This window comes from Eschscholzia californica, unplaced genomic scaffold (genome assembly GCF_041429995.1).
Source record: "Eschscholzia californica isolate CP2 unplaced genomic scaffold, dmEscCali1.0.p SCAF_1, whole genome shotgun sequence".
NCBI lineage: Eukaryota > Viridiplantae > Streptophyta > Magnoliopsida > Ranunculales > Papaveraceae > Eschscholzia > Eschscholzia californica.
In genome coordinates this window covers 39005723-39066670 of record NW_028238198.1, presented here as the reverse complement: position 1 = coordinate 39066670, position 60948 = coordinate 39005723, and the positions used below count along the sequence as shown (strand labels likewise).

Genomic DNA, 60948 nt, shown 5'->3' with positions numbered 1-60948 from the left:
ACTCAACGAGATCAGCAAGAGAGTCTTGGATACTCAAGGCAAAAGAATAGATTAGTCATTCATTAATGAAATCTATCAATCAAGAGTCATAAGGTGTGATCAGTGAAGTAGTTCACTCACCCGGAACGGCGGAGTCAAAGGGTAGGGTCTTCGTCCGCTTTACTCCGAAGAACTGGGATCTTGGAATCACTTATTCAATCGGGGACGATTTTTATTGAATAATGTGGGAAAACTAAGTTTTTCAAAACAATAACGAGTTTTTAAACTTTGCCATTTCTTATATGTAGTTTAAAGATGACAAAATATATTTTCAACTTCCGCTCACTTCTCGACAAGGAGAAGCTGAATGAGCACAACTTACTCGGCTGGGAGAGGAACCTGGGAATAGTTCTCAGGATGGAAGGCAAGCAACATATACTAGAAACTCCAATTCCTGTATTGGATGATACTTCGACTAAAGAAGAGATAGATGAAGAAAGGAGTGTGCGGAAAAAGGTAGAGCCTGTAACTTGCTTAATGCTAGCAACCATGGAACTGACTCTACAAAAACAGTTCATAGACATGGATGCTTACTCCATGATGCGACAACTTTGGGAAATGTTCTAGAAACAGTCGAGATTGGAGAGGTTTGAAACCTCTAAAGCAATTATGGACATGCACCTTGAAAAGGGAAAACCAGTTGGGCCTCATGTTCGTCAAATGACCAGGCTCATGGGCAAGCTGGCTAAACTAGGTTTCCCTTATAGCCAACAGACGGCTACCGACACTATCTTTCACTCCCTCCATAGTGGTTTTAATCAGTTTAAGATAAACTACAACATGAATGGATGGGATAAAACGTTGGAGGAACTTCATTATATGCTTCTAACAGCCGAAAAAGACGTCGCTATAGTGGAGATTAAGAAGGACGTTCTTATGGTACAAAAGGACAAAGGGTTCAAGAAAGGTGGAAAACAGAAGAAGAAAACCGCGTCAAAAGGAAAAGGCAAACGGGTTGCCAAACCTAAAGACAAAGGTCCTCCTCCTGACACCAAATGTTTCCACTGTGATGGCAAGGGCCACTGGAAAAGAAACTACCCTAAGTTCTTGGAGGACAAGAAGAATGGAACAGTGGCTTCCAATTCAGGTATAAACAGTTAACTTATCAAATACTGTAAAATTCCCAAACTTTGGTATATGACACCTAAAATTGCCCTATCATTGTGAATGTACAGGTGCAGCTGGGAACTGAGTATTTGGCTAAGGAAGACAAGATCCAAGAGGGAGCAGAAGCCTCGACTGTTAAGGATGCTGAAAGGGATCGAAGTCTACTTTAGGCACTAATCTAGATTAAGCGATTTTCTAGTTTTTAACATCATCTCTGTACTAAGTATTATGGAGAATCAATAAAGAACTTTATTTCTAAATTGAGATGTTATTAAAAGTGTTAAATTAAACTATTTATACCTAATGATTCTAAACTTGGTTAAACACCTACATGATAGGTTCAAATAACCAAAACATGAATCAACTGACAAGAAAGAAAGTCTTGAGTCAGAAACAAAGATTGATCTTCAAACTTACATCTAACCTATCCATATTTGGAGTGTCCAAAAGGATAAGATGAAGAACACGAATCAAACTCTATCCTAAAAAATCCACTAGTCTAGACATAGCTTCCCACAAAACTACCAAAATTCCGTCTAAAGCTAAAACTTGTAAAAAGCGTTACAAAACTAATTAATATCTGACGCAATTTCTTTTTGAAAGAAATTTGGGCTTCTTCCACAACCAATCAAGAGAACAAAGTGTTTGTTGCTCATGATAGTATTCTTCTAGTAATTAGCACACCTAGTAGTCTGGGAGAAAAATACAAATTATTACAAGAATAAGTGGGAGAAAGGTACAAGTCGATTTAATTCGATCATGAGAAAAATCATGAAGAGTCATGAAGAACAACCATGAAACTTGTACAAGACAATTAAATTCGACCACGAGCAACAAACTGCGGCTCCTCGGAAAAGGAAAGGTTAAAGATATGATCTTATAAACCCACCGCACAAAAGCGAATATCATTCGCAGGAGAACTCTCAAATAAGCAAGTGAAAGTGGCTCTAAAAGAATATCTCAAAGTAGTTGAGAAAATTCCAAATTGTTGTTCAAAAGCCCTAAAAGGACAAAAGTAAAATCTCAAAGACTCAGAAAATAAAGGTGATTTCTAAAGAGATAAAAGACCTGCGCAGAAACGGAAACTGACTCTAGATTTTGGCTAGAAACCAAAATCATCATGGAATCCATATCTCGTCAAGACATGAAGCTTGATACTTTAAGTCAACGGAAGACCTAAATTGGTTTTCCAAAGTAGAAAACTGAGAAGGATGGAAACATTCATGTTTCCCGAAACTAGACAAGAAGAATAAGATTCTTCCAATCAAGTTATGTCCATAGGCATGCTTCAGAAATCCATCGACGGATTAAAAGCACACAAGAGTTAGAATCTTCGATTCAAATAGGCAATCAAAGAAGTTTGATTCTTGAGGAATGAAGAAAAATCTTGAATCACGAGTTTCAAGAAGGTAAGTGGGAGAAACAAACCTTCCGGGTCCGTATGCAGAGTACATACAAAAGATTGAGTACGACATAAGATGTTGTGTAACAGTGAACACACTGACTCAATAAAAGGACCACACACAAGGATGAAATGCCATTTTGGGCATCTGAAGATCTATAAGCATAGATAAAAAAGATGATAGGATTAGAGAGACTCAGTACGCTGAGATGCTTGAGATCCGAAACAGAAAATCTAAAACTCGGAAAAGTCTACAAGAATTTCGACCCAAAACTCATGGCAAAGAGCGTTGCCAAATCGGAGTTTGAAAAGACACCGATGAGCAAACACGCATGAGAGAGACGTTTATGTTTGAAAACATAAAGTCAAGTCATGTTGAATGTGATTAGCATTTAGACATCCAATTCGGATTGGAAACCCGAAACACTACTGAAACATCCTAGAAGGCTAAAGGATGAAAGTAGTACAAATAGTCATCGTAGCAAACTTCAAAGAAGTTTAAAACCGACTACCACGGTAGTCAAACTAAACTGTCACCTAAGACATAGTATGAGATTCATACACGGTCTAAGGCATGAGGTAAATTTGGAATAAACCTCGAAAGTAAAACTGAGTGGGTAAAAAGAGTTTTACGGAAGAGGCTCAGATTTACAACTCCCGTTATCAGAAATAATAGAATTATTTCACAAGTCGTCTAAATTTGGTTAGTGTTTAAACGACAGTCCATTGATGATAAAACATTCCGAATAGGTTTGTCAGATACGTGATCTGATGAATGAAACCCTATTAAGTGAACTTGGAATATTTATTGTCAAATCCCTAGTCCAGGTCATTGCATGGACAACAATGACTCACGGAGACTAGTACGGGAGTCGATGGGATAGCGCAGTTTCATGGGCTATAGGAATAATGTATTCGATTCAACTACGTGGTTGTGTAAAAGGTTTATACACTGGATAACCCTCTAATGAGAAGTACATCACTCTTGATAAACGTCAAATACTTCTTAAAAGACAAGATTGGAGAGATTCCTCAAAACATGAGTGCTCCACTCATCTTATGTAAGGAATGTCCGACTTTGGTTCCGTCAAACTCCACGCCGTAAAAGGAGGTTATAAAGACAGATACTGGGAAGGACAGGATAGACATGAAGCAAAGTGGGAGCGCAAGAATGGATTGTGTCATCCTAATCACATTAGGTCAAAAGTGTCTCAAGGCCACTTAATGAGTGACAACTGAAAATGCGTGGTCGCGCTCAAACGGATTAAGAATTAATCGTTTGTCTTTTACAGTTGTACTCGGAGATCAAGAAAGTCTGAATGACGTGACGTATCAGATGGGATACTAAATTGACACGGGAATCGAGGCATTGCACTTGTTCTAAGTCCAAGTGGGAGTCTAAAGGAGATGTCCTTCGACCAAGATGGCAATGCGAGCAATATGTCGGCTAGGACAATTGATGAAGAAGATCATCAAGTCCGATTGATTTAGGGGTCGTAGTGTCTAGCTAGAAACCAACTACGATCATCGAACTACGAAGTAATTCGCGGCTAACTTCGATCGGATCCTACAATGGGTTACACATAAGAATGGGTATTTAATCGGATGATATGACTAGTGGGAGTGTGATATAACATTGGGAATGTCCCATAAACATATCTCACAGGCCAAAATAGAGTTTGGACAAAAGATAGCAAAAAGGCCCGAAATAAGGGTTTTGGGCCTAGGTCGGTTCGGGTATTTCCGGGACTCGGATTGGGCTGAATTTTGGAGGGTGTGTTTGATATCTCCTATTTCCATGGAAATAAAAGAATTTCCATGGAATTAGGTATTTCCACCGTTTGATACGCAGTATAGTTCCATGGCTTTAATTCCCTAGGGAATCTATTTCCATGAAATAACCCAGTTTTAATTCCGTGCTCTACCTAGGAATTAGTTTCCGGGGAAAGTAAAAAATCAAAATAAAAATATTTTAATATATTCGGATACTTGAAACCTAATATTTATCGCCATATATTTTGTAAATGACATTTTACCCATAAAATTTAGCAAAATAAACTTTTATTTATACATTGGGCAAATAACATTTTTGCCCTTCTTACCAAATGACATGTTTTACAAAGTTGTTAAAATGAAATGTTGACTTTATATGGCTAAAATTACATTTTTACCCTTTTATAATATCAAATTGACATCTTACCCTTATGGTAAAATGACAATTTACCCTCGTATAAATCAAAGTGACATTTTTGCCCTTATGTGGTCTGAATGACATTCTTACCTTTATCTTGTAAAAATGGCATGTCTGCACTTTCACATTGAAATGGCACAAAGTTAAATAATTTTACAACATAGGTACAAAAGTATAATTATGAAAAGATAAGGGTAAAAATGTAATTTAGACAGCATAAGGACGACAATGTAATTGTAACATGAAAGAAAAATGACATTTTAACTATAAGGAGTAACTAGAAACTCTTAATTGAATATTATATTCGTAGAGGTTAATTGTCAACCAAATAACAGAGTTCGTAATTCCACGGAATAATAAATGACTATCAAACGAAAGAACTCTTATTTCCACGGAATAAATTTTGTGGAAGACTTTCCATGGAACTCTTTTATTTCCATGGAATTATTTCCCTGGTATCAAACACAACCTAAAAGGAGGTGTATTCTCATTAGGGTTCTATATAAACACTCTTAGGGCAGAGAATGAGGTGTGAAATTTCTCTCTGAGCTTTCTTACTCTACCACATCAAGTAGAGAGGAGAAAGTAAGCTAATTCCCAAGCTATCTTCTAGTCAAGCAAGAAGAAGGTCTTCTTATTATCAAGCCACCATTGGAGTGCTAGCGAGCTTTCAAGGAGGGAGATTAAATACACCGTTCGGTGTCCCAAGTAGAGGAGCTACGTTTGAAGCTCTTGGTCTTCTTTAATCTATTCAACTAGCTCGAGGGAAATAGCGATTAAGGTAAGGGTTATTTCCCTAATGGCCCCCAACTTTGTGACCAGATTCCCGCCTGGCCCCCTACTTTACGAGAAATACCCATATGGCCCCCTTCCGTTATAACACCGTTACTCTCTCTCCTCTATCTCATTTTCTCTCTACCACATCATCTCACCTCGCCCCGTCATCATCTTCTCCGGCAGGGTCGCCGGCCGGCCAAATTTCCGGTCGGCGACCTTCAAATAAAAAAAAAAATTCTCTCTCCTCTTTCTCTCTCTAGAACTTTTTTTTTATTTCCTCACCTCTCTCTCTCTCTCTCTCTAAAACTCCAGTGAAAGGGTTTCCCTTCGCCGGAGTTTTAGAGAGAGAGAGAGGTGAGGAAATTAAAAAAAAAAATTCTAGAGAGAGAGAGAGGAAAGAGAATTATTTGAAGATCGTCGGCCGGAAATTTGGCCAACCGGCGACCCTGCCGGAGAAGATGATGACGGGGCAAGGTGAGATGATGTGGCAGAGATAGAAAATGAGATAGAGGAGAGAGAGTAACGGTGTTATAACGGAAGGGGGCCATATGGGTATTTCTCGTAAAGTAAGAGGCAAGGAAGGAAGCTGGTCACAAAGTTGGGGGCCATTAGGGAAATAAGGTAATCTACTATCTTCCTATTAGTTAATTACTAGTTTTGCATGGTGATCTTGGGGATACTAGTGTTAGACATTAGATGTCGTTACCCGCTATAAACACTAGTATAATTTTATGATACTTTAAGTCTTTCTTTTTAAAAAGTGTTTGTCAGCCCTCTCGTGGCCTTACGCAATGAATCCAATGAAACATGACAACATTTTGTTCAATCATGCCCCTTTACTAGAAGCATCATCTTCGAGATAAGTAATGAGCTCTAGATGAATAGAATTGAAGCTAGTTCTCTGAGAGAACAGGTTAGAAAGTTAAGTGTGATAAAATAACGAGGTTGAACCAAATGAGATCTTTCTCACATCAAAATTAAAAATGGCACTTCAGTTTTTTTTTAAGGAAAAATCCACATAAATGTTTCAAAACACAATCCCCTCATATACAAAGTTCTGTACTAAACCAAATCTAGTTGACCAATTTGGATGTGGGTGATGCTAGAGTGACTTAGAGGGTGACCAAAAGGGTAACATAATGACGTGGAATTCACTAAAAGACAAGGTTTTTTCAAAGTTTGACTATAGTGGGGACTGCTTTTGTTTCCAAATGAAGAAACATGTCCCCCTCTAAGAGCATGTCCAGCCCCAGCCGGCTGAGGCCATAATTTCAAAATTATGGCCTCAGCCACCCGCTCCAAGCCCAGCCGCTTGGAGCGGAGGCTGGGGCTCCTCATTCAGTCGCCCCTAACATTAGGGGCGACTGAATGGAGGCCCCAAGTGACCGTTGGGGCCCCAACGGTCACTTGGGGATGCCCCCTAGCCGTTGGATTTGCTCCAACGGCTAGAAATGGATCCAACCCCTATAAATAGGGGTTGGATCCATTCTCATCTCTCACCCTCTTCTCATCACTTTCTTTCTCTCATTCTTGCAACTTCCTCTCCATTTCTATCTCTCTTTCTTTCAATTTTTTTTTGATCTTTTCATTTGTTCACCCATGGATCCATTAGACATCAACGAATTCGATAACCAAAGTTATATGGAAATGTTGTCCCCTAATTCTACTTACCCGTCGGCTCAATTAAGAGTTGATGATTATAAAGCATGTGAGGATTCTTGTGTGCAAGGAGGGACGACTTCGACAAAGATAACTAAACGGGAACCGTATAAGCCGGATGAAGATATTTTACTTACTAATTGTTATTTGAAAATCACATTTGATGCGGTTGTCGGAAATAGCCAAAAATATAAAGTATTTTGGCAAAAAATATCGGATGAATATAATGTGAGTGCAAAGTTTCAACGCACACTTAGAAGTTGTAAATCTCGTTTCAGTGAGATAAGCTCGGAATGTCAAAGTTTTATATCGACTTTGAGGATAATAAATAAAGTTCCAAAAAGCGGAGAAAACGATTATGACCGGGTAATTGTTTCTAACTTTTTAATTTCTTTTTTCTATCTTTTCACTTCATTCATAATATATACTTATATATATATATTTTGTTTATTTTAGTTACAAAGAGCCATCGAATTGTTTAAAAAAAATCATCAAGGTAAAGGGTTTAGGTTCCTACATGTTTACAAAATTTTGATGACACACAACAAGTGGATGGCAGACATGCCAGGAGAGTCAACATCCGGTAAAAGAGATTCTAATACCAATCCATCGGAAGAAAGACCAATTGGCCGTAAACAAGCCAAAGCAAATGCAAGAGTTGGCGAACCATCCACACATTCTACCGCTTCAAAAACTCCCAGTGAGGGATATTGGGAAAAAAGAGATGAAGATTCTCAACAAAGATCAGCAACTTTGAGTGAAGCAGTACGGGTTCAACAAGAGACCCTAAAGGTGCAACAAGATTTTCTACGGGTGCAAACGGAGGTGGCGAACCGACAATATGCGATGGACTTAATGAAGATTGATATTAGGTCTCTCGACGAACATGCTCAACAAATGCTTTTAGCGGCGCGAGAAGCTTGGTTCAACGGTGCACCACGAGACCCAAGAAACCCCTTCTAGTTATTTTTAATTAATTTTTCTAGTGTTGTTTAGTCGTATTTAAGTAGTTTTAAATTTTTAATCAATTATTAGTTGTAATCGATGTTTTTTTAATTGAATTTTATTAGTAAATTGGGAAATTTCAAATTCAAATTTTCGGCCTCAAGAGAGGCTGGGGCTGGAGTTGAATTTTAGAGGCTGAGGTGAGGCCAATAATTTTAGGTGAAAAAGTGATTTTTTCGGCCTAAGACAGGCTGGGATTGGACTTGCTCTAAGTACCAATTTCTAAGTCACTCTATCATTTCCCTTTAAATGTTCCTAAACAAGGCTAAAATAGAATTAATCTATGGGTTATTTCCCAAATAACTCCCAACTTTGTGACCAGCTTCCTACCTAGCCCCTTACTTTATCAAAAATACCTAGATGGTCTCCTTTTTGAGTTACCGTTATAACACCATTAACCAGTCATCACCTCTCTCTGCCACCTCATCTTCTCCCAACCTCATCGTCTTCACCGGCGAAGGTCGTCGACCAACCAATTTTTCGGCCGACCTTCAAAAAAAATCTCTTTCTCCTCAATCTAAAGAAAAAAGTTTTTTTGTCTTCTCTCCTCTTTCTCTCTCTCTAAACACTCCGCGCGAAGGATTCCTTCCCCGGAGTGTTCAGAGAGAGAGAGAAAAAAGATTTTTTTTGTGGTTTGAAGGTCGACGGTCGGAAAATTGTTCGCCCGCCGACTTTCGCCGGTGAAGACGATGAGGTGGCGAGAAGATAAGGTGGCAAAAAGAGGTGATGACTGGTTAACGGTGTTATAACGGTAACTCAAAAAGGGGAACCTCTAGATATTTTTGATAAAGTAGGAGACTAGGCAGGAAGCTGGTAAAAAATTGGGGGCTATTTTAGAAATAACCCTTAATCAATAAACAAAGTGTTATCATGTCACACCGAGAGACGTGAGACGTGTAATATTTTTTTTTTCATGTTGAAAGATGTAACGTGTTACTTGACAAGGCCCCTCAGCAAATAGAGGGAAGATGTGGCGTGTCTATTCAATGAACTTGTTCCACCTTGGCTCTTGTCGAAAATTTTCAAAGCAGGTAAAAAGACGATACCCACTGTCGTCACCCACTGTTTTTTTTTTTGTTGAGAGCCGTCACCCACTGTTTATCTCCATTTTCCAACGTGCTTACTATTGGAGTATTATTCACTGAGAGATGCTACACTTACAACTAAAAGTCTCTAAAAATCATCCAGATCCTACGTGGTAATCTTGGAAACTAAATTTCATTTAATACCACATTCTCACTTCCTGAAATACCCTTTTTGTTATCTTGTTTCTCTCTCTAAACCTTTCCCTCATTTTCTTTTAATAATTTCATTATTTGTGTAACTTCTTTTATCTTCAACCTTCAATCCAGCAGAGAGAAGGAACCATTTGTTGGTGAAGAACATTAGAGTTTGTGCACCATCAAAATTTTATTTTCATTATCAAGTTTTTGGTTTATAATACTCAATTTTTTTAAATAAAACTTAACCAATCTGTCATTCTTAACTTTTCTCTATCCTAAATCCCCCTTTAATCAAATCTCACCATCAATCACGGAAATTTCACAACCAATCACGGAAATCTCTCGAACGATTAATGGAATCTCTTCTATCCCACTTTAGATTTCTGTTCATATACCTAAATCAACAAATAAAACAGGTAAGATGTATAGATGATGATCACAACAAATCATCACTTTGGTTGGATTCATTTTTCATGGTGTCTAAAATAAATGAAAAAGACTAAGAAAAACAAGAGGAAGGAGAAGTTAGTGACATTCACAGCAAATCAGAGAAAAGTTTAGAGAGAGAAACGTTGGGAACGAGAAAGGTTAGTGAGAGAAAGAAGAGGGAGAAGAGGGTACATTCGGAATTAGAGGATCCCGTCTCCCGTGATAAATGCTATTAACTTTCGGCCACGTAGATCTGGACATCTTTTCCAGATTTTTAGTTGTAAGACTAGCATTTCTCTTATTCACTCGATTAAAAGAAAGAAAAGAAAAGAAAAACTCCCACCAGATCAAAACTAAAAAATCTAAAGAAGAAGAAGAAGAAGAAGATCTGATAACGAGGAAGATGGCTACTACTACTAGTAGTATATCTCCTCCTCCTTCTCTGTTCAGTTCCAGTCTCTCATTGAAACCATCTCCACCAACCAAACCACAATTCCTTCCCACAAGATCATCTTTACTACTAAGACCTTCTGCTGCTGCTGCTGCCTTATTTTCCTCCCACAAGAATGCTGCTACTAACTCACTTTCTCACAAAACTCCCTCATTTTGGAATACGCCCCCCCTCCTACAACTCGGTCGATACCCTAATAAGGTTCCGTCTTCAATTTTACTTAAACCTCCAATTTTTTGGGGGGATATTGGAAATGGGTTTGGAGTCCTTTTGACTAATCACTCTTTCTTGCTATTGTGTAGGTGGGTGCTAGTAAAGATCAATCTTCTCAATCGTTTGTTCCTAACACACCTACTACTACAATTCAAGAGGTTTTTACTTGGTCATCTGTCATTCTCCCGTAAGTTCCTTCATTCTCACCTACCCAAACCCTTTAATTCCCTCTCTTTATTTCTCTCTCTCTCTCAATGGTGATGCTTAAAATTCTATATGTGTTATCCGCCATTGTTAGTTATCCTTGTAAAAGGAAACTTCAAGTATTTATGAATGTTACTAGTATTTTGATTTGGTAGAAAATTAACAAAAACAAAAAACCCCAATTTAACTGCAGGTTCTTATTTCCAGCACTGGGTGGTTTACTTTTTGGGTATGATATTGGTGCCACCTCTGGAGCTACCATCTCCTTGCAGGTACATACATTTTTCTTCCTACTGGGTTAACGATATTGTTGCCGCTTTTGCCACCCTAGGCCCAAACCCCTTGGCAGAGGCTCCACGGCCCCACCCAAAAGGCCTCGGTACTTACTTAGCTTAAGCCTACACCTGTAGGCCAGGCTCTGGACACTCTCGCGTGCGATGTGGGATTATCGCAATTGCTCTAGCATTTCATACTAACTTCTTTCTAGATTAAAATTTTTAGTTAAACTAGGTCAACGATCATGTGATTTTGATACTAGAAGTGAACTAAATTATGTTGTCATAATCTTTTGATATTGATTTTATCAGTCACCAGAGCTTAGTGGGACAACGTGGTTCAATCTTTCATCTGTGCAGTTGGGTTTTGTGGTAAGCTTTATAACTTAGCAATGGAATTCTTAGTCTTTTAGTGCCCATGATATTTTGTTGTTCAATTTATTCTTCATAATTGTAGGTCAGTGGTTCTCTTTATGGAGCTCTTCTTGGTTCTGTCCTTGTCTACCCAATTGCAGATTTTCTTGGTAACTCATCTAGGTTTCTGTTAGTTTTTCGTGTAATTTTTCGAGTTCTTTAACATATGTTTCAAGTTCAAACTTTTGAGTTCTTGTTGAAGGAAGAAAACGGGAACTTCTCATAGCGGCTGCTCTATATTTGATTGGTGGTCTAACCACTGGGTTAGCTCCAGACTTGGGTGTTCTCATAGCAGGGAGGCTTCTATATGGGCTTGGAATAGGTTTGGTGAGCTTCTTTATATCTGGGTTATCTCCGCTTAACTACTTCCACCTAGTATACTCACAGCTGTTGAAAATTAACAGGCCATGCATGGAGCTCCTCTTTATATTGCAGAGACTGCCCCTTCTCAGATTCGTGGTACTCTAATATCTTTAAAAGAACTCATGATAGTTCTCGGAATATTGGTAATTCTTCATTTAGAAGTGGTCAAAAGAAAATAAATAGTTCTTTCATTCAATTGCATTCAATTGGATTTAGCTAGAAAATTAATTTTTGTGTAGTTGGGCTATCTTGCCGGAAGTGTTGAGATCAATGCAGTTGGAGGATGGCGTTATATGTATGGCCTCAGTGCTCCAATTGCAGCCTTAATGGGATTAGGTATGTGGAGTCTTCCACAGTCTCCACGTTGGTTGCTTCTAAGAGCCGTTCAAGGTAAAGCATCCATACAGGATTACAAGCAAAAGGCAATACAAGCGCTCAACAAGTTGAGAGGACGGCCTGCGGGTGATAAATCATCTGAGAAGCAAGTAGAAGACACACTGGTCTCACTCAAAGATGCCTATGCTGATCCTGAAGGTAGTTTCTGGGAGGTGTTTCAGGGGCCGAGCTTGAAAGCGTTTACAATTGGTGGAGGTTTGGTCCTTTTTCAGCAGGTATCTGCAATTTTGCTACTTAAAAGAGTTCTAAGCTTCTTCTGTTCATAGAAATTTGTCTATTGGTTTCCAGTTTTATGTTTAGCATTAGAAAGTCACTTGAGAATGTCAAGCCATTCGAAAACTAAATTGACCACATGACAGATAACAGGGCAGCCGAGTGTCTTATACTACGCAGGTTCCATTCTTCAGGTACAATGTGGTTAGAGCTAAAAACAGCTTTATAAATCACCTAAGGTTTCAAATCGCAATTAAGCTTCTTTTATTTAAAATTGTATCTCAGAGTGCTGGATTCTCTGCTGCCGCGGATGCTGCACGAGTTTCAGTTGTAATTGGCATGTTTAAGGTAAAGAAAACTATTCCTCTTCATCGAGTAGCTTCTGGATATATCCTTGAAGGAAGAAATTCCCGCCTTCAGTTTTCTTAATGTGTGAGTAAGCTTTTTCAGTTGTTTCTAATAATCTGACAGTGATCCATCTGCAGTTTCTTATGACTGGGGTAGCTGTCCTAAAAGTTGACGATCTTGGGAGGCGACCCTTACTGGTTGGTGGTGTTAGTGGCATAGTATGTATCTCCGTGCACATATTCCAACTAATAATTTCTCTTTACATGTTTATGCCTAATGCTATTTTGATCGAATGATCGACGAAGATGACAAAGGTTCCTTTTTCTTTTGTTTTTTTTTTCCCTTTTTTCTTTGTGGCAGACACTTTCGTTGTTGCTTCTTTCAGCGTACTACAAGTTTCTTGGGGGCTTTCCTCTTGTAGCAGTGGGTGCCCTGCTTCTTTATGTTGGTTGCTACCAGGTACACTTCGTAGGTTCATCCGTATTTCTGATTTCGGCACAGGAGATCCCTTAATGTTGACTATCTTGACAATGGCATTTCTATTGAAGCTAGATTATAAATACGAAAGAATACTGTGGTTGACAATGTTAAATGCTTTTACAGATATCCTTTGGACCGATTAGTTGGCTAATGGTGTCTGAAGTATTCCCTATTCGAACAAGAGGTCGTGGGATTAGTCTTGCTGTCCTCACCAACTTTGGATCAAATGCTCTTGTAACCTTTGCTTTCTCCCCTTTGAAGGTAGAGTTATCTTTCCGTAGATTACGTTTGGACCTAAAACTAATCAGCACCTGACTGTTCCGTTATTTGCCCCCAATTCTGCTGCAGGAACTATTAGGCGCAGAAAATCTTTTCCTTGTTTTTGCAGGTATTGCTCTTCTATCTCTTCTGTTCGTATTTTTTATCGTTCCAGAAACAAAAGGTTTGACCTTGGAGGAAATAGAATCTAAGATTTTGAAGTGAAACGACCTGCAACTTTGATAAGCAAAGCAGGAGTGGACAGTCAGTCTCGTCAGTCTCATATTTCCATATGTCGGAAACCCTTTTGTATTATTCTGTAATATTATACATATATTGTACCACATTTCATGCCATTATATTAAAATGCAATGAGATCATCAAATTCAGATTGACATTTACCATAACATCATTGTTTCATTAGTTATAGTTTTACTTGTTTTCTAGAAAGTGTTACATGAGCTAATTGTTCGAACTCCACCCAACTAATCGAACTTGCAAGAACCTTTTGCCATGTCTTTACCAAAACTAGTGATCTTCGCCTTCGATTGTGTACTAGCCTACTAGGAACGCACTTTCTTCACGAGGGCATACTCCTTGCATCTAAACGTTTTCTGGGGTGGACAAATATATTACTGAAAACAATCGGCGCATTAAATATAACTTACAAAAAATTAGCAGAGAATAAGAAAGTAAGCTTCCAAAATAGGCATCTCTCACAATAATGCAATTATCATCAATTCTCTATCAACTTGTTTCCATGAAAATATGGTTTTGTGGTGATAAAAAAAGAGAATTTTTTTTTAGTTAAGAAAATAAATTGTGCAGTGACAGTTAATAACTGGAAATCCACTCATCCAAAGGAAAGTCGGGAATGCTCTAATTTGTAATCACATTATCTAGAGTAACATTGATGTTAGAGGATGACACGTGTCAGAAAACTAATCCTCAGTGTGTGGCCGTTAGGAATTTGTAAGCCAATCCTTCTCAAAGCCTCACACTCCACCTATAACTACCTCTTCACTCTCCCACATTTCCCTCATCTTCCTATTTTACTCTGTTCTTCTGTCTTCTCTCTCTCTAGCTCTTTAGTTGAATTGCAGACATTCGTTCATCCTCGTGATCAATGGCTACTGCTTTCTCATCCATCGGAGGACTTAACCGAGCACCGGTACTCTCTCTCTCTCTCTCTCTCTCTCTCTCTCCCCATCATTCTTTATACTCTTTGATATCATCAAACTCAATTTGGTATATTTCTCTAAATCAAACTTGTCCGTTGTTTCTTATGTTTTACGGTTTTAGTTTACGTTTGTGTAAATTATTGAAATCTTCCGTGGGTCTTTGCGTGCTCAATGCTTATACACTAAAATCTCCGCCCTTATTGCTTTATGGGTTTGATTTCAAGGTTGATAATTTAATTGATTTCGTCTGAGTTCCTTGGTGATTTATCTGGTATGTTTGATGCAGTTGAGCTTGCCAAGCCCTGGTGCTGGAGCAGTAGTACCAAGCTCTACCTTCTTGGGGAGCAGCTTGAAGAAGGTCACCTCTGGATTTACCCTACCAAGAGGTTCATCCAGAAGCTTCAAAGTTTATGCTGAAAAGCAAGAAATCGACGAAAGCCAGCAGACAGACAAGGACAGATGGAAGGGTCTTGCCTATGACATGTCCGACGACCAACAAGACATCACAAGAGGGAAGGGAATGGTCGACTCCCTCTTTCAAGCTCCTCAGGATGCTGGAACTCACTTCGCTGTCATGAGTTCTCATGAATACATAAGCACTGGACTTCGCCAGTATGAAATGCTCAACTTTGACGTCAATTTCTGTCTACTTAACCTTGTTTTGAACAAGAAACTAAAGCAAGTTTCTTCAACCTTGTTTTTTTCAGGTACAACTTAGATAACACAATGGGTGGGTTTTACATTGCTCCAGCTTTCATGGACAAGCTCGTTGTTCACATTACCAAGAACTTCATGACCTTGCCCAACATCAAGGTATATTATTAACCGCACTGTTAATTAGAAGGAATTCTTTTTGGTTATTGATGAACTATAAGTAAGAAACTAGATCGATCGTGATCATTACAGGTTCCTCTTATCTTGGGTGTCTGGGGAGGAAAAGGTCAAGGAAAGTCTTTCCAGTGTGAGCTTGTATTTGCCAAGATGGGAATCAAGTGAGTTCTTCTTGTCCCCTATCATTTCTTTTATTTCTTCGGATACATAATGATTGAAAACTAACGTCGTTCGATATCGTGGGGATTGAATTACAGCCCCATTATGATGAGTGCCGGAGAACTTGAAAGTGGAAACGCAGGAGAGCCCGCAAAACTTATCAGGCAAAGGTACCGTGAGGCAGCTGACATAATCAAGAAGGGTAAGATGTGCGCCTTGTTCATCAACGATCTTGATGCAGGAGCTGGTAGGATGGGTGGAACCACCCAATACACAGTTAACAACCAGATGGTAAACGCTACCCTCATGAACATCGCTGATAATCCAACTAATGTTCAGCTCCCGGGTATGTATAACAAAGAAGACAACCCACGTGTCCCAATCATTGTCACCGGTAACGATTTCTCCACATTGTATGCTCCTCTCATCCGTGATGGACGTATGGAGAAATTCTACTGGGCTCCTACCCGTGATGATCGAATTGGTGTCTGCAAAGGTATCTTCGCAACTGATAATATTACAGACGAAGACATTATCAAGGTTGTTGATACCTTCCCTGGCCAATCAATTGGTAAGCTTCATATCATTATCAACTACTATGAAAACAGAAAAAAGTAAAAAAAAAAAAGAAGATGATCTAACATTCATAATTCCGATGTTTTTATGCAGATTTCTTTGGTGCTCTGAGGGCAAGAGTATATGATGACGAAGTGAGAAACTGGATAGCAGGTGTAGGAGTTGAGACGATCGGGAAGAAGCTTGTGAACTCCAAGGATGGACCACCAACCTTTGAGCAACCAAAGATGACATTGGCGAAACTCCTAGAGTATGGAAACATGCTTGTTCAAGAACAGGACAATGTGAAGAGAGTCCAATTGGCAGACAAGTACATGAGCGAGGCAGCTCTTGGAGACGCAAACCAAGACGCTATTAAGAGGGGAACTTTCTAGGCTTAGACCCTTAACCCTAGAGACGTTGACCATGTTTATTCGCTTATCTACAAAAGTTCATGGATGAAGGAGTAGGATTAGGGAAAAAGAGTTTGTTTATGTGTTGTTCTTTTTTCATTATTGTTTGGATGTAAGCAAAGCAGCTCAACAAGTGAGCTCCTGTCCCCTGAAGACTGAACCGACCCGTCTGTTATGTTATTATTAGCGATCAATTCTGTAATTTTGTGGATTTTAGTATATTAATGTGCAATTGGTGGAAATCAACTTCATTTTATGATCAACTTCCCCTCCTTTTTTCCTTAACATTTATTTACGAATCAAACTACGGACACTGCCTCTCAAAATCCTAAATATTTTTCTCCGATCGTTAAACAGAGTTGAAAATGGGTCATAAAACATTATCCCAAATTATGTATTCAATGAAGACTAATTTTATGGAAAGTTGAAGTGGTTGGAGTTAGTTCTTGAACTTTTACTCTTTGAATCATTAAAAAAATGAAACCATTCAACTAGACCATAAAGTACTGGAGAAATTTATACAGAGGGAGCAAATATGGTTCCATCATGTTTACCACTAATTTTTGAAAAATTTGCACTCTTTCACATTATTATTAACACACTCTTCTAACTAGTACTTTTGTCGAGGCTAATCTTTATCTTTTCCTTCTTCCTTTTGTTATATTTGTTTATTAATGCTTCTCGTGGTGTTATCAGGATGTTGTCTTCATTTAGTTTAATGTTCATAAAAAAACAACTACTTAGTGCAGCATCTGTTTAGTTATTTAATCGAATAACAATTTTGCAGATCAAATTATAGATTAATTTAATAAGTATTATTTCAAAGATCGAGAACTTATTCCATTTTTTTTCCTACTTAAAAGAACACAAGTGGGTGGGACCTTTCACAAATTCCCCAATTTTTTTAATAAACTCATATTAGATAAAGAAATACATAAAAAGAAAAAGCAACTGTTGCAAATTTAGTGAGTTTAATTTGTCCAAATCTTTTTCTTTAATGTTCTATTCGTAGCACTATTCTTTTATTTTCCTCTTTAGTGTTTGTTGGTGTTATAGCAAGAATCAGGTCTTTCTTTTCCGTTCTTGATTAGTTTTCTCGATAATTTTCTTTATTATTTTTGTAACTTTCAGTTTTAATATAATATACGACTTTACCAATGGAATTATCTATGTAGTTATTGTTAGTTTGTTTTAATACGAGAATTTGTTAAATATTCTATGATTTACCCAATAAATATCAGAAATGAGTCTTTGCTTGCTAAAAGCAGAAAGTTTATCTTTAGAGCATATTAAGAAGATCGAGAAGCTTTTGGGTAAACTGTTATGGGGTCGAAAACATGAAATTGTGTCTGTGGAGGCCACCTAAACTGAAATTGAGTCTATATTCTGATGATCTGTTCAGTTTGATTGAGGGGAGAGAGAGAGAGAGAGACTGTGTCTGTGTGTACACATCTTCCCTTAATACATAGTATAACCTTCTGAAAAGACTTCAAATTCCAAAGCACCACTAGCTAGCTTTGAAGAAAAATAAAAGTTTTATCTTATCAAACTCAATTGCCACCAATGAAACAACAGCTAACCAAAGTGGTGGTGGTGGGTGATGCTTTAAGACCCCACTTTCACCTTTCATTTGACTCCAAATAATTTCACAACTCACATCTCTAGCCGTTTCTCTAAACCAGAGAATTTATGCCAAAATTTTCCTCCACTTTACACTCGGAATGGGGGGTCGGCGGCGGCCCCCACAAGACTACAAGCTCCTCCTCCCCTTTGTTTCTAATGCCAGCCTAGTAGTCTGACCCACTTTCTGTAATCTAAGCTCCTCCCCTAGACGATGATGATAATGGAGTTTACTTTTTTCCACAAGGACAAATTGCATTGAAAGAACCACTTCTTGCCTTATCTCATCTGCATGACTACATCATCTTTAACTAATTACGACATATTGATCTGGTCAGGGGCGGAACCAGGATTTCATATTAGGCAGGGCAAGCCTAAAGTCTATGAAGTAAACTTCTACATATAATACGTATAGCTTTACAAGATACACCACAAGACAATTTTTTTAAGAACATCCTTTTATATCATGATTTTTTACATTTATCTTAATAATCTAAATAAAACAATAGAAGCGATCTTTTAACTTAAATTTACAAATTAACGTAACATTGGATAACTCAATTGAGTACCAGAATATCAATAGAACTTTATCAATTATTTTACATCTTAAAGAACAAAAAAATCACACAATTTTATTAACATTAATCTAAGAGCTTAAGGCAGGGACAGAGGTTTGAACCCGGGTCTAAAGGTTGGAAATGCACAAGCTCAACCACTTGAGCTAAGGTGAACTATTGAAATTAGTAGAAGCTTCTCTTATATATGTGGAGACCAGGCCGGGCAACTGCCCAGCCTGGTCTCCACATAGATCCGCCCTTGGATCTGGTCATAATCCCGTCCAGGATACATGATCGGGCCAAACTTTCTCACTAACATTAGCCCTGTGCCCCTACCATGTACTCCGGCTAGGATTCGGCCGAGTTTATGTCCGGGCATAGTATCAACAGCGTTACATATTTACATTGACTAACACCTAATTTGGCAAACTTTGGAGGAGGTCCGTTACCCCTCTAACCTCATGAATTACACCAGCCTATTTTCTTGACTACTAACCTTGGTAGTGGTCCTTCAACAAAAAAAAAAAAAAAACCTTGGTAGTGTTTTACTTCTCATTTTTCAACGCCTTGAGGTAACCATTTTGACTACTAACCTTGGTAGTGGTTTACTTCTCACATTTCAACACTTTGAGAGTTTGAGGTAATTATTTTGACTAGTTTTAACTCGAGTTCCTGTTTTGTTCCCTATTATTCCCATTGGTTTTTCTTTGAAGATTTTTGATACAAATGAAGCTATACGACAGCGAGTAGATTCAACTACGTCGCCCTTGGGTGTATTATATATATACCCTACACCTTATTCTTTAGCATGCCAACACACTCAAGCAACCGTCTCCTAATCATAGGTGCATAGTCGTTAATCTTTTATTGAAGTCTATTTCCGGAATAAATGCTAAAAGAAGACAGTAATTTTGTAACAATAGACTTTTGTAGGGGTTCAAGATGATCAACTTCCTTATTCAAACTAGATAAATTTATAGTGACGGTCACCAACTAATGTCTAATTAGGGATGTTCCTAAGAATACTTTTTGTTGCGCTTAAAAAGAAAAACAAAATAAGTCATAGTTTTACTATTTCTTTTTTCTCTCCTTCGCATATTCTTTTGTCTCTACGGTATACGTTTTGTCCATGAATCTTCATCTTTATGTCCATCTTCTTCCTACTTTACCAATCTAACCTTTAAAAAGTATTAAGTCGTAGCATTTTAACAAAAATTTCATAAAATCCTAAACTAAAATTCGACTTTTTTTTCGAGGTTTGGATCAAACTAATTTTTTGTTTACATAACCAATGTTAGAGAGTTTAGTCATTCTCTCTATGAATTATGGCTCATATACGTGCAAAGAATGAAATTCATACAAAAAATTGGATCAATAATCTATAAATTATTAGAGAAATTGTTACATGAACTTACAAATAAAAGAAAAATTTGTGAGAGGATCGAAATTGGGATATCATGCGGGGGAAGTAACACCAGATGAAGGGGAGAGAAGAAAAAAAACAAGGCAAATTATTTTTTGTGTATATCTAAGTGCAAAAGAAATGATAGCTCCAATTTCTTATTAAAATCAGGGATATCCCTAATTGACATTGACATTAGTGGAGAGGGGCTAACCCTAAAATTCCCCTTAAAACTATTCAAACACCCACCCAAGGAAGTAGGGGTGTTCATTTAGTATCCAAACCGAACGATCCAATCCGATCCAAACAGATTTCAACGGTTTGGATACCGATCCAATAATACTCCGGATTGGTTCGGATGTTAAAATGGCAAAACCGAGTGGTTTGGATCGGTTTATGGATTTGGTTGACGAATAACCGAACCAAACCGAACCAAACCATTTATTGTTATTTTTTATATATTATATATATAAATATAAATGATAGGAATGATGAGCGGTTGAGATTTAATAGTTAAGTTAGTTCCATGTTTGTTAATATCGTAGCTTAATGCATGTGTAACAGAAGTAAATGGCGTGGAGAGTTGTAGCTTAATTCAATAGTTAAGTTAGTTCCACGTTTTTAAGTCAAAAGTGTGAAATTTTATATATGGTAAAATATCACAGGTGGTTCGGTTATCCAACCGATCCAAACCGTTCATGCATAGTTCGGATCGGTAACCGAACCAAACCATGAGCGGATTGGTTCGGATTTAGATTTGAAAAAACCGAACCCTTCGGTTTGGACTTTGGATTGGCCGAAAAAGTCGGTTATCCAACCGATGTTCACCCCTACAAGGAAGTAGCACAGAATTCAGAAAAAAAAAGTATGTCTTGAACATACGTCCTCCCATTACTTACTTTCCCCTCTTGGTGTCCCTCCTTTTTAAGTACTCTGTTTCTATCCAGGATAGAGAGCTACCTTTTTCTTCTTCACTTGTCTTCTTCCTTTCAAACCCTAAATAAAAACTGACCTCTCCTTATCCTACACCTCCATTCTATAATGGAGAGATCTCTAATTAGATTTAGATGGTTATTATTATGTGTATCAAATCTTCTTTATCTCCTCTCAACCTCCTCTGTTCTTTCTCAATCCAATGAGTTCTTGTACAGTGGATTTTCAAAAACAAATACTAATAACATTACTTTAGATGGAATTGCTGAGATTGAAAACAATGGTATTATTCGATTAACAAATCATACAAGTCGTTTACTTGGTCATGCTTTTTATTCATCTCCACTCAATTTCAAGAACACCACAAATGGTAAAGCTTTCTCCTTTTCTACTTCTTTTGCATTTGCAATCTTACCAGAGTATCAAAAACTTGGTGGACATGGATTAGCTTTTGTTATTTCACCAACTAAAGATCTTAAAGGAGCTCACCCAAGTCAGTATCTTGGATTGCTTAATGCTACTGATGATGGGAGTTTATCTAATCATCTTGTTGCTGTTGAATTTGATACTGTTCAAGATTTTGAATTTGGGGATATTAATGACAATCATATAGGAATTGATATTAATAGTCTTACTTCAAATGTTTCTGTTCCTGGTGCTTATTTTAGTCAAGATAAGATTAAACTTGATCTTAGTCTTAAGAGTGGGAATATAGTTAAAGCTTGGGTTGATTATGATTCCGTTAAAAATCTTCTTAATGTTACTGTTTCGCCTTCGTCGGAAAAACCCCCATTTCCGATCTTGTCTTTTAAAGTAGACCTCTCTCTTATTTTTCAAGATTATATGTTTGTTGGGTTTTCTGCTTCTACTGGTTTGCTTGCTAGCTCTCATTATGTATTTGGATGGAGCTTTAAGATGAATGGTGAAGCTAGAAATCTTGATATTTCTTCGCTTCCGATACTTCCAGGACCCAAAAAGAATCACACAGTTCTTGTAGCTGTGGTCTCCACAGTATCTTCTGTCCTTTTCGTGGCGATTGGGATCGCTCTCGCTGTTTACTTGTACAGGAAGATCAAGAATAGAGATGTAATCGAATCATGGGAGATCGAAGTTGGCCCACATAGATTCTCCTATGATGAATTAAAAAAGGCAACAAAGGGTTTCAGGGATAAAGATCTACTTGGGTTTGGTGGATTTGGTAAAGTTTATAAAGGAATTTTGCCTAAATCGAAAACCCCAGTGGCAGTTAAACGAATCTCAAACGAATCAAAACAGGGTATTCGTGAATTCGTTTCAGAAATTGCTTCAATTGGCCGCCTTCGTCATAGAAATCTCGTTTCATTACAGGGATGGTGTAGAAGAAGAAGCGATCTTCTTCTGGTGTACGATTACATGCCTAATGGGAGCTTAGATCAGTACATTTTTGATGATCCAAGAGCAACTCTCAGTTGGGAACAAAGATTCAAAATCATCAAAGGTGTTGCTTCGGGTCTTCTATACTTGCACGAGGAATGGGAACAAATTGTTATTCATAGAGATATTAAAGCAAGCAATGTTTTGTTAGATAGCGAGTTAAATGGCCGACTAGGCGACTTCGGTTTAGCAAGATTATGTGAACATGGAACCAACCCAGGAACAACAAGAGTAGTTGGTACTCTGGGATATCTTGCGCCGGAGATGACAAGAACGGGGAAGGGAACGACGAGTTCCGATGTGTTTGCATTTGGTGCTTTCTTGCTTGAAGTGGTTTGCGGGAGGAGGCCCATTGAGCCAAAAGCTCAGCCAGAGGAGTTGATTTTAGTGGATTGGGTTTGGGAGAAATGGAGAGATGGGATGATTCTGGAAGTGGTGGATTCAAGACTGAAAGGAGAGTACAATGAAGGGGAGGTAGTTTTGGTATTGAAATTGGGTTTGATGTGTTCGACTTCTGGAGCAGATGCCCGACCTAGTATGAGGCAGGTAGTTAGGTATTTGGAAGGAGAGGTGAGGGCACCGGAGGAGGTGGATTGGCCGGGAGAGTATGAAACATCAAACAAAGGTGGAGGACACGGATTTGACGATTTCTTAAGTTCTTCGTTCGGAATGACAACTGGGGGAGCAGTAACAGGAGGATCTAGAGATGGTGATAGTGAGCCGCCACCGTTTACTTCTCCTGTCTCTCTTCTCTCAGGTGCTAGGGGAAGCGATAGGTGGCCAATGACTCAATGAAACTGACCATGTGACAAGAAATTCTTCTATAAAAAAACAACTAAACTGTGATATTTAATGTGGATTTGTTTCCAACCATTCTTCTCATGGTTCTTCTAAACCTTCCTGGTTGAGTGATGCTTACTAGTGCAGCAGCGCAAGGTGGAATGACACATTAGAGCCAAAGCCAGAAAAGGAAGAAAGAAAGGATTAGCAGAGGACTCCCGATACTTAAACTCCAACGAAGCCGATTAACGGGGGAGCTAATTAATTTGTACTCTTAAATGTTGTTGTTGTTAATATAATTCTTTTGACATTAATGAAATGGAAGAAAACAAAGTATTAAATTGTTGAATTGTGTGGTTGTAGATCAGCGTCATTTGCAAGTCAAATTGGCTGAGACAGGAAAATAGTGTCCCAACTTGAAAAGGATTGGAGTCTTGGAGATATGTGGATGAGAAATATGACTCCCCACTTTCAATGAGCACTATAGGTATATGATTGGATATCATAAAATCATTTTACAAATTTAGATTTTCAGAGATTTAAGTCAGCCTATTCTGACCAATCAGAGGAGAGCTTGTAAATGGTCAACACAATTATATAATTCAATTCAAAGATCTCCTTTGTTTTACTAACTCAGTCGAGCCCACAAAAGATGGAAGAAGCAATATTCAGACAGTCAAACTGCATACATAATGTCAAAAGTCAATTCCTTTGAATTTGTCAATCACAAGGCTCACTATATTCAACGGTTGGAGAACTATATCTCTGGCTTTTATAACTTTCCGTTTTAGAGAGTCGCCTGGTACTTTATCCGACTGCTTTACATAAAAGGTGAGAGAAAAGAATTAGTCTTGCCGGCTGGTATTCTTAGTAAGAATTCAACCATGCTAAGTACCAAGTTTTTGCAGGTAATATTCTTCATTGTCCTGTTCGAGTTTGTTGTAGTTGGTGCAGATGATTTTGGATTCATCTATAATGGATTCAAAGATGGAGCTAGTTTGATTGTTGACGGAGGAGCTGATATCACCCTGAATGGCATCTTGAGGTTAACAAACGCCACCAGGTATCAGGATGGTCATGGTTTCTACTTCAATTCTCTTCCTTTCAAGAAAAACTCATCGTCATCAACTATAGATGTTGGTGGTAACTCTAGTACTAATACTACTTTCTCTTTCTCTACTCAGTTTGTCTTTGCAATTATGTCCCCAGATGATATATCTGGTCAGGGACTAGCCTTTGTTATTGCACCTCAAAGAGGACTACCAGGAGCTCTACCAAACCAATATCTAGGCCTTTTTAATGAATCCAACAATGGAAACCCTACAAATCATGTAGTTGCAGTGGAGCTAGATACCATCTATAACGTAGAGTTCGATTCCATTCAAGGCGATCATGTTGGTATAGATATCAATAGCCTTAAGTCTGTCAAGTCTGCTGCTCCTAACTACTTTAACGGCACTGGATATAAGAACTTGAGTCTAAGTGGGCAACCCTTACAAGTATGGGTTGATTATGATGGGGTGAAGAAACAACTCGATGTGACTTTAGCTCCAATTAACGTACTGAAACCAGACGTGCCAATGTTGTCTTTGTCCCAAGATCTTTCTTCCATTATCTTAGACTCCATGTACATAGGATTCTCAGCCTCTACCCAAACTTTAGTAACATTTCATTACATACTAGGGTGGAGTTTTAAAATTAATGGGAAAGCTCAAGCACTCAATCTCTCAAGCCTTCCCGAGCTTCCTAAGTTTCAACAAGAGCCTACCCAAATAAGGTCTGATAAGAAGCTAAAATTGTTGACAATTGGGATATCCATAGCCATCCCGATCTTTGTGTTGACTATGATATTTGGCATCATCTTTATCATAAGAAGGAAGATAAAGTTTGCAGAGGTGATGGAGGACTGGGAACTAGTTTATGGAACTCATAGATTTCCGTATAAACATCTATACAAGGCAACAAAGGGCTTTGCTAACAACACAGTTATCGGACGTGGTGCTTTTGGTATGGTCTACCGTGGTATATTACCCAGTTCTAATATCGAAGTTGCTATCAAGAAAGTCAATCATGATTCTATACAAGGTATGCAGCAATTTATATCGGAGATTGTTAGTATTGGCAAGATTCGCCACCGAAACATAGTAAAACTCTTGGGTTATTGTCGAAGAAAAGGAGAACTGCTTTTGGTCTATGATTTCATGCCTAATTTAAGTCTAGACAAGTTTATTTTTCCCCAACCAAATTCATCATCACCATTAATGCTTAACTGGAGTCAAAGATTTCAAATCATAAAGGATGTAGGTTCTGGACTACATCATCTACATGAAGGATGCCAACAAGTTGTCATACACAGGGACATCAAAGCTGGTAATGTTTTATTAGATCATAAAATGAACGGGTGTTTAGGTGATTTCGGGCTCGCAATGTTATTTGACCATGGAACCGATGATGCTCCAACGTCTAAAGTTGTCGGCACACCGGGCTATCTTGCACCAGAAATGACTAGAATCGGGATGGCTTCGATGAAGACAGACGTGTACGCGTTTGGTGTCTTTTTGCTTGAAGTTGCTTGTGGAAGGAGACCCATAGAGTTAAAAACAGAGGCAGCACCAGGAGAGACTCAACCTCTAACTTATCTTGTTGATTGGGTTTTGTCTTGTTGGAGGACCGATTCAATTCTCCAGACAAGTGATCCAAATTTGGGAAATGAATATGTAATAGAAGAAATGGATTTGGTGTTAAAGCTAGGCTTACTTTGTTCTCATACCGATGATTCGGCTAGGCCAACAATGAGACAAGTCATGCAGTATTTGAATGGTGATGTTGCTCTTCTCCAATCAGACTTGTGGATTCTTGACACGAGCGATACAATCAATCAAGCCTTCACACGCGGCGAACGCAGAGGAGATCTATACCCTTATAGGGTATTTGACACAGACACCACCATAATTTCATCAATAGCTGCCACTGAGTCAATCTAATCTTGTACTAATTGATTTTTGTAGTTAATTGGAAATAATGAACGACAAGTACATATTTGTGCATATATTCTTCTTCTCTTTAAAATTTATTTGTATACCAATCAAGTTCAAAATATACTCCCTTAGTTATAGCCTCTTGTTAAGTCAATGCATTAAGATTGAGACATTCCAATAGTTTTCGACACTTCTATATATTAATTAACATGATATATGAACAACCATTAAAAATATTATCAAAACGCATATTATAAATATTATCAAAAATGCATATTACGTCCGAAGAAGTAAGATTTGATGGCTGCAAAAAATGTCCATATTGACCTTTCCTTGTGCATATGGTCCGATGGATGTCATTGTCTTGTTGATTGTCATCAATCTTTCTTAGATTTTTTTTCAAGACAAAGTAATTAAGAATTTATTTAAGATATTAGATACATTCAAAATTGATAATGAAGTTCCTTATAGCTTCGCTATTAATACGTAATAATGTGTTGATGTTTAAACTTGATCCATGGTTTCCAAAATTGGACTAGTAATTTTTTTCTTCTCAATTGGCTTGGAGTATCCTTTCCTGTTTTTCTTCCACAATAACTGCAAATACAATTAGAGAAATAATAAATCTCACCGTAAATATATTAAAGAAGAGGAATAGGTAGAGAAGTGAAGTAAGTACCTTCTTGGGCACTTGTAGAAAGGGGAATTTCAGTTGAAGTCTTCCTTGTTATCGTTGACGAAGTTGTTGATTGTTCTATCCCAAGCATAGAGGAAACTGCCTCTCTGACCTTCTCCACAACACCTGTATCTCCAGTAATCGTCTTTGGACTAATTGCATCAGATATCACCTCTGAAAGCGCTTTTTCTTCATCTCCGGGTTCCAATTTCTGCATAAGATATTCCTTCACCGAAACCCCTTTATCCCATTTGTTCTCACCAGTAGTACTACTACTTGTATCATCCATCTTTCTTGGTGCCTTGGATGTTTCCGTTGCTGAGGCAGTTTGAATCTTCGAAGCACCCACTTGGTTTGCTTCAGGTACCTTCACATTGGCTGGTAAACGCTTATTTTCTGTCACCGGCTTTGTTTTAGATGTCTGAATTGTTGAGGCCGTTTGGATCTTTGGAGCAACCACTTGGGTTGCTTCAGGTACCTTCACGTTGGCTGATGATGGCTTCTTTTCCGCCAGCGAATGTGTTTTAGATGTCTGAATTGTTGAGTCAGGTTGGATCTTCGAAGCAACTACTTGGGTTGCTCCAGGTACCTTCACATTGGCTGACGAAGGGTTTTTTTTCGTCACTGGCTCTGTTTTAGATGTCTGAATTGTTGAGGCAGTTTGGATCTTCGGAGCAACCACTTGGGTTGTTCCAGGAACTTTCACATTGAATGATTCAGAATTCCTATTCGTCATGGTTGCCTCGGTTATTATTTTGCTGGGAGCTGGGATTTCTTTTTGTTGATGTGGAACCTTGGTATTGGTAGGTACGAGATTCTTTTGTGTCGTCACAGCTGACTCGTTTATTGTTTTGGTAGGATTCAAGATTTCTTTTTCTTGATAATCTTTGGGAGTACTAGATGTGATGCTATGGGAAGGCTTAACATGTTTATCGGAGACGAGAGGATCAATCCGCGGCTTACTTTGGATGTCTGTTGTTTCTTTATTGTTACCTTGATGGTACGGTGCGAGCTCTGATTCATACACTATACAGCAACGAGAAATAATCAGTCACAAACAATAATGTGGATTAGTAATACGAGTGCATCTTTACGCACCCCTCCTTTCTACTCTTGGGCTTCCCTCTCTTAGCACCCCCACGTATTGGGGCAGTCTGAGGTCTGTGGTCCTCAAACTGCTCAGTTTGAGGCCCGCAAGAAGTTTCCAAGAGAGGGGTGGTCAAGAGCAAAAGGACAGGGTGCTTTTAGAGGCACCCTATAAGTAATTCCACAACGAATAGCTAAAAACAAAAGAAATTGTTTATATAATTAATTACTTGGAGCTCCAAAATATTCAGGATCTTCCACTCCGTCAATAGGCAGCTTACGATGGACGTTTGTTGTTTCTTTATTGTAACGTTGATGGTCTGGTGCCTGCTTTGATTCATACACTATACAACAACAATAAATTATTAATTACTAATGACAATGTAGATTATGAGTATCGGTGCGTTTATAGGCACCTCTCTTTTTTTACTCTTGGGTCTCCCTCACTCTTAGTGTCCCCATAGATTGGGACAGTCCAAGGTCTGTGGGTCTCAGACTGCTCAGTCTGACGACAGAACCACGGGAAAAGCCAAGAGATAGGTGGGTAAAGAGCAAAGGGACAGGGTGCTTTTAGAGGCACATTATAAGTAATTCCACGACGAATAGCTAAAAACAAAAGGTGAAAGCATAGAAAACACAATTGTTTATATAATTACTTGGAGCTCCAAAATATTCAGGATCTTCCACTCCGTCAATAGGCGGCTTACGATGGATGTTCGTTGTTTCTTTATTGTAACCTTGATGGTCTGGTGCCTGCTTTGATTCATACACTATACAACAACAATAAATTATTAATTACTAATGACAATGTAAATTATAAGTATCAGTGCGTCTAGGCGCCTCTCTTTTTTACTCTTGGGTCTCCCTCACTCTTAGTGTCCCCAAAGATTGGGACAGTCCAAGGTTTGTGGGTCTCAGACTGCTCAGTCTGACGACAGAACCACAGGAAGTGCCAAGAGATAGGTGGGCAAAGAGCAAAGGGACAGGGTGCTTTTAGAGGCACCCTCTAAGTAATTCCACGACGAATAGCTAAAAACAAAAGGTGAAAGCATAGAAAGCACGATTGTTTATATAATTACTTGGAGCTCCAAAATATTCAGGATCTTTCACTCCGTCAATAGGCGGCTTACGATGGATGTTTGTTGTTTCTTTATTGTAACCTTGATGGTCTGGTGCCTGCTTTGATTCATACACTACAACAACAATAAATTATTAATTACTAATGACAATGTAGATTATAAGTACCGGTGTGTCTATAGGCGCCTCTCTTTTTTACTCTTGGGTCTCCCTCACTCTTAGTGTCCCCACAGATTGGGACAGTCCAAGGTTGTGGGTCTCTGACTGCTCAGTCTAACGACAGAACCACAGGAAGTGCCAAGAGATAGGTGGGCAAAGAGCAAAGGGACAAGGTGCTTTTAGAGGCACCCTATAAGTAATTCCACGACGAATAGCTAAAAACAAAAGGTGAAAGCATAGAAAGCACAACTGTTTATATAATTACTTGGAGCTCCAAAATATTCAGGATCTTTCACTCCGTCAATAGGCGGCTTACGATGGATGTTTGTTGTTTCTTTATTGTAACCTTGATGGTCTGGTGCCTGCTTTGATTCATACACTACAACAACAATAAATTATTAATTACTAATGACAATGTAGATTATAAGTACCGTTGCGTCTATAGGCGCCTCTCTTTTTTACTCTTTGGTCTCCCTCACTCTTAGTGTCTCCACAGATTGGGACAGTCCAAGGTCTGTGGGTCTCAGACTGCTCAATCTGAGGACAGAACCACAGGAAGTGCCAAGAGATAGGTGGGCAAATAGCAAAAGGACAGGGTGCCTATAAAGGCACCCTATAAGTAATTAGATGGAGGAATATTTAAAACAAAAGAAGGTGAAAGCATGGAAATTGTTGATATAATTAGTTGGAGCTCCAATATATTCAGGATTTTCCACTCCGTCAATTAGCGGCTTACGTTGGACATTTGTTGTTTCTTTATTGGGACCTCGATGGTCCGGTGCGAGCTCTGTTTCATACACTGTACAATAACGAGAAATAATAGGTCACAAATGATAATGTAGATTATAAGTAATAAAGTAATTCGATAGTTATAAGAAAATAAGGTGAAAGCATGGAAGGGGCAATTGTTGATATAATTACTTGGGGCTCCAAGATATTCAGGATCTTCCGCTCCGTCAATATTATCGTCATCGTCTAAGGAGACACCCCACGAAGGAGTGGTGGACGAGGAGGAGCTATAATTGTTGGTGTTGTTGTTGTTTTGATAGGTGGGGGTCTTTTTGTGAACAAGTAAATTTCTCCATTTCTTGGCTTTGTCTTTTACTTTTGCAAGAACAGATTTTTTGAGAAATGGTTCATGGTGATGATCTTCTTCAGGATCATGGTTCTTTCCAAAGGTTGGTGTAGTGGGTGATGTTGTTGATTGAGAATTATGGTCTCGAAGTTGATCGACTTTGTCTTCTGCATCTTTGCAATGTTTTGCGAAGCTTTTTATTCTCTCAAGCTGGGCCATATAAACATATATATCTGGAATATGATTTGAAACTAAAGTTTGTCAATTCCTCTACTCTCTCTATAATCTGTCTATTGCTTACAAGAGGAATTGGGGGCATAAAATATTGGGGTCTTTCAAGTGAAGGAGAGGTGGAGTTTTGGTCAAAGTTGAGTGATTTTATTTCAGCCCTTGAAAGGGATGATATATATACTCTCTGGTTTTGCACCTATTCCGGCTCCTATAAATTTTCATGACACTTGGTCAGGCACCAGTCCATTTTTCTCATATGGGGAAGATGAGATTCATTGCTTCAAGTACAGCCTCAGAGCAATTCTAGGAGCTTAAAGAATCTCTTATACATCCAAATGGACCATCTAAAGGAATTCGTGTATAATTATCCCAAAATAAACATGATGGAGTCGGGACTACAAGAACAAGAGTCAAACGCGTGACTTCACTCATTTCCACTTGCTCAGAGCAATTCCGATGTAACACTCAATCTTAAAAACTCCGAGTGTTACATAAATTTTTTTGAGTTGTTCTTTAAATACTTTCTCCAATGCAAAATTCAATTTGGATCTTTGAAATGATGTGACGGTAGCTAACTAGAATTATGTCCTCTTGAGATATTTGCTAATTGTCCAACTCATCATTTTTAAATATGGACCAATAAAAATCAAGTCTTCATATATCTTCAAAATAATTGAATATTTCTTTACGAAAATTAACATGCTACATGAGCAACAACAAAAAAAAACTTTAGAGATTTGCATTGCAAACACACAAAGATTAGAGGATCTCTATTTGCTACATAAGAATTAGAATCTCAAATGAAACTTGAGAGATAAAGATTAATGGAGTTTCTTTTGAGTTCTGCTTTGGAGATGCTCTTACTTATCCCCTCTGTCCTTTGGGAGCGTCAATAGGTGCTCATCTTTTTCACTCATGCCTACTTTCTCTCTTCGCACCCCACGGACTATGCAAGTCCGAAGGCACATAGACGGTTTGAACATCACAAACTGAGGCCAGTCTGAGGCCTACAAGAAGTGCCAAGAGTGAAGGCGGGTCTGAGTAAAGGCACCCTTCCCCTTGCTCTCTCTACAAAATCAGGTACTGTGAGTCATGGCGTTCTGCTCTACTGGGCAGTTGCCAAACCCCAATTTCACCTCGAGTCTCAACTTTCTACCAACCGCAAACCTTCAAAATTTATACCTTGTTTCTTATCTTGCCAAACCCCTATTTTTCTCAACTGCTCCAGCAGGTATCAACTGGGTCACTTAAATTTCTTATTACTGAGCTTGACAACACTCTCTGTTAGATATTTAAGTTCAAAGCAAAATGGTACGATTTCTTTCGGTATTTCATTTGGTTTTGATAAGAAGTACATATCTTTGTGTATTCCTTCCTGAATACTGGATGTGTAACTTTTTAACATTGCAGGTAGACCAAGAGGCTAGAGCTTGGCACTAGAACTAGTCTCCCATTCTTTAACCGCCACCAGTTGACATTCACCCGCTTCGTCCAGTGGAAGAAAGTCGAAGCAGGTGCTGGTAAACCTCTTCTACTCCTCCATGGTCTCTGTGGTGGTTGTGTGGGAGCCTTCCTTAGGTATTGTGTCCAAAAGGTGTACTTCTATTCTTCATTATACGCGGTATCCTATATTTATAAAATGGTTACTTTAGCCCTATTGTTCTTTCTAATATGAAACTTATTATGGATTTCTCACGGAATTACAAAATTATCTGCATTTAGCAGCTGAGCTATGGGTACCATTAAGAAATACTCGTGTATATGCATCTGTAGAGCACGGAAATGAACTAGGAAGCTCGAAGGATGTAAGGGCAACCCAACTGGGTTCTATAGCCTTGCAGGTCATGGGTCATCCTATGGTGTTGGAGCATAGCTTGGTTTAGTAAGAGCTGAATATGCTGATGACCAAAATACTGGAACATGTGCCATTTTCCTGCGTTCGGGGAAGAGATTCTGATTCCTGAGGATATACCTCACCACTCGAGGAGTGTTGAATTGTTTTCTCAATTTTAGAGAGGCTAATGCGAGATCTTGGGTCCTGATCTGGAGGACCTGAAGTCGGTCGGCCAAGAGTTTTTAGTGTTTATTAACTGTTCTGGCTTAAAAAATTCATGAATAAAAAGAAAAGTTTCTTCTTCTTTCGTGAATGGAATAGTCCGATCGCTTAACATAGAGTGATCTTGGGGTCCTGACTCCTAAATGTATTTTTTCATTCTTGTTGGATCTATAAGAAAATATGAGCTCGATAACTTTTGTATATAAACATGTAGAAACCAAGGAAGATAGCTGATAAACTCATCTTTAACATCTCAAACAAAAGAATCAAAGAGTACTATAGAAACAGAATCACGACAAACATTTTTTTCACTTCAACTAAGAAATTTTCCATACCATACAAATCGCATAGAAGGCACATCTCTTTTACCATCTGAGGACGAACTTAACCTACCTACTACAGGTTCACCTATGTCAAGTTGCAGAATTTTGCAGACACATGAAAACGATACTAATGATTGACAAAGACAAAGAAGATTAAGATACTCACCACTACAAATGCGAAATGGAAGTTTTTATTTATCATTTTGATTAACATAAGGGTGATACCCCATTGAATTGAACATATGATACTGCTGAGATTGGAACCCGTGATAAGCCCTAGAAGCCGGATCGTGATAAACTGGCATAGACATTACTTGTGCTCCATATGGCATAATAGGATGCATAGGAACATGTCCTTGGCCACCGGACTCATTTAAGTTATGAGGTATAGGAGTTGTTGCAAACAGAGGATCGGACGAAGAAGGACCTTCGTTCGATAATCCCTGCATTCGTTTCAAATACAATCGATATTTCTGTAAATGACTTGCAACATTCTCTCTAGTTAATCCTTCCACATTCATCATTTGCATAATTGTTTTCGGCACAGCATTTTTAATACCCAAATGACCAACTACTTCGACGAAACGTTTGTGAAGTTGTGGATTCCAAACTAACCTTTGTCTTTTCAAAGTTTGAGCTGATTGGTCCTCCTCAGTATTCTCTGTTCTTTGTATTTTGCGCCTACCCGCTTCATCATCTTCATCGTCTTTTTCGATTTGATCTTCAGCTAAAGAAGGCAAAGATTTGAGATGACTTGATGAGAAATCCTCATCTTGTTGATTGATATTGGAAACTGTGGTCTGAGAAGCCCGATTCACATCAATCATAGTTCGATAACGTTCGGGACTAATACTGAAAGCAGAGGCAAGTTCTGATGAGATCAATGGCTGAAACAAAGGAGTTAGATCATCTGAGTTTGGTAAACCAGCTTCCCATTCTTGAACTCTGTCTTCATCTCCCCTACCACATCTTTGATTACTCATATCTGCTTACTGACTTCCTCTCCCCTCCTATGAAAAAGAAAGTCAATTTCTTGATTTCTGTGAGAGATTAGAGTTTGAGATAAAAGAAAATATCTCTCTTTCTTAGGGTCTGGAAAGAGTTGAAATTAAAAATATTATAAGGGGAGGAAAGAATCGAATCTAGGGTTTTTGAAATGAGGACTATATGGAGAAGAAGAAAAATGGAAACTTTATCTGATAGATAGGCATAGAGATTCCTGATCTCTGGTTATGGAAATTGGAGATCTGTACGAGAGAGAGAGAGAGAGAGAGAGTATTTTTCTGAGGAAAAGTTGAGAAAAAGTGCAAAAAAGGGATGCCCCCACTTTCCATTTATCTCTTTTGTTCCAATTGGGGTCTGAGGTGGAGTTTAGATATTTTGTTGTCTCCTTTCCTCATCTGTTTTCCTCCTTCCTACTTATTTCTTTCTACTTTCACTTACATCTCTCTAACCATACGGTCTAGCTAATAGGATTCTAACACGTGTCTAGATAAATAACAACCAATGAGTGAGATTATTAAGATTTGGTTGTTGCCCTATAGGCTATAGCACTCCTCTGTTCTTGATGAAATTGGTATGTAATACCTCATTTGGATGGGAGGGGCTAAAGACCCCGGCCAAAGTGTTGTAAGCACCCGGATTACGCGTGAGATAGGGGTGGAAATTCTACCCGAAAGCCCGATACCCGTCACGTTTACCCGCGTCCGACAATGTCCATGGACGCCCGCGCCCGAAGATGGGTACTACCCGCCCAGCCCGATGATTTTTCATGGACGGGCTCGGGTGAAAAGCTCTGCCCGCCACCCCGCCCATACCCGAGCCCGATATGGTCACCCGGCGGGTACCTATAGATGCCAATCATTTTGAGTGTCGATTATACTTCACTATAAAGCCCAAGGTAGATTTAGGGTTTCTCCCAAGATATATAAACTACACATTGAAGCAACCCTAATAGTTTACCACATTGAATCTGAAAAATTTGGTAGCATAGAGAGAGAGAAAAAAGCATCTAAGTTGTCTCTGTAGCCGTTTCTCTCTTATTTACTAGACCTTCTTATGCCAACCCTCTTCTCTATTAAATAAGTTATTGGGATCATCTTCCATCTCTATGTATATAGTGATCAAATTTTAAGATTATTTCGATGTGAAGGAATAACAAAGAAGAACTATTGGAACATACAAAGACAAGCAAAAAACTGAAAGACAACCAAGTCTCATGTTTGCATATATAGATCTATATCAGTTGTTGATTTCTTATGTTACGGAATCTGAGTATTTCTTTCATTCTCGATTTGTAAATTTTGTAAAGATTTGGTATCAATTTATTTAGAAAAGCTTATTTGAACAATATCAAATTTCTAGAGTTTCTTGATCTGATAGAAAAATATCAGATAAAGAAACCCGATGCCCGATTTGCCCAAAGCCCGACTTGCCCGATGCTTTAGTGGGTTGGACGGGCTTTGATCATATGAGATTTCATAAAAGCCCCCCCGAGAACCCGAGTGGGCAGAGGAGAAACTTACCCGGCCCGCCCGAGCCCGACTCAGAATTACCCGTGGGTGCCCATACCCGCACGATTCCCACCCCTAGCGTGAGATATATCACAACTTGTGCTTTGATGCCTACACCAGCTTGATCGGGTGCTTTTAGTAGGGGTATATCACAACTTGTGCTGTGATGCCTACACCAGCTTGACCGGTTGCTTTTAGTAGCACCCCGTTTGGATAAGTCCAATTTTTCTGTGGCTCCTTTTCTTTTATAGATCTTGGATTAGTGTTGCCAAGGGAGGTGCTAAAGGTGCAAGGCTGAGTGGCTTTTATAGATCTTGGATTAGTGTTGTAAATCATCAAGAAATAAAACAAGTTCTTTGATCAATTTCAACTATCCTATGATTTATTATTATATGACTATTTTCAAACCCTTCTTTAAAAAAAATATTGAATCAACTTTGTTTTCGAAACTCGTTTCATTCAAGAACTCTCCGTTTTCTTCGTAAATTTTTTCGAGAACCGTTTCTTAAACTTTTTCGTGAACAATTATTTTTTTCAAAAATAGTTTTCCCGATTTTTCTCAAAAAAAAAATTTCCCCCAAATTTTTTTTTTCAAAAACCATTTTTTTCGGTAACCGAAATTTCCTGAAACCTTTTTTTAAAAAAACATGTTTGCAGGAAAATATATGCTTTTGGAAAAAATCAAATCTCGGGAAAAAAATAATATGGGAAAGAATCAGTTTTCGGGAAAAAGACGGTTGTCGAAAAAATTGGATTTTGCGAAAAAACAATTTTTGGAGAAAAACGACTTTTTGAGGAAAAAACGATTTTCGGGGAATAAATGATTTTCGGAGAAAAATGATTTTCGGAGAAAAATGATTTTCGGAGAAAAATGATTTTCTAGGAAAAAATAGTTTTTGCGGAAAAAAATGATTTTTGAAAAAAATAATATTTTTAAAATAATTATTTTGTACAAGGAAATATATTTTTGTTGCTTTAAGTTTATTAATCTAAAATCCTAGAGGGTAAGGTGGGATTTTGGTCCAATACAAATTTTGGAATTAGGAATCCTTAGGATTCAAGAGTCCTATTATTCTTGGTAGCCAAACAGACCAAGGATTCATGATTCCTACCAAATCTCACTTTTGATAGGAATCCTACTTAAGAATCTTGCAACCAAACACACCATGAGTGTAAAGAATGCGTTTTGGACAATGTTCATTTATTCAAGGCGAACTGACCACTTGCCCCAATGGATCCATTCGATCAGGGTGCCGATATTAGAGGCCTAGTTTTTATGTTCTCTTTTTTGGAACTAGAAACACTTAAAAAGATTAGCAATTCATGTCATCACCCACTTTGCGTTTTTGAAAATATCAATCTGAATCCAAATTTATTTGTGTAATTTAGTATAATTTAAATTTTTATACAAAGTTATTTCTTTATTAAAATTAATTCTATATTTCATTTTATCAAGAGTGTGATGGTAAAAGGCAAGATCATATAGTGAAGAAAAAAGCCAAACAAGTTAATCCAACTGATACGTTAACCAAATCAGCTACTACTTCAGTTTAAGAAATGCTTAAATGGATTAGAACCTACACAAGTTGACGGCTCTTGTAGTTGTAAGCTCTTATAGGTTAACTACAACGATGGCAAAAAGTGTCATGATGGTAAGAAATGTTGTTTTCCACGAATAACTTTAATTTATCCAAGGCGGGGGGTTTTAAATTGCCTTGAATATGGGTCTATGTTTAACCTAGTATGCAACGTGAAACTCCAAACTTTTGCCCCGACCAGTTTACTTATGTTTCTCGTTTTATAAGAGCATGTATGGGAGCCCGACTGAATGACTCCAAACTCCCAATATGACAGTTGGGGTTTTGGGGTGAAAGGGAATCCACCCAATTTTTTCCTTCTCATTTTTCCTTTTCATTTTTTCTTAAAAATTTTTAATCTTATTTTTTTATTTTAATCTCTTTATTGTTTTAAATTTTTTTTATTTAAATTCTTTCTCTAATTTTTCTTTTTGTTTATCTTTTAAAATTCTCTCTCTAAAAAGATATCAAATTTAAATTTTTGAGAACTAATAATTTATAGTTAGAAATTAAAATCGAAATCCCACATAGATACATGATACGTCGCACAAGTACATAATTTGGGTGTAGAAGTCGGACACTGGAGTTGCCACAATTGAGGAAACTCCCAAAGTTGAGGAACTCCCAATACTTTTTATTTTATTTTTGAAACCACGCGAAATCATATTTCATTCATAAGTGATACAATAAAAAATTTACATGGATAAATTCTTATTCATCTCGGTTCAACGACATGAGAGTTACATAAGTAAATTCTCAGAACTTCGAATGTAAAGTATCTCATGAGGTGAGAGAACTTGACTAGACTCTGACTAAGAAAGAAAGAAGAAAGATGAAAGGATCCTAAAGATCAAAGATGAAAAGACCCTAAATGTCACCAAAAAACTAAGACTAAAATATCCCAGCCGATTGAGCCGCCATCGCATTTACCAGGAAGTCACCATTGTCACTGAAGAACCACCAAATTTATTGTACTTGATATAGGGAAAACAAAATACCCTCTCTCCTCTACCTTCTCCGCACCACCACCACTGCCTCGGTACACACCATTGAAACCCCATCATTGCTAAACACCACAAACCAACCACCACCATAAAACCACTAAACCCACCACCACCACCACCACCACCACCGCCACCATTTTGTAGTGGACAGAATCTCGAAAGATTTAAAGTAAACGGACAAGATATAGTGATTGAAGTGAAAATGAAATTCAAGCATGTCATCTTCCGCCATTATCAGACTCTGTAAAAACCTAATTTCTTCAATGACAGAGATCAAAATTGAATGAAATTACCTAATCAGAGCGAAAGAAAACAATGTTTCCTAAACAATAACTGATCGAGATTCATCCAAAGTTTTTGCAAAATTGAATTAAAGTTCGTTTCTGAAGATATCTTCTGAAAAATCCTTTCTCGCCGGAATCTGAAGCGGAAACAAACTCACGATCGAAAGTTGTTTTTTCAGAATCAGAAGGAAGATCTAAATGAGAAGAGAATGGAGTGTCTGAAATTTAGGTTTAGGGTTGAAGAGGAATAGAAATAGAATTAAGGGTGATAATGTTGGATAAGAGGAATCCGATAAACCTTTATTTAAATACAAAGAAAGAAGAATCCGGCTAAAGGAGGACCCTTTGCCGGAGAAGCAAAGAAGTTCCTGGACAGTTTACTTAGAGGAACTCCCAAAACTAAAAGCCCGTCCTATTTTCAATTATTTTGACCCCGACTAGTTTGCTTATGTTTGTTTCTCTTCTTATAAAGGGGTGTATCCAATTTTCAATTATTTAGACGCAACTGAGTGTTAAAGTTTTAGTGAACTACAAATACTAAATTCTTCAAAGAGCATATTCCTTTTCTTCATTCGTGGTGAAGTTATCGCAACATTATTCGTTGTGAAGTATATCTTATCAACCGCACCACCTAGATATCTTATCAACATTATTGGTTTGCCTGTTCAGCATAACCAGAGAAAGAATACATTGAGGTCAAACTTTTTCATCAATGACCTAGCAAGGTATTCTCTTTGCTCATACTTGTGCGAGAGTTTCATACACTGAAACCCCGACATTCTAGCGCTATCTGCATACGGAACAAGACAGCAATACGTCTTAACTACGCATCAAAATAATCACAACAATACACCATCATCTCAAACAAAAAAGTGGAATTGATAAAACTGTACTTTCCCAAAACAAAGTGGAAATAATCAAAATTCGTAATCGCATAGAAAGAAATAAATAGAAAATTCTGGCCTCACCTGAACACAGAAGGCTCTCCACAATGCCCACATTTTTGTACATTCCACATATTTACTTACCTCCTCTTTACACACCTTTTAAAAACTTGTACAAACACATACCTCTTCTTGCAGGGCATCAGGTGCACATATTCACCCATCTGAGCCTCAGCTTTCGCCTGATTCTAACTACCTACTACCTACCTACCTATATCTCCTTCAAACTAAATAAAATGTACAGTTTTACCGAGTACAAGCAACAACTTTATTTCTCACGTCTCTTACCTGACTGGCCAAATAGATAGATAAGACGATCCGCTCATACTAGTTTCAGTTAGCTGTACAACAACTTCACCGCTCACCGACTAAGCCGACGGGTAAGCAGCAGAATGAAGACCCATCCTCCTTTCTGCAATCATCGCGGTTTAGATTTTATATCAAAGCTGAAATGACATTTCCTTAAAGAAAATGTGAGAGCAAGAAACTAAGAGATTGATTCTGTACCTCCAGCTGTAACAAGCTTCTCCACACGGGCAACTATATGCTTTCCGTAAGTATACTTTTTCAGTGCATTCAAGTGAACCTTTATTCGCGACAGGATCAGTTCACGGTGCTGGTCATCACAAGTTTCCAATACCTTTTGTACAACATAGTTTGCAAACTGGTCCTTCATCATAGCCTAGACCAAATCATATAATATGGGCAGCAAACAACAATTAATACCACAACCAGATATCTTGAACACTAGGAAGGAGGACCTAACCCTTCACTCGCGCAGAATACAGCGACCATAATATACATGTACATAAATAATAGAGGTCAACAAACTCTAAGAGCATCTCCAACCCCAGCCGGGCGGAGGACATAATTTTGAAATTATGGCCTCCGCCCAGCGCTCCAAGCCCAGCCGGGCGGAGCGCAGTGTCATGGACCAAAATTGGTGGCCCCATCTAGCAGCTCAGGTGGCCCGGACCAGCAACATTTTGGCACAAGGTTGCTGCCCAAACAGCCCACATATGAGTGCACCAAACAGCAGCTATCAAGTGGGTCGGACAGTAGCTACAATTTGGACCAGGCAGCAGCTTGCACAGCTCGGGACAGCAGCCCAGAAACAGCAGCTAAACATGGGACTAAGTGTATAGGAGCTGGGCTGCCTTGTGTGCAAGAGGGAGGTTCATCCTTGGCCCAACCCAAATGAATTCTCTAGAGAATAGAGAAGATATTTCTGGTGGGAAGCTTCTAGAGTTGCTTGGAGCCCAAGTTTTCTAGGGAATTCCTAGGAAGCTTCCTAGCCATTAGATGCAAACCAAGTGGCTTAATCCTAGCCATCCATTGTATAGGCAAAGTAGTATAAATAGGGATGAGACCCTCATTTGTAAATCAACAAGTCAAGGAACAAGTTGAGAGCAACCAAGTTGGTATCCAAGAGAGTGAGTGACTTGGGAAGTGTGCCCACTTGTAAAGAGTTTTTCATAAGCAATAAAGCTTGGAGTTTTCTCTTAGAGTGTTCTTGTGCATACTTAGAAGCTTTCTTTGTTCAATCATATAGTGTTGGAGCTGCCTATTAGTCTTAGTTACATAGGCATCCAAGTTCAAAAGGCTTAGACTTGTGCAGGAAGAGAAGCTACACAAGTGCCGCACGGAGTAAACAGCATAGCTGAGATTTTACCCCGTGACAGCAGGCTGGGGCTCCTCCCTCAGTCGCCCCTAACATTAGGGGCGACTGAAGGGAGGCCCAAGTGACCCCAACGGTCACTTGGGGACAGATCTTGGTCGTTGGTTTATCCAACGACCGGATCTGCTTGTTTTTTTGTCTTTTTTTAAAAAAAAAATATTAAACAATTAAAAATAACTTAATAATCAAAATACATTTTTGTAATTCTAATTCGTTTTAATTTTTTTTTAAAATTCTAGAAAAACTTAAATATTAGTAATTAAAATACATCCCACCAAATGTCGGTCCCCGAATAAATTTTTTTTCGAAAAATAGTTCAAACACGTATTTTATATATACATAAAATCACACACGTTTTTCGCACACCAACTAAAAGTGCGCTCACGCGTTTCCCACATGAACAAATTTTCGGCCTCAAGAGAGGCTGGGGCTGGAGCTGAATTTTAGAGGCTGAGCTGAGGCCAAAATTTTTGAGTGAAAAAGTGGTTTTTTCGGCCCAAGACAGACTGGGGTTGGAGATGCTCTAATACGCTAAAGCATCGTATTTGAAATGACCAGGTAAGCAAGTAAGATAGCCTCGAAAAGAGAACCCAAACAATATGAAGATCTAACTTGGGTCGACAAGACTTCAGAAAATGAAAATCAAAACGCGGACACTACCTACGCTTTGATTCATTTCAGGAAACATGCCAAGCTACGAAGAATCGTCCTCAAAAAACAACTTTAGGTGCAGTTTTAGTGGATGCATAGAGCGAAAGAAAAAACAAACTTGTGTTATCAAGAATCATCAAAGAATATCAATGCTCCCTACTTTGTGTAGGGCAAAGAACTTTGAAGATTATAGTAATCCGGCCTAGAGAGTTAACAGAGTAAAAAGTGATGGGAACCCACAAGTAAGGTGACAAACCTGAAGAGGCTCATTTTCATCGGTGGTGCCAAGCATCTCATTGACCAAGATCTGGCGTTCCACGGGACCACCAAAAGTTAAACATTTCTCCACAACGTTAGAAGCAAACTTTTGCTGGCTCATTTGAACTATCTGACCGGCTAATTTCTTAATTATAGCAGCACGTTCGTGTGGTTTTCCGAACTCCAGTACATGCTGTTATCAAAATGAACAGCGCAACCAACATAACTGATGAGCAAAAAAATTCCATTGACCCATTACAAAACAGAGTTACACAAACTGCAGATGTCAAAATGGATAGAGATCATAGGATGTCAAAATGAGTATAGGTAATTAGCGAGGGCGAAGAACCATCCTTCTCAGGACTGTCACAAGGGTACATAAAGTTCAGGTAAATATCCCTCCTGCATGGTGGAAGGAGAAGCTAGTACCTTAATGTTGGGTTCGTGTTATTCGTTTGCTTTAGCATTACAAGATTTTTTTTTTTTTGAGAGTTTGAACGAACAAGAAAGGAAAGCAAAAGTTTAGAGGTTGATATGGGACTTTTTACATCATCCAAACATCCCAATTGACTACCATGTCTAAGTAAGGTACATCCTTAAACTCTTTTATGGCCCTGGTCCAAGCATAAAGAAAATTAATCATTACAAGATTAACACATCGAAACATGGAGAAAATTAATCATTTCAGGAAAAAGGAAAATGGATATGATTAATATTCCTTTAATACGAAGAGAAGAACAAGGTAACAACAGACGGGGAGATTAAAACTGGAAATCTGGACAGCAATAGATATAATAAGGCTCCATTTACAGGATTTATTGTAGCGTTTGGATGAGATTGAACCAAGAACAGAAAACGTGGGAGGTATTAATCAAAATATGCGACTATGAGTCTATGACATGATCAATCTGTTCCCAGTATGGATGTAATCCTAACCGGGGAAGGTAAAGGAAAATGAACGTGCAAGATGCCCCTGAGGAACACCATATCAAGATAGAAAAGAAAAAACATGCAATAATCTAAGGGCGTCTAACAGAACCTATACATGAAGTAGCCGGAGAAGAACTAATTGGGTTTAAAGGCTCACGAAATATAAAACAAACCTGAACAACATAGTTTCCATATTGGTCTTGTGCCAACATACAAACAGATTGAAAAATCTCATCCATCATGATTTGCTGGGTTTTTGCATCATCACAGTGCTCCAAGACCCGCTGGTGATAGAATAAAAGAATAAATTTCAGCATCTAAAGCAGGTTCCATTAATTAAATTAATGCTTTAAATGAGTTGGATAAGAGAAATCATCTCTGGACCTGTATAACACGGCAGCCATAGGGATGAGTAGATAATGTCACAACTTGATCATAGAAGGACGAGACAATGAACTGAATAGCATCTTGAGGGATGCATTCAATGCACTTCTGGATGACATGGTTACCGTTCTGATCACGTACGCACCTCATGATATTACCATCAAGCTCAGCGACCATTTCAGTTTGCTGGTCTAAATCAACAACCTCTATAGCCTGCATTATTCAGTTTGAAAAGTAACACCATTAAAACTTAGGTTACTCATACATAATATCAAACCGGACTCAGAATGGACCACGTCCAAACTCCAAAAAGGCAAAACAATAGGTGTCCAGTCCAACCATCAATGCAAGTAACAAGTTGCAGACCCGTATATCGAGCAAAAGTAAATGGTTGTTAAGTGCAGAAAGTATTTCGCCATATTGAATGATAACATATTCATTCAAAGTTTCAAAAAAAAATATATATATTATTACAGAGGCTACGAGATATATGAGATATATATATATATATATATATATATAGTAGGATATCTGGCAAATGCTCTTCCAAGATCCAACAGAGTTAAGTTAGGTAACAAGATGATGACAGAATACCTTCTGGATCACACGACATCCATACATTTGAAGACTGAGATTCAATACATGACCGGTAAGCTTGTTCGCCAGTTCTCTTCTCTGGGGTGCAGTACCATGCTCAAAAAACTGAAATAATACCACTCATAAGTCATAAAACAGAAAGGTTGACTCCTAATAATCGTTACCAAGCTAGAGTGCAAGTCAAAATACCTTCTGAATCACGTAATTACCGAAAACATCAGTCATCAAAGAAAGAGCTTGAGGAATAATTTCCTGGAAAACTATGTTTTTCTCTTCTGTAGAGGCAGTTTCAAGTTTTTGTTGAATGAACCGGCTCCCATATTGATCAGCACTGCTCAAAGTAGACGTTAAAATAAAAATAAGGAATCACTTAACTCAGCTCACGAAGAGATTTAAGCAGTGTTTACCTGAACTCTACGACGTGACCTGCAATTTCGGAGAGCTCAAAGCTTCTGGTTTTGTTGTTTTTAAATTCTTCCAGAAGTGATGATGCAAAGCTTTCATCAGCGCCAACTTCCGAGTGCCAGGATCCCATGACACCTCCGCCTATGTTTCTCATCCCGGAAACAAAACGCATGTTTCTCTCACTGTGCCTCATAGGGCTGCCAGGTCCAACAGGAGAGTTGGAGAGGATTGGACTTGCCATGGGACTACCGGAGTATGGCATGCCTCCAAGACCAAATGATGGGTTTCCGTAGTAACCTTGATTCACACCATCAGATATTCCTACGTAGGAAGCAGCAGATTGTGATTTATGAGGGGAAAGCAATGCCCCCAGGTAAGCTTTCTGGAGATCAAGTATATCAGCATATGAGTTCTCCATGTAGTTCCTACCCAAAGAGGGATTATTAAGAGCTGCAACTTGTGCAGCATATTCAGCTGTCCTCGTGTACTGAAGATACAATTCATCCATGTAGTTACTGCTCATTCTGTTCAGCCCTCCAAATGCTCTGGAGTTCACACCTGAGGCTGCCACTGCAGATGCTGCAGCAACATCTTCAAACAAAGGAGGCAAATTACCCGTGCCAATTTGACTTCCCATCACAGATGAAAATGCTGGATTGACAGAATAACCACTTAAACCGTAGTTTGTGAATGCTGAATTTGTAGTGTCAACATTCTGATAGTGTGAAAAAGCTCCTGGGCTAGTAGGAATGGTACTAGAGGGTGCCTTGAAGTATGGATTGGCACTTTTTTGCAGTTCAGCGTATTCATCGGCTAGCAATGAATAGTTGTTCAGGCCCAAATCAGCCCCATTATCTTTACCCATATTGGAGTATGACAATTTTGCTTCAGAAATGGAAGGTAGACGCAGATTTCCAGAATCAGATTTGTTCATGTATGGATGTTGCTTAATCTGGTTTTGGCCACCTTGCAGGTTGAAAAGAAAATTTTGGTTGTCATCAATTTCCTGTTGAATCTGAGACCGCCTATAGTTTTCTTCATTATCAACACCATTTCTTGACAAGCTCATACCCGACAAAGAAGCAACAAGATCTGCAGATTCGCTCATACTAGAGGAGACACCATTGAACGAGTTGAAACCATTCACACTTGTGTTATCTGAACCACCAAGCTTCCCTCCTCCAATAGGTGGAAGTCGAGGACTAGGAGCCCTAGCAACAAGTTGTGGATCAGGAGTTGTGCTTCTAGACAAGGATCCACCTACAACAGATGCAAATGTATGCGGAGCTGGTACACCGACGTGTTGGACCCCAGATATCCCCTGACCATTTGATACCAATTCATGATGCAATTGTGCAAGCCGGGATTCAGCAGAACCTAGTTTGTCAACATCATTATCAAACTCATTGCGGCTAGCTGGACGAGAAGAGTGAACCGAGACATTAGTTGTGCGCTCCACGTCATCCTGCATTAAATCCACAGTACTTAGGCAGAAGCTCCAAAAATCAATAGTTCGGGATTCAGGCCGTACTTGATCCACATCAAGTTTCAGCCAAAACTTGGCAAAATGGAGGGCTAAATTGTCATGTAGTTAAGAAGAACAAACTGACAGTTCGATTTTTCTTAAGAAACTGATAAGTTAAGAAGTTGCAAAGCCAACGCTTCCCCGTTACAGTTATTCGTAGTTTGTTTAAGAAAATACACAAATACTCCTTGGCTAGCCTAATCTGCCAAAGTCATGTGGCAAACAAGAAGGGTCAAAATAGAGTGGTAGTGTAGCAAATATAGAAACAACTAAATTCAGAAAGAATCAAAATCGAAAAACTTAGGAAGAATAGAAATGACACTTTGACGCCATCTCTCTCTCTCTCTCTCTCTCTCTCTCTCTCTCTCTCTCTATATATATATATATATATATATATATATATATATGTATATTACGACTTGAAAAAAAACTATGTTCCGTACTTCCGTAGTAATTACAATCGTCATCCTTAAAAGCGAAAAAGTTTACCTCCTATAGGTACATAAAGAAACATAAGCATCTAGAGAGACCTTACCTCAAATGGACATAAAAAGAAAAAGAACAACTTCGATTCTATGAGTTTAGAACTCTCCACTTACAATAAATGCCAATAGCTAAAGACTATGAAACAAACACTTTAAAAATAAAGTTTCAAGATTTTGGAGGAGAAGTATACAAAATTTCACCTGAAACATATCAGCGAAGCTCTTTTGCCTGCCCCCAAGTCCTAATCCAGAAAAACCAACCAAACCATTACCTCCCCATTCTGCATTTGTGGACTCCACCTCGCTTTCTTCTTGCTGTGAATTAAACCCTGGTTGTAGAGAGAATAAAGATCCATTATTACCTCCAATGCCAGTCTGATGCTGATGATGTTGTTGCTGCTGCACCTTCCTTCTGTCACCAATCCCACCCAAAGCTGAACTTCCGCCCTGAAACCTTTGAGCAGACCTCCAATCCTCCTTTGAGAGCACAGGCGGCGGGAGCCTAGGGTTCATGTTTACATTAGAGTAGTAATACCTGAGGTAATCCGGATCAGACCTAAGCTCTTCTTCAGTCAGGTAACCATTATCTTTTCTGACACCAGACAAACCTAAATGAGAAGCATCCCCGCCACCATGACCGAATAAACCTCCAACAGCACTTAATGAGCCTTCAACTGTTGGAGGAGCAGAACCACTCCTCACCATATAATCCTCGCCGTAAGATCCATCATTGCTTGATATCATCGTTCTGGTTCCCATATCAGATATCAAATATGAAGAATTCTCAGTAACCATTCCACCAAAGTAAAAAAAAAAAAAAAAAACCAAAAAGAAATCAAAACCCTAGAAAAAGATAAACATTTGGTTCTCAAATTGTTCTAACCAGCTCAATATATCATACAAACTCAATAAAGATCCGATCTTTAGCTCTTATTACTCAAAAAAGATAGAATTTTTAATCTAACACGATCACTGAAAGATCAAGGAAATGAAAAAGATTGGAACTTTATTATGAGGAGTGTAAATCTGAGACGAGCTCAAACGATCGGATTGAAAATGAGCGGGGTCTGGGGGGGGGGGGGGGGGGGGGGTTTGAACTAATTTCAAGAAAAGATCAGTGCCACCATATTTACTACAGTATATCAAATTCAAAGCTTTCTATTTGAGGGTAGAGAGAGAAACAAAGATAGAGAAGAGGAAGCAGCTTTGTTCAGTTGAGGATGATAAGCACAAACTGTATTAAGACAAAGACCTTCGGATTAGGGATTTGACGGTGGATAGGAAAGAACGAGGTTTTCGGAATTAAATCTGTTCTTGATAGAACCAAGAACCCCTCTAGGGTTTTATTTCATACATTTAGTTAGTTATGTGAGTCACCACATCTGATTAGAATATTACTAAATCTTATATATGTGTGTCTCCATTTTTTTTTCTTTTTAAGGAAGTTATATTTCACTAACAAGCAGGGGCCGCCTGTGACCAAAGCCACCAAAACGGTCGCTTTGGGCCTCAAATAATCAAGGGCCTCATATTTCCTATTTCGTATGTAACTTTCGAAAAACTAGTTATACTTTAAATCAATTTCAAACATAATTCAAGGCGTAGCTTAGTGCTAAAGATTTTAGATCTTGGATAAAAGGTCAAGGGTTCTATTCCTACCCTTTACATTGTTTAAAATTTATTTAATTTTTTATTCAATTTTTTTCTGGTATCCATTGTATGGGTCCCCAATTTTAATTTCGCTTGGAGCCTCAGATATACTTGGGGCGACCTGCTAACAAGATAATGAGTCTTACTAACAACTCTAGTTACAATATGACGAGGAATACAATGTAGTATGTCCTAACTCGGGACATTTTACAATTGATAGCATGAGACACAAAACTGTATAATTACATGTGCGCAATCACTGGTTAAACATTACCGAGTGTAAGATGGTGTTTTTGTGTTGTATGTCTCTTATTATCGGAATAATTGTCTAAGTAATTTCGGAGATTGGGTCGTTAATGGCTCGTAATACATAGCTTGCATCCCCTTCGATGATGACTTTATGTTAATGGTTCTAAACGACTAGATTCAGACCTATAAGAAATGCGCGACTTTCGGCTTTCTCACTCTAATTCTATTGACTTTCGGCTTTCTCACTCTAATGGATTAAAGGAAAGGAGGGTTTTTTTAGGAGAGAGAGTCTCCCGGGTGACGTCATCTAGGTTTTTCTTCTTCTCTCCTTTTCACTTTCATCATCAATAGCAAGCGGCGGCGCGGCCATTAATCCTCCTCGGGACATCGGGAACAAGCATCGATCTTCACTCTTCCACTTCAAAGACATCATTACCATCAGTCACACCTCCTCGGTATTAGCTAGTCTGGAGCTGTTACCGTAGAGATCAAGGGAGAGATTGAAGAGAAGAAGAATCGAAAAGCAGATCCACCCCTTGATCATTCCCAAGACCTGACAGCTCGATGATTGGGGAGAACTCAAGTCGTATTTAATTGGCGAAAAGAAAGAACAGCTTGGAAACCCAACCGTCATCCCATCAAGGTAATAACTCCCACTTGAGTTTTTATTCATTCCTTCTGTCTCGAGTCTTCTTCTAGTTTTTTTCTGCTTTGTCGTTTCCATCTCCACTCTCTCTCTAGAATGGGACCAGTCACCACCGAAAACCGAGAGTAGACTGCGCTGGTGGTGACACTCCCCCAATCTCCTTGCATGCAATCAAATTATGATTTTTTGGCTTCTAGGTATCATCGGGTTTTTTGATCTATCCTTCTTCCCCTTCTTATACCCAACCGAAGCTCTTCTCCTTCTCACTTCTCCTCTCTGTATCTTTCTTTCCTCTTACCTCTTTTCTCTCTGGTCTTCAATGGCATCCCAATCTACACTCACCTCACGTGGCAGACTTTCCATCCGTTTTGCTAAACCCTCAACCAAACCGGAACTACAACCCATCTCTGAGGGTTTTGTAGCTCGTTGGTGTAATCCATATGAAGCCTCTCTACCCTTCATCAAGAGTCTCTTATACCCCCAATCACGTTTTTTCAGAGATTGTGATTATGCTTTCACTCCTGGACCCATCAACACTTTCTTAATCAAACCGAGGAGCCTCTTTGTTCTCAACGCCCTCAACTATGGTAGGCCATGGATTTTGAGGGGTATGCTTCTGGTATTGAAACGAGTTGTTCTCCCTCTCTCTGAACCCTCGGACGACCTCTTCTATGAACCCATGTGGTGCACCCTTTACAAGATCCCTCAGTCCATTCAGAACAAGGTAGACCTCGATGCCATCTTCGAAAGCATGGGCAAAATCATACAGATTCGCCCTCGTAATCTCGGCTGTGTAAACAATCCTGTGATTCGAGTTCATTTCTTATACGATGTGAGGTCCCCCTACTTGCAGTTGTGAACCCCATCTTCAACGACACTGTGACAGAAATCAAAATCAGTTATAAGAAATTCCCAGGAGCTATCTGCCAGCATTGTCGCATTATTGAACACCCCCTCCATAGGTGTCCGTCCCCTCTTCAATACTACTTCTCTGGTGAAGATGAAAGCACGGATTCTGATCCGTTAGATGATCCCATGGATGAAACAATTATTATCTCTCCTGAAGCTACTGAACCAACCCTGCTAGCCCCTCCACCATCACCAGTTCATCGCCCCACTCCTCCCCACCTCCTCTTCAACCATTCTGGCAAGAGAACTCGATCACAGGCTAGTCATCATTCCATCAGCTCGACTGACTACTCTGTTGAAGATAACCATATTCAGTCTCTGTTTGAGGATAACCAGGAAACCCAGACTCTCCTTGAAGAGTCGATGATTCTGTCCAGAAGCCTCAACATTTTAGTGCAAGGGGAAGGGGGTGATGGTGTCACCCCTCCAGTACAGTCTACTTGATCCTTTTGGTCCTTTAGTTTAGTTAGTGTTAGTAGTTTGTTCTTCCTTTTTTTTATTTTAGTTTGGTCAGTATTGCCTTCTGCTTTTCTTTTTGTGCAGCCCTAGAGTAGTGGTCCGGTACTGATAGCCAAATTTCTTGGCTAGGGCCTCTGTTTGGGAACCTTGGCCGTGCTTGATTCTACTGATTTGGTGGTTCATCCACTCTTTCAGCTAGAATCCTTTTTGGGATTTTGGCTATCGGTACCTAGCTCGGGCTGGTTTGAGGGCAGTTGGTGTGCCCGTATATTTTGTTGTTTCTTGGGTCTAGCTCTTAGTGGGCTTTTTCCTTTTGGTTTCTTTGTGGTGCCTTTATCTTACTGTGTTTAGTTACTTGTTCTATATTAGTAGTGCTTTGTTGTTAGTTGGTGGTGCCTTTTTCTTCCTGCTTCATATTTCTTTGTGGTGCCTTTTCTTCCTGTTGACCTTTCTCGGTGCCTTCAGACCGAGGCCGGAGTGCCTGCAGACCCATGGAGCAACCTAAACCAGACCTAACTATCCTAGCCTGGAACATCAGAGGCTGTGGACAATACCTTAACCGTAAACACTTATTTAGACTGATTAAAACGAACAGACCGGACTTCATCTTTCTTTCGGAGACTAAGAGCACCTCCAATCAACTCCACAACACTCTCAAACTGGATGACAACTACAAACTGGTGGTAGTCGAACCCATAAAAAGAGCGGGTGGACTTGGTTTGTTCTGCTCGTTTGACTTTGACATTAAGACCATTTGGGCCGACGAAAACATGATTCATACTATGTGCACCCACGTTAGCTCGGGCCTCACTTTTGCGTTAACGGGCTTCTATGGAAGCCCGTATAATGGCAACCGGATGGCCCCTTGGAGCACCATTAGTAGTCATAAGATTGAGCCTGCTGTACCTTGGGCTGTAATAGGGGACCTTAACACGATTCTCCACCCCTCTGAAAAAGAGGGGGGCAGAAAGGACATCCCCACGTATGTCCCCAAAATTAACCGAGTCATTAACTCCTTGGGCCTCCGGGACGCAGGCTACAAAGACCCTACTTTCACTTGGACTAATAGGCAGTTTTCGGGCAAGCTCATTAAGGAGCGTTTAGACCGTGCCCTAACTAACCACAGTTGGCTTGTCGATTTCCCTTCCTCCCTGGTCACTCACTTACCCGGAGTGGGTTCTGATCACACTCCGATTCTCTTAACCACTCAGATTCCCTCGAACCTGGGAAACAGACCTTTTAAATTCCTCAGGACCTGGATGTCTCACCCTGAGTGTAGTGAGTTCATTCAAAACCACTGGCCTCCCACTTCCAACTCTATTCAACCCAAGCTAAATCACCTAGCTATTCAGCTAGCCAGGTGGAACAAACTGGTGTTCGGCAACATTGATCAGCGCATTCGCAATCTCACTGAGGCTATCCAAACCACGGATAACTCGGAGCGCTACCAGGAGCTCAACAACAAGCTCGAGGAAGCGTACATTCAGCTGGAAAGTCTCTGGAAAGAGAAATCCAGAAATGATCATATTCAACTTGGAGACCAAAACACCAAATTCTTTCACGCCAAAGCTATAAATATGAATCGGAAGAATCGTATTTCCGCCATCAAAGACAACAATGACCATTGGATCCAAGAAGCCTCAGACATAGCCAATGTTTTCTCGGCCAATCTGCGTAACATCTCCACCACTGAAAACCCTTGCTGTCCTAATGAGATCCTCAACCTTTTTCACGTTCAGATCACTGATAGCCAGAATATTGTTCTCACTAGCATCCCTACGGAGAAGGAGATCCACAATTCGGTCAAATCCCTGAAACCTGAGGCGGCCCCGGGTCCGGATGGTTTTCCTCCGTTTTTTTATCAGTCTAACTGGAATACAGTTAAACCGGATTTAATTCGGCTGGTCTCTGAGTTCTTCCTTCATAATCACCTTCCGGAGCAAGTCAATCACACTCACATTTGCCTTATCCCCAAAACCAAAACCCCCCAGTCGACGGCCGACTATCGTCCCATTAGTCTCCTTAACACCACCTACAAAATCATTACTAAGATCCTTGCTAATCGTCTCAAAACTATCCTTCCTCACATTATTTCCCCGTTTCAAGCGGCCTATGTTCCGGGTCGGCAGATCACGGACAATATCATCATCAGTCAAGAAGTGGTCCATTCGTTCAAGCTTTGTAGAGGAGCTAAAAGTTTCTTCGCTCTAAAACTCGACATGTCCAAAGCCTTCGATCGCGTTGAATGGTCGTTTCTTTCGGACATCATGAAGAGTTTGGGTTTTGACCATAAGTGGATTAGTATGATCCATACGTGTCTCTCCACTTCCACCATGGCGGTCCTCATTAATGGTAGGCCAGGCCCTACCTTTAATGTCAGTAGAGGCATTAGGCAAGGTGATCCCCTCTCCCCCTTCCTGTTCACCTTGGCCATGGAAGGCTTGAGTCGTCTTCTGGAATCAAATCATCTGAACTCGCCTTTCCATGGCTTTCCCATCCCCGGCACTAACATCAACCTCAAACATCTCCTTTTTGCTGACGACTGTATTATCTTTGGTCAGAATTCGTTAGTCAACATTACTTTGCTGCAAAATATCCTGGATATCTTCTGTCGGGCGTCGGGTCAGATGATTAATTACAATAAATCTACGATCTTTTTCTCCAAAAATACCCATCCAAAATTCAAGCGTATGATAATTCGCAACTTTAAAGTGCATCAATCTTCCAATCTCGATAAATACCTAGGTACTCATCTGTTCATTAACGCCAACAAAAAGAAAGTCTTCTCGACCCTCACCACTCAAATCCAAAATAAACTCTCTAAGTGGCAATCCTCTCTCCTCTCTCCGGCTGGCCGCTCTGTTGTTATTAATACAATAGCAGTGGCCGTTCCCCGATACCAAATGCAATGCTTTGCCATTCCGAAAGGCATAAGCAATCGCATTGAAGTTCTGCAAAGAGCTTTCTGGTGGGGAAAATCTCGTTCCATCCATACCATTAACTGGTCCGCCATCTGCCTCCCAAAGAAGCTGGGAGGCCTGGGTTTTCGTTTCCCGCACCTCGACAACCAAGCTTTTCTCAGTAAACTAGTCTGGCGCCTTTTTACTGACTCCGGCTCTCCTTGGGCGGAGATCCTCAAAGCCAAGTACTTCACCAAAGAGCACAGACCTAAAACTGCAAAATCTCATCACTCGTGGCTCTGGAAATCCCTAGCCAAACATGTTGAGAAAGTTACCAATTTAACTTTTTGGGACATCAATAAGGGCACGAATATTAATATTTGGCATGATTACTGGATCCCCAATTACCCTCCCCCCCTCAGTAACCCTATGAATAGTTCCCTCACGATTGTCTCTCAACTAATTACTAATAATACGTGGAACTTGACGATCTTAAACCAATGCTTTACACGTGATATATGCAATGCTATTTTAAGTATGAATTTACAGGAACATATGCAGGATATCCCCAGATGGTCACTTACCAAGACAGGTAAATTCTCAATCAAATCTATGTATTACTATCTCCGAACAGAACATTACCCGGTTGAAAATAAGGAATGGGCCTTCATATGGGATATGCAAATTCAGCCAAAAATCAAACTATTCCTTTGGAAATGTTGTACGAACAGCCTCCCGGTTAGAGCGAAAATTGGTAAGTATGTGGGAAACAAATTTAATTGTGAATTCTGCCCTCAGACAGAAACTTTGATCCATATGCTTTTACACTGTGACTTGGCTCAGGTGATTTGGTTCCATTTTAATATCTTGTCTAATAATATCACTAATTTCGTTGATTGGATTATTTCGTGGAAAACTCTAGACGATCAGATCGGAATTCTTTTTGCTAACATCCTTTGGCAGATTTGGAAAGCTAGGTGTGATAAATACTTCTCCAACATACAAATTGTACCAATGAAAATCATAGACCAGATTAAATGTATGGCCTTTACCCCTCTGACTCAATTCACCAATAGCAAGATTGATAGAACTACTCCTTGGGTTCCACCGGCTCCACCGTTCATAAAAATCAATGTTGACGCCTCTTTCATTACATCCCAGGATTTAGCAGGGATTGGTCTTATCATGCATGATGACAGAGCAAACTTTGTCGCCGCATCGGCTTGTAACGTGAGGGGTCAAAATGCAGAAGAATGTGAAGCTTGGGCGATCTTTAAAGCTCTTCAATGGTCGAGAAAAAAGAACATTCACTATGTACATATAGAAAGTGACAACAGTTGTCTAGTGAAGTGGCTCAACAAAGAGGCTTCGGAGATTTCCTGGCAATCAAGCAAAGTCCTCGAGAAAATTCTTCAGATGGAAGCACTATTCACCAGGGTTATCTACTCTCACATCCACAGAGAAGGCAACTACAAAGTGGATCAACTAGCCAAGTGGAGTAAGATTTATGTTGGCTCCTGGGTGTGGCTATCTTTATCAGACCTTCCAGCAGCGTTGTACCAGTGTTGGACGTAGTTCTGTAGGTCGGCTTGGTGTTCGTTTTGCTCAACAAAAAAAAAAAAAAAAAAAAAAAGAGTTTTGAGCCAATGTCGCACAAGTTGATCTTTAAAAGAGAATCTAGCATCCACATTTATTTTTTATTTGATTATCTAGTGGTTGGATCCATATGGCTTAGGTCTGTTGTGCATAATTCATATTTGCGTGAGAGGAAGTTGATAGATCATGATGTCCCAGAAGCTGAAGCTCCATCTGATACATATGTTGTACCGAGGTAGTCGACGGGCATTTGTTGTTGAAGACCACATTATTCTGTCTTTCTAAATGTGCCAAACGAGTAACCAGCCGTCAGCGAATGTGGTTGAGTTATATGGTACTTGAAGCCAAGTTGATAGGACAGAAGGAACTTATTCTTGAGTGAAATGATTGATGGGGATGGTGTTCCTCTCGAACAAACCATGATAAGTAGGCACTAGGACAAAATATGTGAGATTGTTTCTGTATGAATACCACAACAAGGACATAAAGAGTTGACCAATGAGATGAATTTTTCTATATTTGTTAAGACCGGAACTCCATTCTTCACAACTTTCCAAACAAATGTCTTCACCGTTGGAGTCTGGAGATAGAGAAGGGTTAAGCCACAAATTTTTCCATTCAAAACTTGAGTATCCACGGCTGGTTGGTGACTCATTCAAGAGACATTTACAATAAGACTTTGTCGTGAACCTTCCATTTCTAGTCTTCGCCCAAACTAGTTAATTTTAATTGTCACCAAGGGAAATGTGAACTGATAATATTTTTGAGACAATATCCTCGTTGGAGTACCCTAATGAGAGATAGACGTTGTGGGATGAAGATATCTTTTACAGTTGTGATAAAAGACGTCTAGTCATCCGATTCTAGTAGTAGAAAGGATTCAAGTCCCGGTACCCAATGATATGCAAAAATGTTTATGTTGTCCCCAGTGCCAGTTATCCATATACAATTTTTCCTTGAAATTCTTCTAATTGATAACACATTACTTTCCAAGTTGCCGAGTCAATTGGTTTAGGCCAGGCAATATAGCAGGAATCGATCTTGAGATATTTAGAAGAAAGAGTTTTTGCCCGTAAGGATTCTGATAAATTCAAAAACCAGCAGGCTAGTTTTTCTATTGAAGACTGATTAACCCATTGGAGGTTTCTTATGCATAACCTCCTTCCTGTTTTGGATTGTAAAATTGTGTCGAATTGATGAAATGTAATTTACGGGTAAATGAGTCATGTTCCCACCAAAAGTTTGGTTGTATTCTTTCCATTTGACAAATGATAATACTTTGTGGTAGGAGACAAGTTTTCATGAAATAAATTACAATTGCAGAGTGTAGTGCTTGGATAACTATTCCTCGACTTGCTTAAGATATTAAATTTTGCTTCCATCCTGCCAACTTGGTAAAGAATTTCAACTTAGTAAAGAATTTCTCAATAAGAAAATCATTAGGGCGGGCATCCGTAGATTTCTCATATCCTGAAGCTCATACTTGAATTGATAGCTTTAACGGATACTGACCCTTCACCCCAGCCGCCTTTTTGTAAATTGCATCGAGTTGTACTATTTCTTTTTTTATATTACCCAGCGAGTGGAGTGCATAAGCCCCTTTAGAGATAGGGGCGAGCTTTAAGGCCCTAAGTGTTAAGGGGGGGCGGGGATTTAACGAGAAATTAATCAAGACATTTAACATCCACCTGCATAATTTGTACTCTTAAAGTCTTTGTCACTTCTATTTTATGGTCAAAAGCGGATAAACGACTTGTGATAATTAATTTGTTGGCCTAAGAACTCTGAGTAGTCATTGAGGATGTCAATGTGTTTGAAGATATTATCCTCCATATAGACGTGAAATATAAAGGAGTCATCTGCAAAGAGATATATGGGAGATGGGAGGGGAAGTTCGGGATGATTTTATACCTTCATACGTTCGATTATTTTCAGCCGTAGTTTTCAGGATCGAAAACCACTGTGAGCACATGATGAAAAGGTAGGGTGATAATGGGGACCCCTAATGTATACCTCAAAACTATAAAACTTTTCTTGTGAAATTCCATAAGTACAATGGGGCAATGATCATTTTAACAATCTTTCATAGTTGTCAATATAGATTGAGTAAGTAAGATTCTGGTCATTTGAGCACACACCTCTTGTTTAATAATGGACCAACATTTCTTTTAATTAGGGGTGAGCAGCGGTCGGTTGCCAATCGTTTAGGGTCCGGCCGAAGTCGAACCAATCAATGGCGGTTTGGTTAGATCACCGACCGAAGCCGAGCCGATCAAATCACCAGCCGACTTCGTTCGGTCCGGTACGCTTTGGTTCGATTGACTTCGGTTGATCGGTCCGACCGAACACAATAAACCAAATAAAACGTGATAAAAATGAAATTATTGAAAATGATAATGTTTAACAATGTAATTCCAATCAAAACGTTAAGAGATAACGTATTAGGCACAAAATAACTAAAATTTTTCAACAACCATATATTTAAGTTCAATTGTCTTGTAACTGTCATAGACACATAAATAATTTAAAATGATAAGTTCCATACACAGAGGTCAGACAAATATATAAAACTCGAAAAGAAGTGTATTTTTCCACAAAAATGTGGCAAGGTATCATTTTTGAATCTTCAACTCCAAGTAAGCAAGTATTCTCCCACAAAATTAGTATTCTCCCACAAAATTAGTATTCTTCCACAAAATTAGGCAAGTATTCTCCGACAAAATTAGTATGCATTTAATTCACCATAACCTAACAACATATAGACAAGACTATGATCAAACAAAGATAGCCAATACAAAAAATACATAATTTATTTTTTACAATGATAATAAAATGATGTATAAGTTAATGTACCTGGTTTGCAAGCTTCTAGCGTTCTTCTGTATCATCATAAACTAATACGTTGTATTCACTCTTGTAATTCTACGGAATTAGAACGATCATTCATTACACAATGCCACCAATTACAAGTTCACAACAAAGATAAATATAAAGAAGAAAATATAATATGAAACATAAAAGTAAGTTCACTTGATTCAATATCTTCCAATCTATTTATGTATTTTTGAAGATCAAGCTTTGAGTTTTTTCGTCATCAATTTTGAGCACAAATAAGTGCCTCTACCGTAGTAGGATATAAACTACTACGAAATTGATCAAGTACACGACCACCGGTACTAAGAGCAGACTCAGATGCTACAATAGAAATAGAAATAGCCAAAACATCTCGTGCAATGTAAGATAAAATTTTGTATTTTGAAGAATTTACCTTCCACCAACATAAAATGTCAAAACTAGTGTCTTTAGGATCATCATGGTCTTCGCACTCCTTCATTAAGTAACGATCTACTTCAGTCTTATTGCCACCACCATCACTCACCTTCTTTCTTTTACACCGAAGTGCTCTCAACATGTCCCATCTAACGGATTGAGTACTCTCATCTATGTTAATAGTAACTTCTGAATTCTCACTTCGACTTGATCGTTCTTCCGCAAAATAAATTGATTTGTATTCCCCATACATTTGATTGAGAGTTCTTTTAACTCGATTAGAGAGTTCAACTGCTTCATCTTCACCAAATAAAACTTCCAAACAAAGAGTAAGTCCTTCTTCTTTGTGTCTTGGATCAAGAATTACAACAATGAAAAGAAAAACATTCATCTTTGCATAATTCCCCCAATATTTGTCATACTTTTTCTTCATACTATTTGCCATTGTCACCATAATACTATCCTCACTATTACACCAAGCATTTAGTTGAGCACGAATCATACACAATTGCCACAAAAAATAATTTGAAGTGACATAAAGTGTACCAGAAAAGTTCAAAGTAACTTCATTGAATACTTTCAAAAACTTAACAAAAATATGTGAGCGTTCCCAATCCATATCATTCGGAGGAATGTGTCTCCCACAATACTCCCGCACAAATAAACCATCTTCCAATTCCATTCTTTGGAATTCCTTTTGAAAAATTATTGCCGACTCTAACATGAAGTAGGTAGAATTCCATCTAGTTGGAACATCAAGACACAATCCTTGTTTCGATTCAATCCTAGCAAGCTCACAATAGGATTTAAACTTTTGTTGTCTTGCAGGAGAAGACCTAACATACTTAACCACCTCACGAATCCTAGCAACTGATTCATCATATTCTTTTAATCCATCAGAAACAATTAAGTTTAAGATATGTGCACCACATCTCATGTAGATAAACTGACTCCCCATAATAGAGTCTTTCCACTCATTTACTACTTTTCCTAGATATGCAACAGTAGTGTCATTAGAGCTTGCATTATCAACCGTAACTGTGAATATACTATCAATGTTCCATTCTAGTAAGCATGTTTCAATGGCCTTGCCAATGGTCTCACCCTTATGATCTATAACTTGACAAAAGTTTAAGATTTTGTTTTTGTAATTTCCAATCACTATCAATGAAATGAGTTGTGACACACATGTAATTGAGATTTTGGAGAGATGTCCATGTGTCCGTAGTGAGACAAAGTCTTTGGTGACCACCACCAAAAATTTAACTCAACCTAAGTTTCTCTTTTCATAAAGCTTGTAACAATCTCTACATACAGTCCACCTAGATGGGATGATAAACCTTGGCTCAAGAAGCCTTATAAGATCTCTAAATCCCTCTTTCTCTACATGATTAAATGGTAATTCATCTAAGATGACATGCCTAGCAAGTGCTTCTCTGCAAGTCTCTTGGTTAATGGAAGAAAGAGTGAGCTTACCCTTTTCTTCTCCAATTTTCTTAAGCTCAACAGACAAAAGTTTTTGGTCAGACACTCTACCAGGAAATTTTACACGTTGTAATGTAATATGATTGTTCAAGTTTGATGTTCCATTTTTTGGATCACTAGCATATTGTTTTCCGCAATGGTTACACTTTGCTAAGTTACCTTCTATTCTAACAAAGTGTTCCCAAGCCTTGGACGGGGTTCGAGAAGGTTTCTTCTTACCAAGAGTACTTTTTTGAGCTTGCTTTGGTGGTTGTTGAGTAGTTGGTGCTTGTTAGGTATTTGCTCGAGCTTGCTCTGGTGGTTGTTGAGTAAATTGTGTTTGCTCAATAGTTGCTTGATTTGGTGTGGTTCTTATTGTTAGAGTAGTCGTCTCAATGATTTTCTCTTGAGTAGACATCTATTAGACAAAGAACAAGAAAATATATTTAAATAAGATACCAAAAAATAATATCTTACAAAAGAGAATAATTCGTTAATTAAACTATCAAAGCCACCAAGTATGCAATTCATAAACAATTAACTATCAAATATCCGTAAGAATTGATTTCAAGAAGGTATTCTATTTTAGAAAAAAAATATTTTAACAGTAAAAGAAAAAGTGAATCGAACTCTTAAGTGTCTATCTATCTAATTAAATATCATAATTAGGAAATCTATATCAATCATGGCCATTAATCCTAAGCCAATACAACTTTTCAATATTGTGTTTAAGTGTTTATCTATCTTGTTTGATTAATCAGTCAAGTATAAAAAGAGTTACTCAAATCAAAAAACAAGTATACTGGAATTAGTTTAATTGCACATAATGTCGATTCAAAATTTATAGAAGCTCAAGTGAAATCCTCGAGAGCGAGAAATAGTGAAGAAAGTGAAGCTATAGCCATCTTATATGGCCTTGAATGGGCGAAAGAACAGAATCACAAGACAATAATTATAGAAAACGACAACATGAATCTCATCAAGCACATCCATAATAAGAGACATTCAGTGCAATGGAAATCTTTGATCCATGTCAGAAGAATTTGAGAAATCAGAAGAGAATTCGATATAGTTCAATTCAAATACACTAGAAGAGAACTCAACTCTCAAGCAGACAAGCTAGCAAAATGGGCAAGAAAGAAGAATAAAAGCAAAAAGTGGAATAATATTCCTTGTATTTTGTGGCGCCCCGTGTTCCGAATCACGGTTTGTCCGGCAGTTTATAAAAGAAACTCGGTCTAATACTAACTCAAACCAGTTTCAAATATAAACCCAAGCCAAAACTCTCATCACGGGTTACAAATCAAGAACAAACACAGCGGAAAATCAAATATAGTTTAAACCTTTTGAAAATATGCTCGGAAAATATGTAACCCAAAATAGTTTTCATAAAGAGAAAACAACTTGAATTCATGTTTATGAATAGTTCACAGAAGAGACTGAATTTGGACAGAGTCTCCTCTATAAATTGACCATATCAAACTTGGAAAAACCTGTCAAACATTCATACATATCTCACAAACTTCTAAATAACAATAGCCTCAAATAAAAAGTGATAATGTGCATACTATTTACATGTGTACAATCGCAAACGAGTGAGAGAACGATCCTAAATATT

The 60948-nt window shown here is 38.7% G+C and overlaps 7 protein-coding genes, 1 long non-coding RNA gene and 1 pseudogene across 23 annotated transcripts in view; 5 read left to right on the top strand and 4 right to left on the bottom strand.

The window, feature by feature from the left end:
* Positions 1-9373: 9373 nt before the first annotated feature.
* LOC147566702 (D-xylose-proton symporter-like 3, chloroplastic) lies at positions 9374-13854 on the top strand. The gene is made up of 14 exons (XM_086653217.1): positions 9374-10484; positions 10586-10683; positions 10894-10972; positions 11288-11347; positions 11433-11499; positions 11592-11716; positions 11794-11895; positions 11992-12363; positions 12508-12555; positions 12647-12709; positions 12847-12927; positions 13070-13168; positions 13313-13450; positions 13538-13854. Exons 1-14 carry the CDS (start codon positions 10059-10061, stop codon positions 13670-13672), a joined length of 1893 nt encoding a protein of 630 aa, XP_086509343.1. The 5' UTR covers positions 9374-10058; the 3' UTR covers positions 13673-13854.
* Positions 13855-13885: 31 nt separating this feature from the next.
* On the top strand, positions 13886-16849 carry LOC147566701 (ribulose bisphosphate carboxylase/oxygenase activase 2, chloroplastic). The gene is made up of 6 exons (XM_086653218.1): positions 13886-14618; positions 14915-15240; positions 15336-15441; positions 15535-15620; positions 15717-16189; positions 16288-16849. The coding sequence occupies exons 1-6, from the start codon at positions 14574-14576 to the stop codon at positions 16566-16568; spliced, it is 1317 nt and encodes a 438-aa protein (XP_086509344.1). The 5' UTR covers positions 13886-14573; the 3' UTR covers positions 16569-16849.
* A 4155-nt stretch (positions 16850-21004) lies between these two features.
* On the top strand, positions 21005-23640 carry LOC147566700 (L-type lectin-domain containing receptor kinase S.4-like). The gene has a single exon (XM_086653211.1). The coding sequence runs from the start codon at positions 21207-21209 to the stop codon at positions 23304-23306; it is 2100 nt and encodes a 699-aa protein (XP_086509337.1). The 5' UTR covers positions 21005-21206; the 3' UTR covers positions 23307-23640.
* A 411-nt stretch (positions 23641-24051) lies between these two features.
* On the top strand, positions 24052-26340 carry LOC147566699 (L-type lectin-domain containing receptor kinase IV.1 pseudogene; annotated as a pseudogene). 2 transcript variants are annotated; one of them, XR_015230532.1, is made up of 2 exons: positions 24217-24354; positions 24476-26340. The product of XR_015230532.1 is annotated as an L-type lectin-domain containing receptor kinase IV.1 pseudogene, transcript variant X2 (transcript). The 2 variants fall into 2 exon arrangements; XR_015230531.1 differs by having other exon boundaries at positions 24052-26340.
* A 101-nt stretch (positions 26341-26441) lies between these two features.
* On the bottom strand, positions 26442-30798 carry LOC147566698 (uncharacterized). 5 transcript variants are annotated; one of them, XM_086653213.1, is made up of 8 exons: positions 30189-30798; positions 30004-30066; positions 29533-29646; positions 29111-29224; positions 28688-28801; positions 28262-28375; positions 26949-27971; positions 26442-26866 (listed from the first exon to the last, which is right to left on the bottom strand). In XM_086653213.1, the coding sequence occupies exons 1-8, from the start codon at positions 30559-30561 to the stop codon at positions 26823-26825; spliced, it is 1959 nt and encodes a 652-aa protein (XP_086509339.1). In that variant the 5' UTR covers positions 30562-30798; the 3' UTR covers positions 26442-26822. The 5 variants fall into 5 exon arrangements, with proteins under 5 accessions (XP_086509339.1, XP_086509341.1, XP_086509338.1 ...); XM_086653215.1 differs by having other exon boundaries at positions 28313-28375; positions 30189-30722; XM_086653212.1 differs by having other exon boundaries at positions 29518-29646; positions 30189-30717.
* A 2121-nt stretch (positions 30799-32919) lies between these two features.
* LOC147566697 (transcription factor PCL1-like) lies at positions 32920-34344 on the bottom strand. Its single transcript, XM_086653210.1, has one exon. The coding sequence runs from the start codon at positions 33933-33935 to the stop codon at positions 33144-33146; it is 792 nt and encodes a 263-aa protein (XP_086509336.1). The 5' UTR covers positions 33936-34344; the 3' UTR covers positions 32920-33143.
* Positions 34345-39190: 4846 nt separating this feature from the next.
* Positions 39191-47567, bottom strand: LOC147566696 (pumilio homolog 2-like). 10 transcript variants are annotated; one of them, XM_086653206.1, is made up of 11 exons: positions 47071-47567; positions 46550-46935; positions 46389-46429; positions 44180-45642; positions 43962-44103; positions 43770-43877; positions 43176-43388; positions 42965-43075; positions 41860-42054; positions 39782-39956; positions 39191-39686 (listed from the first exon to the last, which is right to left on the bottom strand). In XM_086653206.1, exons 2-11 carry the CDS (start codon positions 46929-46931, stop codon positions 39643-39645), a joined length of 2874 nt encoding a protein of 957 aa, XP_086509332.1. In that variant the 5' UTR covers positions 46932-46935; positions 47071-47567; the 3' UTR covers positions 39191-39642. The 10 variants fall into 10 exon arrangements, 8 of the variants coding, with proteins under 8 accessions (XP_086509332.1, XP_086509331.1, XP_086509330.1 ...); XR_015230530.1 differs by having other exon boundaries at positions 41860-42475; positions 46389-46935; XM_086653205.1 differs by having other exon boundaries at positions 46550-47567.
* A 6474-nt stretch (positions 47568-54041) lies between these two features.
* On the top strand, positions 54042-54835 carry LOC147566695 (uncharacterized). The gene is made up of 2 exons (XM_086655326.1): positions 54042-54498; positions 54714-54835. Exons 1-2 carry the CDS (start codon positions 54042-54044, stop codon positions 54833-54835), a joined length of 579 nt encoding a protein of 192 aa, XP_086511452.1.
* A 6018-nt stretch (positions 54836-60853) lies between these two features.
* Positions 60854-60948, bottom strand: part of LOC147566694 (uncharacterized) — a 2484-nt gene continuing 2389 nt past the window's right edge. The window contains exon 3 of the long non-coding RNA XR_015237465.1: positions 60854-60948. This exon is cut by the window's right edge and continues 122 nt beyond it. This is a non-coding gene — a long non-coding RNA (uncharacterized LOC147566694).

What these genes read in the sequence shown, in the direction of transcription:
- LOC147566702 (XM_086653217.1), top strand. Translation starts at nt 10,059, where the DNA reads ATGCTATTAACTTTCGGCCACGTAGATCTGGACATCTTTTCCAGATTT. An exon ending in ATGGGCTTGGAATAGGTTTG is followed by an intron (nt 11,717 to 11,793) that starts GTGAGCTTCTTT and finishes GAAAATTAACAG; the next exon opens with GCCATGCATGGAGCTCCTCT. An exon ending in GTTTGGTCCTTTTTCAGCAG is followed by an intron (nt 12,364 to 12,507) that starts GTATCTGCAATT and finishes ACCACATGACAG; the next exon opens with ATAACAGGGCAGCCGAGTGT.
- LOC147566701 (XM_086653218.1), top strand. Translation starts at nt 14,574, where the DNA reads ATGGCTACTGCTTTCTCATCCATCGGAGGACTTAACCGAGCACCG. An exon ending in ATAAGCACTGGACTTCGCCA is followed by an intron (nt 15,241 to 15,335) that starts GTATGAAATGCT and finishes TGTTTTTTTCAG; the next exon opens with GTACAACTTAGATAACACAA. An exon ending in TTTGCCAAGATGGGAATCAA is followed by an intron (nt 15,621 to 15,716) that starts GTGAGTTCTTCT and finishes ATTGAATTACAG; the next exon opens with CCCCATTATGATGAGTGCCG.
- LOC147566700 (XM_086653211.1), top strand. Translation starts at nt 21,207, where the DNA reads ATGGAGAGATCTCTAATTAGATTTAGATGGTTATTATTATGTGTATCA.
- LOC147566698 (XM_086653212.1), bottom strand. Translation starts at nt 30,561, where the DNA reads ATGGCCCAGCTTGAGAGAATAAAAAGCTTCGCAAAACATTGCAAAGAT. An exon ending in TGAATATCTTGGAGCCCCAA is followed by an intron (nt 30,067 to 30,188) that starts GTAATTATATCA and finishes GTTATTGTACAG; the next exon opens with TGTATGAAACAGAGCTCGCA. An exon ending in AGAAACAACAAATGTCCAAC is followed by an intron (nt 29,647 to 30,003) that starts GTAAGCCGCTAA and finishes TTGTTGTTGTAG; the next exon opens with TGTATGAATCAAAGCAGGCA.
- LOC147566697 (XM_086653210.1), bottom strand. Translation starts at nt 33,935, where the DNA reads ATGAGTAATCAAAGATGTGGTAGGGGAGATGAAGACAGAGTTCAAGAA.
- LOC147566696 (XM_086653202.1), bottom strand. Translation starts at nt 46,982, where the DNA reads ATGGTTACTGAGAATTCTTCATATTTGATATCTGATATGGGAACCAGA. An exon ending in GTAATTACGTGATTCAGAAG is followed by an intron (nt 43,878 to 43,961) that starts GTATTTTGACTT and finishes GTATTATTTCAG; the next exon opens with TTTTTTGAGCATGGTACTGC. An exon ending in ATGGAAACTATGTTGTTCAG is followed by an intron (nt 42,055 to 42,964) that starts GTTTGTTTTATA and finishes TTTTGATAACAG; the next exon opens with CATGTACTGGAGTTCGGAAA.
- LOC147566695 (XM_086655326.1), top strand. Translation starts at nt 54,042, where the DNA reads ATGGCCTTTACCCCTCTGACTCAATTCACCAATAGCAAGATTGATAGA. An exon ending in GGATCAACTAGCCAAGTGGA is followed by an intron (nt 54,499 to 54,713) that starts GTAAGATTTATG and finishes TTGATTATCTAG; the next exon opens with TGGTTGGATCCATATGGCTT.